This window comes from Dromiciops gliroides, chromosome 2 (genome assembly GCF_019393635.1).
Source record: "Dromiciops gliroides isolate mDroGli1 chromosome 2, mDroGli1.pri, whole genome shotgun sequence".
NCBI lineage: Eukaryota > Metazoa > Chordata > Mammalia > Microbiotheria > Microbiotheriidae > Dromiciops > Dromiciops gliroides.
This window is the reverse complement of record NC_057862.1, coordinates 622147001-622199066: the sequence shown is the minus strand read 5'-3', so window position 1 is coordinate 622199066 and position 52066 is coordinate 622147001. Positions and strand designations below refer to the sequence as shown.

General features: G+C 38.0%; 2 protein-coding genes across 2 annotated transcripts; one reads left to right on the top strand and one right to left on the bottom strand.

Moving 5' to 3' along the window:
• Positions 1 to 1016: 1016 nt before the first annotated feature.
• On the bottom strand, positions 1017 to 25118 carry LOC122739393 (olfactory receptor 1D2-like). Its single transcript, XM_043981150.1, has 5 exons — positions 25028 to 25118; positions 22504 to 22657; positions 10371 to 10533; positions 4557 to 4724; positions 1017 to 1460 (listed from the first exon to the last, which is right to left on the bottom strand). The coding sequence occupies exons 1-5, from the start codon at positions 25116 to 25118 to the stop codon at positions 1017 to 1019; spliced, it is 1020 nt and encodes a 339-aa protein (XP_043837085.1).
• An 89-nt stretch (positions 25119 to 25207) lies between these two features.
• Positions 25208 to 46608, top strand: LOC122739392 (olfactory receptor-like protein DTMT). The gene is made up of 4 exons (XM_043981149.1): positions 25208 to 25366; positions 26909 to 27430; positions 41804 to 42709; positions 46579 to 46608. Exons 1-4 carry the CDS (start codon positions 25208 to 25210, stop codon positions 46606 to 46608), a joined length of 1617 nt encoding a protein of 538 aa, XP_043837084.1.
• The last annotated feature ends 5458 nt before the right edge of the window (positions 46609 to 52066 follow it).

Below are 52066 nucleotides of genomic sequence, written 5' to 3'. Positions count from 1 at the left end.
CTGTATTTCTGTTTTCCTATCCTTCTAATCAACAACACCTTATATACAATAAAGGCTCTATCTAGAAAACCAGAAGCTTCTTCCATTTACTAGTCTGGGAGATGAGTTAAGGGAAGGGTTAAGTAGGGGAGATTTATGATCTAATATCCAATTTTAAATCTCACACATCTAATGTTTAACTAATAAAAGAATATATTGCACATGTCATTTTCTCTCTCTTTATTTCTATCCCTTTGCCTGCCTCTGTCCAGGCATCTCTCTAGAGCAATTTGGATTCATGCCCCCAAAAAACCTGCCACTGAGATTTTATAGCTATGTGTCCATGGCCAAGACACTTAAAGGCTCTGATGCAAGTACAACTCTATAAGATTGTTGAGGTCTCTGTCTCTCTCTGTCTCTCCCTCTCCCCCTTCTCTCTCTCTCTCTCTCTCTCTCTCTCTCTCTCTCTCTCTCTCACACACACACACACACACACACACACACACACACACACACACCTATCCTGCAATACATTCAAACATTTTCTCTCCCATTTTTCTCTCTCCACTCCACTACCTCAATTTATTGTTCACACAGAATTTGTTCAACAAATACTTGCTAATTTTTGTAAGACTGCATCAAACTCTGGAGTTTTAAGTTTCAGGGGTCAGAGAAGAGATAAATCAAGGGATAATTTTCCCTCTGAGAAGCTTCCTCAGGGCTCCCTTCATATCCTGGTTCCTTAAACTATAGATGAAGGGGTTCAACATGGGGGTCACTATAGCATACATAACTGTGGCCACTGAGTCCTTCACAGAGTAAGTTTTCAGGGGTTGCAAATAGACCATAGACAGAGTACCATAGAACAGGGAGACTACAGTCAGGTGTGAGGCACAGGTAGAGAATGCTTTGTACTTCCCAGCAGCTGAGGGGATCTTCACGATGGCCTTGACAATTCGAACATAGGAATAGATCATGAGTGACAAGGGAATAATGAAGAGAAGACAGCCTGTTACAATTAGCACTGCCTAGTTGACTCAGGTGTCAGAACAGGCCAACTGTAGTAGGACATACATCTCACAGAAGATGTGAGTGATTTCCCTGCACCCACAGAATGTCAAAGTGGCCATTAGAATTGTGTGGGTCAACCCATAGAGAATGGAGAGGATCCAACATGGAATTAGCAATAGAATGTACAATCTGGGGCTCATGATTGTGGTATAATGAAGGGGACGACAGATGGCCACAAAGCGGTCATAGGCCATCACAGCCAGGAGGAGATTGTCCAGAGCCACCAATGAAACTAAAAAATACAACTGTATCAGACACCCAGTGTAAGAGATGGACTTTTTCTGGGTATATAGATTCACCAGCATCTTAGGAACAGTATTAGACACAAAGCAGACATCAGTGAAGGAGAGGTTGGCCAAAAAGAAGTACATAGGGGTGTGGAGGTGTAACGATTGGAATGATACCACCTGCTGGAGACTTACTGTAGAAGAGTTCCACCCACGAAGCGAAGGTCTTTGAGGACAAGACCAAGAGTCTTTTCTTTGGCGTCAGGAAGTGACGCGGGCTAGTGGGAGGAGGAAGGAAGAGACTGGCGCTCAGACGCTTTTTCCTCTGGACTCTGGTGGAGAGTGGAGCTAGAAATGTGCTCTCCCTTTAATAGATAGGAATCTAGGCCTTTCTCTCTCTTTACCAAATTCTTATTCTCCTTAATAAATGCTTAAAAGCCTAACTCTTGCTAAAGCTTATAATTTATTGGCGACCACTCATTAGATATTTTAGACAGACTAGCTAGAATTTTAGCCCTTAACAGATGGCTGACCACGAAGAGGAAAGCTAAACCTCAGTCTTCTGATCTTCTGGTTGGGTAAGAAATTTCCCCTACCCTCTCCCTTTAACTGCTAAGTACTGACATACTGGCTGTGTTTTCCCTTTAAATTTTTCCAAATGGACCTTTTAAACTCCCTAATTACCCTATTTTTGATTTTAGTCTGTTTAACCAGACAAATGGGAGATAAGATCATGTTAATGCTTTGTTTTTGTGGATTTTCTATTTTTCTTTTTATTTTTGTTAAAAGAGCCAGCAACTTACTCACACAAGGAAATATCTCTCCCTCTCCCAACCATGCTTTTTCAGAGAAACCTGAAGAGATTCCTGCAGCTTTTCCCAGTTCTAACACTAATTGTTGCTCTAATTTTGCATGCCTGGAGGCAATGACCCACCCTCTAGAAGCTTTTAATCCCCTAGCACCTGGAGGCAAAGTGGGGGAAGAGGAATCCAGGCCTGAGTTCAAAATCAAGTCTGATTCAAATTGTGCTGGTCCCTCCCCTCCTCTCTAGACCCCACCCTCTACTCCTCCCATGGCCAAGGCCATTGATTCCCCTGCCAGGGAAGTCCAGAGATCTGATGTGCCTGCTCAACTTTCTCTAACTACATTTGCAGCTTCAGGCTCAGCCCTTCCCCAGCCTGGCTGTGCTTCTGAGACAACCTTAGAAAACCCTTTAAATTCCAGATATGCTCGATTTGTTCATAATTTTGCTAACCTGCTTTTGTCTTTAATTAGTAATCTTATAAAGCATTTGTATGGTGAAAAGACTGACAGACAATATAGAGGGGTTAAAGAAGAAAAACTTAAGCTGAATAAGCATGACAATCATCAACATAGTTCAAGACTCTGCTTCTTTTGCCATGGAAGGGTATATATTTTACAGAAATGTAGAAGTAAACAGCAAGGTATTGATATGAGTATTGGGGATTTTAGATACCAGAATCAAAAGTGTTCTGAATTCACTCAGAGTATTAATGTCAGTTCAGAGGTTACATAGGATTTCTATGCTATTACATATACATTTTGAAATGAATGTTATGGGTTTATTTTTATAGATATTTTCATGCTTTTGAGATTGTGTCTTATACTTAGTTTTTAAAGCAAGGAGAATATTTGTAAAAGCTTTTTATAGTCATGTGATCAAGTTTATATTTTATAATATTCTTATTAATATTAAGTTCATATTCATTTAGATTTCCCTAGTTTGAATTTCATTGTCTTTTATTGTTCCATGTTTCTTCTATTCTTTTGTCTATCTAATTTTGAAACATTGCAAGATGGTTTTGATTTCATAATACAATGTTAATTCTAGGAGTATTGTGCTCCCATATTCTGAGTTGTTTGTTTTTGCTATTTTTTTTCTCTCAACTGATTATTTGATCAAACTCTTTAAAGCATTTCCCTGGCAAATTGGTTGCCATGGCAAATGTAAATTGATTCTAGAAGTATTATTTTTGATAAGCATATTCAAAAAAAAAGAGGGGAATGTTTGTAAAAGTTTTCTTTTTTCAAAAAAAGTTTTCTTTGGGATTGTGTTGTGCTTTAACTTGTATTTAAATATGTTCTGATTTTTCACAAAAGTAATTGTATACTAAGTTAAAAAAAGATATTATTTGAAATTTTTGCATAATTATATATTATATTCTGAGTCAAAATGTATTCACATTTTTTGTGATCATTTATTATCCTCAATTTTAAAAATCCATATGAGACTTGGATTATGGGAATTTATCATTTAAGACATTAATTGCCTTTATTCTGAGTTATCAGATGCCAGTTGGCCAAGATGCCACCCAATCACAAGAGGAATACATGCAAGAGCAGACACTGAACTGTCACATGAGGGGAGACATACATGAAGTCAAGGTATGGCCGAGGGAACGGCTTTTGACAAATGTTGAGGTGGGATTCTCTTGGTTTAATATTTTCTTTTTCCCCCACAATATTGTACAGATGGCTAGAAGTATTCATCCCATCCATCTCATTCTATACCTGGCTCCCTCCTATATGCCTGATGCCATGGACATCTGAATCCCATGCATCTGATTAAGTCTGACTCAGTTTCCTCCAATATGTTCAGTGGCATGGACATATATTCCATTCACCTATTTTAAGCCTGGCATACTGTATGGGCAGTACATATTGCTCAAGTGTGGGAATGCTCACATCCCATCATTTCTCTGTTCTTTTATGGTAACCCCCATAATTATCTCAGGTGTCATGATAAATACAGTGTTGAATTTGGCCTTGACACCTGTTACCAATTATATTAGATTTTTTAATTTCTCATAATGGCATGAGGATAATTAGGCAGATGATGCAAAAAGTGATGAAACATACCGTTTCTTGAGGAAACAAAGCGGGGAACTGTAACGATTGGAATGACACCACCTGCTGGAGACTTACTGTAGAAGAGTTTCACCCATGAAGCAAAGGTCTTTGAGGGCAAGACCAGGAGTCTTTTCTTTGGCGTCAGGAAGTGACGCGGGCTAGTGGGAGGAGGAAGGAAGAGACTGGCGCTCAGACGCTTTTTCCTCTGGACTCTGGTGGAGAGTGGAGCTAGAAATGTGCTCTCCCTTTAATAGATAGGAATCTAGGCCTTTCTCTTTACCAAATTCTTATTCTCCTTAATAAATGCTTAAAAGTCTAACTCTTGCTAAAGCTTATAATTTATTGGCGACCACTCATTAGATATTTTAGACAGACTAGCTAGAATTTTAGCCCTTAACAGAGGTGAACATCAGAGATAATGGCCAGGACAATCAGCAGGTTCCCAGCCAGAGTGATCAGGTACATGGCCAGGAATAGCCCAAAGAGATACCTCTGGAGCTTTGGGTCCTGAGTAAGACCCAAGAGGAGGAACTCAGAAACACTGGTCTGATTTTGAAAGCCCATATCTTTGGCCACCTACAGCAGTGACAAGTCTTTATGCAGCAGCTACTGAGCATTAAGTTCCTCAAAACAAGAACAAAAATTTTCATCTGTGAATAGGTGACTAATAATTATTTTTGAATGAATGAATTGTGAAATTATTAATAAATGCATGAATTATCCAAAGCAATGTTATTCAATCCAACAAAGATTAATTAATATCATATATGAAACATTATGCTAAAAAACTTGGCCTATGAAGAAAAAAATAAGTCACTGACCTCAAAGAGCTTAATAAACAATGAATAAAGAAATAGTTTGCAACAGTGGACAGGATGCTAGATTTAAAGTCAGGAAATTCTAGGATCAAGTCTTACCCTGGAGATTGTTTTTAATTTTAGTTTATTTTCAATTACAAATTCTCTCCTTCCCACCTCCCCCTCTATCACTCATTGAGAAAGCAAGAAAAACAAAGTCCATTACAAATATGCATAGTCAAACAAAATAAATTCATACATTAGCCATATCCAAAAAAATACATTTAATTTAAAAATCATTCAATCTGTCCATCACCTTTCTAACTGGAAGAGAGTAGCATGTCCTCTGTAATTGTAGTTGGATCCATTGCATTGATCAGACTTCCTGGGTCTTTCAAAGTTGTTCATCCTTACAATATTGTTTTTGTTGCATAAATTGCTCTCCTGGTCCTGTTCATTTCATTTTGCATCAGTATATAAAGATCTTCCCAGGTTTTTCTAAAACCATCTTCTTCATTTCTTATATCAAAATAGCATTCCATCATTCATATATACCATTACTTATTCAGTTACTCCACAACTGATGGGCACTCCCTCAGTTTCCAATTCTTTGCCACCACAAATAAAAAATCTTTGCAAGCAGTTTCTTTTATAAAGTTCTCATTTCTAAGATATGTGGGCAACAAATTCAAATGTATAAGAATAAGAGTCATCCCCAATTTATAAATGGCCAAATAATATGAATATACAGTTTTCAGAGGAAGAAATCCACATCAGAAATGCTCTAAATCACTAAAAATCAAATAGGCAAATTAAAGTAACTCTGGGGTGCCCCATTATATCCAAAAACATGGCTAAATTGACCCAAGAAGTAAAATGACAAGTGCATGAGAAGAACAGGTACATTAATGTGTTATTAGTGAAGCTGTAAACTGACCCAGTCTCTTTGAAAAGCAATTTGGAAAAATGTCCAAAAAGCTAATACTAAAATTTGTACAGCTCTGTGACCATGGGCAAGTCATTTCAATGCTCTGAGGCTACTCCACCTCTCTAAGACTCTTGTGCTCTGAACTGGGTCATAGATACTAACTTATATGTGAATGCATTCAGATAGGCTATTCATTTTGAAAGAAAGTCGTATTTTCTTTGTTAAAAGGGAGATTTTGGTTCCTGGATGGAACAGGTTTAAAGTATGTCCAAAATTAACAGTTAAGGCTAAAAACAAAAAGTCATGAAGAGAACTGATTTTACAAAATGTTTAAAGGAAAGAATTTATATAACTTGGTGACTGCAAAGTGCCTGGCACATGACGCACTTAATAAATACTTGTTGATTGATTGATGGCAAACTAGACATGAGATTAAGAAGAAGGAAACAAAGATGTCTTCAGAATTCCTGGCCTGAGAGCCTAGTAATTAGGATCACTGGGATGGCGAGCCCATGTTGTAGAGACATTTGATGATGTCAAATACTGTGCTTGCTGAAATTTATGCTATGTTGACAGGGGTCCTAGGTAAAGGTGGTTTATAAGAAAAAGAGGATACAGAATGGGTGAGGAAGAAGCAGTATGGCATAGAGGAAAGAGCAGTGGACTTGGAATCAGAAGAAATGGATTCAAATCCAAGTTCTAACAACTACAACCAGTGTGACCAAAACCAAGTCATTTCACCACTTTAAGGCTCATTTCTTCACCTGTAAAATAGAAATAATGATACCTGCACTAACCTGCCTCACAGGGCTTATGGGGCAAAAAAAACTTTATAAACCTTTAAATGTTATGTAAAATGAGTTATAGAACTGAAATATACAGTATAGGATCAAAGCCACTTCATCATCTGGGTGAAAGCTAAGGGAAAGGATATGAAAATACAGTAAAATAAGTCACTAACTGGTATATATCGTGATGAATTGGAACTGGGTAGGCTTAATAACTGTGAGGGTGTTTCAGTGATGAACAAACTTTCATTAATCTTTAATTTTTGCATTAATTTTTACACGAGGCTCTTCTTTGTGTCCAGAAACCCTGGTGGGGTGAGTCTAGTGATGTACAAAAGGAAAGAATCAACCAGAAGTTGAAGGGAGGGGAGAGAAGAAGGCATTCCTGATTACCTAAAATTTAGTGTGGATATTTATTAATTTCCATTAAAATGAACCTTAGAAATTGCATGTGAGATCAATCTGACTCAATGTAAGGGGCTGAGAAAAGTATTTCCATTCTTCTCGGAATTTAGGAGGAGGTAGGTCATGGCTATGGGCCTGAAACAATGCCATATCACTTACCTGATCTCAGGCAGGGACTTGGAAGAAAATATGTAATATGTATAAATATTCAAATGACTCCAATAGATTGATCTTTGTGCCCCTTTTGATTATTTTCAGCAATTTTAATTACTTATGAATTTGTACTTTCCCTAGTAAAATCTGTGAAGAGAGTATTGGCAGAGGGAAAGTAAAAAAAGAAGAGTGAATATTTGAAGCTATCAACACCTCACAGGCTAAAAGTAGAACAGGTAAGTTAGGCAGTATGGAAACAATCAGAGTTAAAGCACAATTCTGAAGTTGGCATAAAGCCCAAGTGTTGAAAAAGATATTGGGAAGAAGACTCTAACCCAGAATTGTTTCCTATCTAGCTGGAACTGAAGGGTGCTACACATACCTAGGGAAGTTACAGATACTGATGGTCTCACCCTGGCTCTCTCATAAATGTCCAGTCATTTACCTGATTTACAGATTCTACAGGTATGAATGTCTGTATATCCAGGGATCAAAACCCAAAGTTCATCTCTTCTTAGGCCCTAGCAGAGTAGTACAAGTTTGTTGAATTGAATTAGAGAATAATAATTATTAATTATTATCATCATACTGTTAGTTATCTTTATATTCTTTGAAGAATAATAATGAAATTACTATTCTATATGGCATTTCACTGTATATAAAGTGTGATACATTCATTATCTCATTTGATACTCACAATACCTCTGTGAAGTACAGTATTATCTCTGTGTTGTAGATGAACTGCAGCTAAAGCTCAGAGAATTTAAGTGACATGTCTATGGCCTTGCCCTTGGGTCAAACTCTGAATACTACATAAGTATTTTCATTTTCCTGATGAAGAAACTGAGTCTTGGAGTAAGTGGGAGAGCTAGGACTTGAATTCCAGGACTTCTGGCTTATAGTTCTATATATTCTTTCTACCAAATGAGACTATGTAGTATTAGTTCTTCCCTGGTTCAATGCTGAATTGCCAATAGAAATGTTATTTTTTTCCCTTCCTGTTTCTAGAATGGAAATATTGACCAGTGGAAATATTAGTCATTTCCCCCTCCTTTGAATGTATAATCTAAAGCTTCCTTGAGTAGAAGGAAAAAAATTTCTTCAACATAGGGATTAATATATTCTTTATATGAACCACTGCCTAACTTCATTTAAATATTTTAAAAGTATGAATGATGAAAGGGGGGTTTAACTTTATATGAAACCTGGGATTTCACTCAAAACATTTTTAAAAGTTGCATGGGACACATGTATATTCCCCACGGTTTCTCTATTTAACTCCATTTTACCAACAATTACACTTTCTTATATCTAATCCTTTTGTATATTTGATTATTTTTAAGTGCCTTATTCCATGATATTACTTTGTGGATGTATGTAAGTTAGTATTTCTATAGTAAATTATATGTAACTCAGTGTTTCTATAACTTCTTTGAAAGCAGTGAATTGTTTTAATTGTTTCAATGTTACTGAATTTAAAGTTCATTCTTAGCTACTTTTCATACTTTTTAGAAGTCCAACTGTGATAGCCACAGTTTTGTTTTTGGTTTTTTCCTGAATCTTTTGTTTCTCCTTTGGTTAGTTTACATTGTGTGTTGATACAATCTGTTACATAAAATCCTTGAAATCTTTACTTAATGTTAAGAATTTTATGTAAACTGGTGTTCAGAGAATTAAGTGGGAGAGATAAAAGCGAGTAAGAGTTGTGGGACTACACAGTTCTGTATTTTATCTGCAGATAAGTTTCGAGAAAGAGCTGGTGCACCATGCTGTATCGTGTTTCCTGTACCAAAAAAAGTAGTTATTTCAATAATGGAGGAAATATTTTTAAAGTGTGGTAGAAATGACAAGTATATTTATGCAAAATAAATGTTTTTCATAAAACAAAAAAGTCACATGACAAGGACTTTAAACCCAGATCACCCCATCCCCTCACCTCATAAAAATCATAAAACTGCTTTACATATCACAACTTCCTGTCTTCCCCTCAGTGTGACAGGTACTAGTCAGATAACTCCATTTTCTTCACATAGGCTTCTAATGTGATCTGTAAAGAAATGTCCCAGCAGGGGAAAGGAGTTAGCAGATGAAGCTAAACCTTCAAGTTCTGTGGGGTTTATGATCTGTTAGACCTAAATACTCAGATCTTCTGTGGAAGTGGTCTTTCAGTTACAGCTCCCATGAGCCCCAACCTGGCCTCTGGGATACCCCAATTTTCCTAACTCTCAGGGTCTAGGGAGAGCAGAACCCTTCCTTCTTTTAAGACAGTAATGTGGAAAGACAGCTAAAAAGAGTCAGGACAATGTTTTGTTCCATCCCTTTTCCCTATCTTCATCCTTTCATCTTTCTTCTTTCTCTTATCCTTTCTTCTCTTACTCTTCTCTATCACCATCTGCTCTTATTCCTCTGCCATATCTTCATCTTACCCTTGCTCCCTGTCCACATCATTTCACATCTCTGCTACTATTATATCTCTCTCATTCTCTCTTTATATGTTTCCCTCCCTCCTTCTGTTCCTTCCTACCCTCTCTCCCCCCTTCCCATCTCCATGTGTTATTGAAAATTGTCTCCTAATCTTAATCATTTCTCTATCATCTGTACCTGTCCCTAGGCTCTTTCCCTATTCTTGACTACTTCCATCCTTCCTGCGCATTCCTGTTTCTCTTTCCCTAATCTTTTTTCCAAATACTCCTTGTCTCATCTCCCATTAGAGATGTTCCAAACCCACATCTCAGTATCTCTAGGGTTCAGGGTAACTTAAGACTCTCCTTTTCCTCAATAGAGTCCCTACAACATGGGGCTGAGCTTCTATACAAACCCTGTTAAGTTGCACCCCTGTCCCATTAGGCTCTGAGATGATCATAGGAGTTTGGACAGAGTTAGGGACCTGACAGGATGTTTATCTAAGATTCTGCAATGCATCAAGTGCAGACCAGGATTTAAAGAGAGAAATGAAAGGATATGGATGTGTATTAATGATGGGTATGTGTATATTTACATGTGTCTCTAGGTATGTGTACATGTATGTGAGCATTTGTGAATGTCTATATAGATCACTGTCTGTGTAAGTGGCTAGCTGTCTATGTAATGATCTACAAAAAACTGTCCCACTTCAATTTGCTTTACCCTTACCTAGATGGCCTGTACTTACCTCAGAACCTGTCATAGAAGGTCCTGGATGCACTGTCTTCTCTTCTTTCAAGATGATGGGACATTCACAGTGACACAGGAGCCAAGGAAAAAGGAACTTTCTCTTACAGCAGTAGAAGAGCCAGTTCCTGCAGCTGGGGGGCCCCAAGGCTGAATTAGGAGGACTGAGCATAAAGGACTATGTCCCTAAAGTCAGAGGGATCTGAACCGGGATGTTATGAAATATATACGTTTATATTTGAGATTAGGGGGCATTCCTCTGAGAGACAATTCCTAAAGGCCCTCATTGAAAATTAATAAAGATAATTGTCTCATGGTGGCTCTACAATGAGAGAAGACTGTGGGGAGGAATTTTAGGAGACAAGTCCCACTGGAAGAAAACAGGTTCCCTCAGACTCCAATCCAACCTTAGCTCTGGGAAATCTTCCAGCACTATTCTGTTCTTATACTAACCAGACCACATGACACCTCCTCTTTGAGTTCTTCCATAATTCCCCTAGTTAGAAATGATTTCATAACACATATGCTTATCTCTTATTTCATAGCTATCATATACAATACACTTTTAAAAGTCATACAGTTTCAGTTATTAAAGCTGGAAAAAGCCTGAGATGTGATCTCATCCAACCCCACATTTTATAGCTGACATCATAGAGCAGGACTTTTGTGTCAAAATATATGAACACACATAAATGTAGAAGCAGCTAGGTGGTGAAGTGAATAGAGCACTGGACCCAAAATCAGTGAGGACAGAGTTCAAATCCAGTATCAGACACTTACTAGTTGCGTTATCCTAAGCAAGTCACCTAACCTGTCTACATCAGTTTCCTCATCTGTAAAATAGAGATAATAGCACATATCTCTCAGGGTTGTTGTGAGGATAAAATGAGATAACATTTACAAAGTGCTTTGCAAACCTTAAAGTCCTATATAAATGTTAGTTGTTATTAAATATACAAGACAGACAAATTTCTGTAGTTCAGGAAAGATCATTTCCATCTATGGGTACCAGGAGTGATTTCCTAGAGGAAGTAATATTCAAGCTGGACCTTACATAGTATCTAGCATTTGAACTTGTAGATATTAAAGGAATGGGGGAAAGGAGGGGAGGGAGGGCCCACCATATGAAGAGAATGGCATTAGCAACGGAACAGTAGTGGAAAGACATGGGATGTGTTTGGAAAACAGAATGTCCAAGTTTAGTAGAGTGGGGTGAATGCAAAAGGCAATGATGGGAAATCAACAAAACAATAGGACAAGGTTGGCATGATCCACATACATGGAGATCCATGTATTTGATTAGGACCTCAGATCTACTTATTACAGTGAATTTCTGCCAAATATTTTCATTTAATGATTTCTATGTGTACATTCAGGCCTATACATGTGATACATGCATATATAAGTGAGCACATCTGCATGTGACTTTTCAGTGCTGTATAACTGATAAGAAGATGTGGATGAGATGCCATCTTCACTGTCACAGGAAATAATAAGGAACTGATGGAGTATGACCACTCAGATCTATCAAAAATTATTTATCTTCCAAGATCTGGAATTTTGAAATTCCCCTCTAAATTGCTAATTTGTGAAATTATAAAATTATGACTAGGGACAGGCACACCTAGTTCTTTGGGTACTTACCAAGAAACACCATGTGTCAGCAGGAAATGGGGTAGCAATCACACTTTAATAAGGCACAGAGTTAAGTAGCAAAAAGTGGGGAAGGATACAGAGGCAAATGGTAACACAATGGCCAGGGGAATGGGATGATGATGGGAAGCAGCAAGGGAAAGAAGATGAGAAAGTGGAGAGGCAGAAAGTATCACTCACATAGCCATGGATTAGAGTTGGGAGCACTAAGCAGCATGAACCTAATGGAGATGGAAGAATGTTTGGGGGCGGGAGGCCAAGAGTTTGAGATCATATTTTTCTAGGGTTTCTTAGGAAAACTAAATAAACAAGAAAGGAGTTAAAGGAAAAAAAATATCATTATAGAAAAGTTAGATATGCTGTTCAGTTGTGTCCAACTCTTTGTGACCCCATCTGGGGTTTTCTTGGCAAAAATAGTGGAGTGGTTAGTCACTTCCTTCCCCAGCTATTTTTACAGATGAGGAAACTGAGGCATACAGGGTTAGGTGACTTGCCCAGGGTCATATGGATAGTCTCTAAGGCTAGATTTGAACTTATCAATATGAGTCTTCCTGACTTCAGTCTGGAAGTCTATTTACTTTGCCACCTAGCTTCCCTTGCTACACATTACACCTCTGGAGGATACGGAATGGGAATAGAAGAAATATACCTATTTGTCAATGATGCATGACACTTTCACAAAAATTTACCATGTATTAGTGTATAAAAATTCACAGGCAAAAGTAGAAAATTAAAAATATTAAATGCCTCTTTTTCTGATTGTAATCCAATAAATATTGTGTTTAATAAAGGGCTTTTGAGGCATTGATTAAAAATTAATTGGAAACAAAATAACTTGATCCTATAGAATTAATAGGTCAAAGAATAAATCATACAAAAAATTAATAATTTCATTAAAAATAATGATTACAAATGAGACAACATATACATCTGTGGACAAGAATTCCTTAGAAGAAATGGAGTAGCCCTTATAGTCAATAAAAAGGTGGGGGGAAAGCAGTATTTGGGTACAATTTCAAAAATAATCAAATATCTGTTTGAATCCAAGGCAAACCATCCAACATCACAGTAATGCAAGTCTAAACTCAAATTACTGATGTTGAAGAAGCCAAAGTTGATCAGTTCTATAAAGGACTACAACATCTTCTAGAAAGAACTGAAAGATAATTGAAATAAGAGTCAAGTTTCACCTTGGGATACAAAATGAAATAGGGAAGATGCTAATAGAGTTTTGTTTAGATAACTCACTGGTCATAGTAAACACTGTTTTTCAACAATCTAAAAAGTGACTTTACACATGGACGTCACCAGATGGTCAATATCAAAATCAGATTGATTATATACTTTGCAGCCAAAGGTGGAGAAGCTCTAAACAGTCAGTTAAAATCGAGACCTGGGGCTTACTATAATTCAGATCATGAGCTTCTTATTGCAAAATTCAGACATAATTTAAGAAAATAGTGGGAAAACCATCAGACCATATAGGTATGACCTAAATAACAACCCTTATGAATATGATGGGGAAATGATGAATAAATTTAAGGGATTAAATCGGGTACATAGATTACCTGGAGAACCATGGGTCAAGGTTTGAAACATTTTACAGGAGGCAAGGCAGCAACAAAAAAAACATTATAAAGAAAAAGAAGAGCAAGAAAGCAAAATGATTGTCTGATGAGGCTTTATAAATAGCTAAGGAAAAATGGAAAGGGAAAGGTATAACCAAATGAATGCAGAATTCCAGAGAATAGCAAGGAGAGATAAGGTTTTCTTTTTTTCTTTTTCTTTATTTTGGGGGAGGGATGGGGGGCAGGGCAATGAGGGTTAAGTGACTTGCCCAGGGTCACACAGCTAGTAAGTGTCAAGTGTCTGAGACTGGCTTTGAACTCAGGTCCTCCTGAATCCAGAGCTTGTGCTTTATCCACTGCATCACCTAACTGCCCCCTGGGCTAAAGTTTTCTTAAATGAGCAATGCAAAGAAATAGGAAAAAACAAGAGAATGACAAAGACAAGAGATCTCTTCAAGAAAACTAGAGATGTCAAGGGAATGTTTCATGCAGTACAAGCATGATAATAGACAAAAAATGGCAGGGACTTAACAGAAGAAGAGATTAAGGCAAGGTAGCAAAAATATATAAGAGAAGTATGCAAGAAAGATCTTATCACCGATAATCATGATGGTATGGTTGCTGATCTGACATCCTGGAAAATAAAGTCAAGTGGGCATCAGGAAGCACTACTAACAATAAGGCTAGTGGAGGTGATGGAATTCCAGGTGTGCTTTTTAAAATCGTAATATATGATGCTATTAAAGTGTTATACTCAATATACCATCAAATTTGGAAAACTCAACAGTGGTCACTGGATTGGAAAGTATTAGTTTATGTCCCAATCCTAAAGAAGGTCAGTACCAAAGAATGTTCAAATTACCAAACAAGAGCACTCATTTCACATGCCAGCGAGGTTATGCTTAAGATTCTATAAGCTAGGCTTCAACAATATGGGAACTGAGAATTATCAGAAGTTCAGGCTAGTTTTCAAAAAAAGCAGAGGAACTAGAGACCAAACTTCCAACATTCACTGCATCATGGGGAAAGCAAGGGAGCTCCAGAAAAATATATAGTTCTGCTTCATTGACTAAAGCCTTTTACTATGTGGATCACAACAAAAGGTAGCATGTCCTCAGAGATAGGAATATCAGATCATCTTACTTGTCTCATGATGAACCTGTATGTAGGTCAAGAAGTAACAGTTCATTCTCACACAGTATACTGAAATAAGGTGAAAATGGGTACATGATTTACACATAAAGGGTGATACCATAAGCAAATTAAGAGAGCATGGAATGGTTTATCTGTAAGATTTATGGACAAGAGAAGAATTTAGAACCAAAGAAAAATAGAGAGCATTACAAAATGTAAACCAGATAATTTTGATTATATAAAATTAAAAAGCTTTTGCACAAACAAAACCAATGTAACCAAAATTATAAGGAAAGCAGAAAACTGGGGAATCATTTTTGCAAAAAGTATCTCTGAAAAAGGCCTCATTTCTCAATTATATAGAGGACTGAGTCAAATTTATAAAAATACAAGTCATTCCCCAATTGATAAATTGTCATGGGATAGGAACAGGGAGTTTTCAGACAAAGAAATCAAAACTCTCCATAGTCATATGAAAAATGCTCTAAATCACTATTGGTTCAAAAAATTAAAATAACTCTGAGGTACCACCTCACACATATCAGAGTGGCAAATATAACAAAAAAAAAGAATGTTGCATGTTGGACTGGCTGTGGGAAAACCAGGACACTAATCCATTACTGGTGGAGTTGTGAACTGATTCACAACTCTAGAGAACAATTTGGAATTATGATCAAAAGGCTGTAAAACTGTGCATACTCTTTGATCCAACAATATCACTGCTCAGATTATTTCCCAAAGACATCCCAAAAAAGAGAAAAGGTCTTATTTGTACAAAAATATTTATACTAGCTCTTTTTGTGGTGACTGAGAATTGGAAATCAGATGAATGTTCATCAATTGGGGAATAGCTAAACAAGTTGTGGTACATGATTGCAATGGAATATTATTGTGCTATAAGAAATGACTAGCAGGATGATTTCATAAAGACCTGGAAAGACTTATATGAACTGATGTATAGTAAACTGAGCAGAACCAGGAAAATGTTGTGCATAGTGATAGAAATATTGTTTGATAAAGAACTCTGAATGACTTTGCTCTCAGCAATATAATGATCCAAAAGAATCCCAAAGAACTAATGATGAAGCATACTATCCATCTTCAAAGAAAGAACTGATATTGATTGAACAAAGACATAAGTATGCTATTTTTCCACTTTATTCCTTTCTATTTTTTTCTTTTATTTGAGTTTTCTTCTACAAAAGGACTAATATGCAGTGGTCATGAGGAGAAGGCATCTGAGGGCAAGCCATGCAGCTTTCTTTGGCATCAGGATGTGACGTTTGCTTGTGGGTACTGTCAATCAAGGCTGCCGGCCAATTAGCTTGGAGCTGTGTGTGCAAGTGGATGGGATGTGGCCAGTCTCACAGGAGGCTTGTGGGATGAAGGAGGTATGGCTCATGCTCTTTCATGAGGACTCTCGTGGAGAGTGGAGCTAAAATGCGCTCTCCCTTTGATAGATAGATGAATCTAGGTCTTTTTTTTCTCTCTTCAACTGCACTTACACAACTGCACATCAGTAACCTATATCTGCTTGCTTGCCACCTCGGGAAGTGGTCAGAGGAAAGAGGGATAAAATATGGAATGCAAAACTTTAACTAAAAATATTTATTATAAAAAAATAAGCACTGTAAAGATACATCAAATGTTATGAATTGAATAGAATAAAATAAAAATTTTAGAATAAATTCTGTCATCACAAAAAAGAAGTTAGAACCAAACAAAAAACAGCTGATTGGTTTAGGATTGAGAAAGGACTATGATAAGGCTATTTAATGTCACATTATTTATTTAACTTATATACAGAGTACATTATGGGAAATGCCAAGCTGGATGAATCAAAGGCTGGAATTAAGGTTGCCAGGAAAATATCAACAAACTCAGACATGCTATGCAGACAATACCACTTTTTTACAGAAATTAATAAAGATTAAGAAGTCTCTTAATGAGGATGAAAAAGGACAATGTAAAAGCTGGCTTGAAGCTTAACATAAAAAAACTAAAATCTTGGCAACTGATCCCATCACTTCCCAGCAAATAAAGGGAGAAGAAATGGAGTGTCAGATTTTATGTTATTGGGCTCAAAGATCACTGCACATGGCAAGAGCAGCTATTAAACTAAAAGACACTTGCTACTTGGAAGAAAAACTATGGCAAATCTGGTCAGCATAATAAAAATCAGAGACATCACCTTACTGACGATGGACTGTATTGTCAAAGCTATGGTTTTTCTGGTACCAATGTATGGCTATGAAAGTTGGACTATAAGAAAAGCTAGGTACCACAGAATTGATGCTTTTGAATTATGGTTCTGGAGAAGACTTTTGAGAGTTCCTTGGACAACAAAGAGATCAAATAAGTCAGTACTTAAATAGACTATTCACTGGAAGGTCAAATACTGAAGCTGAAGACTAAATACTTTGTCCACATAATAATTTTAAAAACCCCAATGTAGGAAAAATTGAAGGCAAAAGGAGAAGGGGACATTAGAGAATGAGATGGAAAGTGTCATGGAAGCAATGAACATGAGCTTGGACAAACTTTGGGATATAGTAGGGAATGGAAGAGCCTTGTGCGTTATGATCCATGTAGTCACTGTAACGATTGGAATGATGCCACCTGCTGGAGAGCTACTGTAGGAAAGCTCCACCATGAGGAGAAAGCATCTGAGGGCAAGCCATGCAGCTTTCTTTGGCATCAGGAAGTGACGTTTGCTTGTGGGTACTGTCAATCAAGGCTGCCGGCCAATTAGCTTGGAGCTGTGTGTGCAAGTGGATGGGATGTGGCCAGTCTCACAGGAGGCTTGTGGGATGAAGGAGGTGTGGCTCATGCTCTTTCATGAGGACTCTCATGGAAAGTGGAGCTAAAATGTGCTCTCCCTTTGATAGATAGATGAATCTAGGCCTTTTTTCTCTCTTCAAATTCTTATTCTCCTTAATAAATGCTTAAAAGTCTAGCTCTTGCTAAAGCTTATAATTTATTGGCAACCACTCATTAGATATTTTAGACAGACTAGCTAGAATTTTGGCCCCTTACATCACGAAGAGTTGAACATGACTGAAGAACAACAAACTGTACAAGAAATGCTTGTGAAAACAATGACAAGAAAAGGAAATTCAAGGAATAATCACAGGCAATGAAGAAAGAAAAGTTTCACTTTTTACAATGGTTTTCTTAGAGAACTCTAGTGAGGCAACTAAAACCTAGTCAAAACAAATAACTTCAGCAAAGTTTCTAGATATGAAATAGGCCCACCCAAATAGTCAGCATATCTGTATATCACCAACAAAACACAGCAAGAAGAGGTAGAAAGAGAAATTATATTTAAAATAATTGTAGATAGCATAAAGTACTTGGGATTCTACCTGCCAAGACACACACATAGGAACTATATGAACACAATTATAAAACACTTTTCACACCAATAAAGACAGATTTAAATAATTGTAGAAATATTCATTGCTCATGATTAGCCCAAACAAATATAATAAAAATGACAATATTAGTTAAGTTAATTTACTTATTCAGTGCTATACCAATCAAGCTACCAATAAAAAAATACTTTATATAGCTAGAAAAAAGAATAATAAAATTCATTTCAAGGAACAAAAGTTCAAGAATATCAAAGGAATCAGTTTTTTTAATAGGAAAGAAGAGGACCTAGAAATACTAGATCTCAAGCTATACTACAAATCTACAACCATCAAAACAATTTATTACTGCAGCTAGATGGCGCAGTGGATAGAGCACCGGCCCTGGAATCAGGAGTACCTGAGTTCAAATCTGGCCTCAGACACTTAACACTTACTAGCTGTGTGACCCTGGGCAAGTCACTTAACCCCAATTGCCTCACTAAAAAAAAAAAAAAGAAAGAAAAAGAAATAGAGAGGTTGATCAGTGGAACATATTAGGTACACAATTTAAAGAATTAAATGGACACAATAATCTAGCGTTTGACAAAGCCAAAGATCTTAGCTACTGGAGTAAGAACTACTATTTGACATGCAAAAAAAGAGCTGTTGGGAAAATGAAAAAGTAATCTCGCTAAAATTCAACATAGACCAACAGTCCATACTGTATGGTAAGTTCAAATGTATAAATGGGTACAAATGTGATATTGTAAGTAAATTAGTAAAGCATGGGAAAAATTACCTACCAGATCAGTGCATAGTGGAATTGTTCATGACCCTACAAGAGATAGGTTCAAAGCAGGTAAAATAGGTATAACCCTTTGACCCAGAAATGACACTGAGGTCTATTACCTATAGAGATCAAAGAAAAGGATCCATATATACAAAAACTGTTATAGAATCTCTTTTTGTGGTAGCAAAAAAATAGAAACTGAGAGAATACTCATCGATTAGGGGTTGGCTGGACAAGTTATGGTATATTAATGTGATAGAATACTATGCTGAAAGAAATGGTTAAAGGATGATTTCAGAAAAATCTGGGAAGACTTGTATGAATTGATGCAAAGTGAAATGAACAAAACCAGTAGCATAATTTATACAGTAGCAGCAGATTAACTACAGATTATATAGTAACTACAGATGAAGTAGTAATATACCTTTAAAGACTTAGTAACTGATCAACACAATGTCCAATCACAATTCCAAAGAACTCATGATAAAACATGCTATCCACCTCCAGGTAGGGAACTGATAGATTCAAGGGGCAGATTAATGCATTTTTAAAATCTTGCTTTTATTTTTAGAATATGACTAATGTAGAAATTTGTTTTGTGACTGTACATATTTGTAATGGTTGAGTCTTTATCTTACCTTCTCAATGGTTGAAGGAAGGGAGGAAAGAAGGAGAGAATTTGGAAAATAATTTTTTGAAAAATGAATTTTAATTTAAACTGAATAACTAGGATACCTTCTAAATAAAAAAGAGCAGAAGATATGTCAAATCCTGGGGAGTTTACAGACTGAGCAAAGAGATGATGATTCATGAAAATTACAGAATCAGGTAACTGTCCCTGTGAGGTTATGATACAGGAATATAATTTGTGGATCTGATAAAAGTACTACTGCACTACAGATAAGAGAATGATCAGAATAGAAGATACTTTCTGAGTCCCAAAGGAAGACTGAGTGTAAACATTTCTGCAAAAACTTAAGAAGTCTGGCCCAGAGAGATCATCTTACTGGGGACAGAAGAAAGGAAGTTGAACACAAGAAAATCCTCACATTTGCCACTAATAAATTTCTCAGGGACATAAGGTCTCCAGGGCCTAAGATACTGAAGAAAGGGAGAGACCCAGGGTAAAGGCAAATAATCATGTAGATAGCCGAGGAAAGAGCAGGAACAAGAAACAATATCCTAGAGCTCCATTCAAACTATCCAGGTAAGCTGAGAAGCTGGGAATTTTACTGTCTGGATTCCTGACTCTATAACATGCTATCATTCCTAATCTATCTGGTCTGTTCTTTGCTTTCCAAAGATACTGTGCGCACACACACACACACACACACACACACACAACTCACATGGCTCTATATAGCCTCTAGGATAAATATATACATTCTCTATCCTGGTGCTCAATGCCTTCCACCACTTGGTTCCAAACTACCTTTCTAGATTAACTTCACAAGATTTACCTTCACACATATTCAATGCTCCAGTCAAACTAACCTACTAGCTACTCCTACAAGTCAACATCCTTTCTTCTACCTCCATGCATTCTCACAAGCCATTCCCTATTCCTGGAAGGCACTCTCCCAACATCTTCACCTGGCTGAATCCTTATTATTCTTCAAAATTCTTTTTTTTTTTTTTTGGTGAGGCAATTGGGGTTAAGTGACTTGCCCAGGGTCACACAGCTAGTAAGTGTCAAGTGTCTGAGGCCGGATTTAAATTCATGTTCTCCTGAATCCAGGGCCAGTGCTTTATCCACTGAACCACCTAGCTGCCCCTACTCTTCAAAATTCTACTCAGACACCAATTTCTCCAAGAATAGTCACCTAATGCTGTGGGATATGAGTGCATCCTCTTAGCTCAAATTCATTCCCATTATTCATTCCCACACATATAAATGTGGAATGCAATCTCCTTGAGGCAAAGAACTTTGTCTTTAGGTCTAATACATTGAATGAATGTACATAGAAGATACTTGACAAATATTTATTGGATTGAACCAAATTTAGGTTTTCTTCTGAATGGCATCACTGACCCAAGACCAAACTGGGTGACTTCCTTTTCCCTCTTGTTTTCATCCCCTCTGGTTTTTTACCAGCACCACCCACCCCTGTAGCTCACAATTCAAGTTCTGAAAAAGAAGAGGCTGACTTCAATGAAGTGGACAGGTCATACTATAGAGAGAGGTAGGGAAAGGGAAAATGAAGGTCATGCTCTAGGTCCCTAGAAGCAGGCCCTCAATGGTAGAAGCCATTTCAGACAAGGATCTTCAGGTCCAAAGCATAAAACTGAAGTCAAATGCCATGCTTCATTACAGGTCACTCACCAATGCTGCTATGTATTTCCAGACATTATAGTGACTCCTTTGGAGTCAATCCAATTAGGAAATTGAAATTTGTAATGTTATAATAATGATAAATGACTAACATTCATATAGTTCCTTTTATGTGCCAGGCACCATACTAAGCACTTTATAATTATTATCTCACTGGATCCTTGCAACATCAGTAGGAGGTAGCTGCTATTACTATCCCCATTTGATAGATGAGAAACCTTATGCAAACAAAGGTTAAGTAATTTAGCCAATAAAGGTCACACAACTATTAAGTGTCTGGATCTAGATTTGAACTCAGGTCTTCCTAACTCTGGGCCCAAAACTCTTTCCACTGCACCACAGAGCTATCTGATCCATTGATGTCAGAGAACAGCTGGCTGCCCTAGATGAGTTCAAGTCACCGGGAATAAATGAACTACTTCACAGGAGAGTGAATGATGAAATTTCTGTACTACTTCAAAGATTCATGGTGAAGGGGCAGCTAGGTGGTGCAGTGGATAAAGCACCATCCCTGGATTCAGGAGTACCTGAGTTCAAATCCAGCCTCCGACACTTGACACTTACTAGCTGTGTGACCCTGGGCAAGTCACTTAACCCTCATTGCCCAGCAAAAAAAAAAAAAAAATCTTATGTATTTTAAGAAATATGTTTATTTAGTGGTTTCATAGAACCATAAATGTCAGAGAGGCAATGTGTCCTAGTGAATGAATGGCTAGCATTAAAGCCAAGAAAACATGGGTAAAAATCCCACATCTAATATATTTGTGTAGCTCTGGGTGAGTCGTAACTTTTCAGTACTCTAAAACTGTTTTATAAAAGGAGCCAACCTGTATAATTGAGGATGTTTCCTAACCTCAGAGCCTCCAAGACCAGTGAAATCACAAGTCTAGCTCCTATCCCAAAAACACAAAATGAACAAATAGTTTAACAAAAAAACAAATCTCCTATCTTCTGTCAACTCTGAAAACAAAAATACCCAGAGAGTCACAAAGCTCATGCAACTGCTGTTAACTCTGAAAATACCAAAGACTTCACACAGGTTATCACAACCACAGTTAACTCTAAGGAATAAAATAAAAACAAAATCAAACAGCTAACAGCGATTATAAGGAAAAAAACTGTCTTTATTCTATTGAAGGAGGGAAAATAGATACCCATGCCTAGAAGGAGACTCTGCTTTAGTGAGGCCAAACCTTGATACAGTAACTATGCAGTGACCCATAGCCATGACAATGAGGGATAACAAAAACAATGAGACAAGTTTGATTCATAGCAGGGCTTCATAGCCAGAACATGGTTCCTACAGGTCTTTGTCCAAGTTCAGCAAACATCCGGGGATGGCGTGTAACAATTCTGGGATTTTACTGCAGTAGAGGTCATCCAGAGGGTGAGCACGAAGTATTGTTGCAATGCCAAGTTCGGGGCACAGTTTGCTTGCTGTATAAAACAGGGTGTCTCCTAATAGTAAAAAGAGAGGTATGGTCTTAGCATGAGATCCTGACACTTCCAAAATTCTATTCAGATTTCCTCATTGATTCATTTTTTAGTGATTCCAAAAATATTACTATTAAATGCATTTTGTTGTTCAGTTGTTTCAGTGACTCTTCATGACCCCATTTGGGGTTTTCTTGGCAAAATACTGGAGTAGTTTGTCATTTCCTTCTCCAACTCATTTTACAGATGAGGAAACTGAGACAAAGTTAAGTGAATTGCCCTGGGACACACAGCTAGTAAGTATATGAGGCCAGATATGAACTCAGGTCTTCATAACTCCAGACCTGGCACTCTATCCACTAATCCACCTCACTGCCCCATTTTACATGCTTAATACCTTAAGTCTTCCCAAACATCCCAACCTGAAGTGATTCATTCCTCCTCTGAATTTCTAAAACATTTAATTGCCTTTAACTCTCATTTAGCAATTTGTTAAGTACAATTTTATTTAAAAAAAAGTCTCTTCTTAGGTCACAGTTTGGATTAAGAATTTACCATCAATCGGGGCAGCTAGGTGGTGCAGTGGATAAAGCACTGGCCCTGGATTCAGGAGGACCTGAGTTCAAATCCTGTCTCAGACACTTGACACTTACTAGCTGTGTGACTCCGGGCAAGTCATTTAACCCTCATTGCCCTGCCAAAAAAAAGAAAGAATTTACCATCAATCAATAGACAAACATTTACCAAGCATTTACTAAGGCACAGGGACTGCACAAAGAACCAGGTATACAAAGAAAGAAAAAAATACCTGCTCTCAAAGAACTTATATTCTAATGGGGGGATACAACATGTGGAGATATAGGTATCTACAAGATATATACTAAGAAAACAAAACTAACTTTAGATGAGAAAACACGAGTAACTGGTGACACCGGCTATGGAACTGCTTCCCTTGAATAGTAGCAAATTTCCCAACACTGGAATCTTTCAACACTGCTTGGAGTACCATCTCTCAGACATGTAGTTTTTCCAAGAAGATATTTAACACTGCCTTCTATTTTTTATTCATTTGATTTTGCTTTATTGTGTCTTGGTTTCTCATAAAGTCACTGGGTTCCATTTGCTCAATCCTAATTCTTAGGCAATTATTTTCTTCAGAGAACTTTTGGATCTCCTTTTCCATTTGGCTTTTCAAGCTGTTGACTTTTTCTCATTACTTTCCTGCATCACTCTCATTTCTCTTTCCATTTTTTCTTCTACCTCTCTTACTTTATCTTCAAAGTCCTTTTTGAGTGCCTCTATGGCCTGAGACCAGTTCATATTTTCTTGGAAGCTTTGGATGTAGGAGCCCTAATGTTGCTATCCTCTTCTGAGGGTGCACCTAGATCTTCCTTGTCAACTAAAGAAACTTTCTATGGTCCTCACCTTTCTCTGCCTTGCTCATCTTTTACTTGATTTTTAACTCCTTCTTAAAGTGGGAACCTGCTTCCAGGCTGCACTTTCCCAAGCTTCAGGGGGTCCCAGGTGGTACCATGGGAGTGTTTGCCAAGTGTGAGTTCCCCATAAAATAGTCTTTCAGGCAAATTTATATCTGGCATTCAAACAACGTGGCCAGCCCATCAGTGTTGTCCTCTCTGCAGTAGAGTTTGGGTGCTTAGCAGTTTAGTCTGAGAAAAGACCTCAGTGTCAGGTACCTGATCCTGCCAGGTGATATTCAGAATCTTCCTAAGGCAATTCAAAATGAAGTGATTCTGTTTCCTGGCATGGCACTGCTATACTGTCCAGGTTCCATGGCCATACAATGAGGTCAGCACAATGGCTCTGTAGACCTTCAGCTTGGTAGTCAGTCTAATACCTCTTCTCTTCCACACTTTGTTTTGGAGCCTCCCAAATGCTGAGCTAGCTCTGTCAATACATGAAACAACCTCAACATCTATGTGTACATCCCTGGAAAGTACACTGCCAAGGTAAGCAAACTTATCCACAGGATTCAAAATTTGCTAGTTTAATTCCACTCAGGGCTGCTATTTAGATGTGATAACTGTTGAGTTCTCTGGCAATAAGAGCTATTCATCTTTCAATTCTACTGGATTTTTGTGTTGTATATAATTGTCTACACAGTTCATCTTTGCAAAGGTTTTTGTACATTTTGTGTTTTGACCACAGGATGAGATTCCCTACCTGCCTTGGTAATCAGGCCAGTAATAGGTAAGCAGACAATTTTAGGGCACCTTTTCTAGCCCCTTCCTCACACCAGGAGGTGAGCTCCTTAAAAGGCTGCTCAGATACCCAGGGGGCTGCCAAATCCCACTGCTCCTTCCAATAGAAAGATGACCCTATGATGTGGGCTGCCTGTGTGCAAAGTTGTGATTACAGCTCCCAATGTATCCATACCTGCTGCTTCATCACTTGCCTGTTGCCAGAGGACTTTGAGATAGGCAAAAATGGTAAAACGGTATGGGTGATGCTTTTTTAATCTGTGCATGAATTGGATTTAAGTGAGGCAGAGTTGCACAGTTTTCAGCCTCATTCCCTTTTCCAGTCATCACAGTCCGGTGGCAGGATGGATTCAAGATGACTGGTAATGGCTTGAGATGCAGTGTAGGGCATAGGGTGTGTTCAGGGAATACTAGTACCTCTGGTGTGAGGGCTGCCAAGCTCTTTTCAGAGATGCTTTCCATCACACTTATGGCTCCTTCAAGAAGCTGTTTCATGTGCAGCAGCCACACCACAGTAAACCATTTTGGCTGACAGGCTAAACCAGGTTGAGGGTCACTGAGGGGGTCTCATAGGTGAGTGGGGGGGGCATGTCTAACCCAAACATATGAATTCTTCCCCTGGCGGAATGGTCAGATGAGAACAATTTATTCCAAAAACCATGAAGTAGTTGCTGTGGAGTGCTTAGAGCTTGGTTAGACATCAAAGACACAAAGGTAATCCACTCTGCTCTCACATAACAGTGAGAGGTTGGCTTGGTAATACCTTTTGCAAAAAAAAAAAATACCTTTTTCTCCCCCCTTATGCACTTGAATGAAGGTAAGTCTACTAAGGAAAAGAGGCTGTTGTATTCCTGAAAGCTATTGGCCACACCTATTCCACCCTTCTACTGTCCAGATGTACTATATTCCCAAATCCTGGAGGAACTCATTATCAGGAAAGCAAGTTAGGCTTTATACTGTGATGTTTAAAATCTAATGTGTGGTTGCCTTAAATGAGAAGCTTTAGCACCAGTCTTTGCGCATTAAGCATTTATTAAAGCATATTAGGTATTAGAAAAAAATGGACACATGGAGTTAAGAAAAGGCCTATCTAGCCTGGAGTTCCAGCCTGGTCTGGTTCTTCCTCAAGTCCTCCACCATGAGCCTGCTTCAACCATGAACTCCTCTCAAACTCAGTGTGGAAGCTTTTTATAGTTCTGGAGCAGAGGTGGTCCTTACACACTGCTTCAAGCTGATTGGTAGGCATCATGCAAATCCATTGGTTCACTGGACTTGAAGGTGGTCTCGAGTTGAGTTCAAAGTCCTTAGCCTTTGAGAACAATACTTCCTTTAGGGCAGCCAGGTGTGGTTACAATCTAATTAACTTGAAGTAGGTTAATCAGCAAAGTCAAACACTCTCACTTAATTCAATCAGTTTAGATTAATCTCCAGGTGAGCCTTTGAGTATCTGCCAAATCCCATTATTTTCTCACAATCCTCTGGGGAAAATGGGCAGATTGAATATTTTTAAAAAGGATAACTTGGAAATTAGGGCCACATAGTTTACAAAGAACATGACAACTGTGAAGATGAGTTAGCTGGAATTTGTAGAACCACAGAATCTTAGGGCTTAAAGTTATCTTAGAAGCCATCTAATTCAGCCTCTTATCCAATATAGAAATACCTGATAGAGGATTTCTGACATGTGTCCGTCTAGTAGACTTATACACTTTATGTGAGAAGAGCACACTGATTATCAGGGCATGCTATCCCATTTTCAGTAAGCTTCTAATCTATTGCATGAACTTTAAAAAAGAACAGGTGAATGGAAAGAGACTTGGGTTAAGATGACTACTTAACAGGACACCTGAGTTCTAATCCCATCTCAGCTACCAGGACCTATATCAGATCACTTCTCTATATATCAGTTTCCTCATTTAGAAAAATTAAAAATCAGACTTGGTGATTTCTTGGATTTCTTCCAGCTTTGAAACTCTAGGAACAATGTCTCATGAACAAGGTAGATTTACTGAAATTACTTTTCAAACAAATGACTGGTATTTTTGTTTTCTTTCAGATGAAGCAAGTTCATGATGAAAAGGGAAACCAAAACATTACCTCTGAGTTCCTTCTCCTGGGCCTGCCCATCCAACCAGAGATGAAGGCCCCTTTCTATGCCCTCTTCCTGGCCATGTACCTCACTACAGTCCTGGGGAATCTGCTCATCATCCTCTTGATCCATGTGGATTCCCACCTGCACACACCCATGTATCTGTTCCTCAGCAACCTGTCCTTCTCTGACATGTGCTTCTCTTCTGTGACCATCCCCAAATTGCTGGTAAACATGCAGAGCAAGAAACCAGCCATCCCCTATCCTGGCTGCCTGACCCAGATGTACTTCTTTCTTTTCTTTGGAGACCTAGAGAGCTTCCTGCTGGTGGCCATGGCCTATGACCGCTACGTGGCCATCTGCCACCCACTGCACTACACTGTCATCATGAACCCCAAGCTATGCAGTTCTCTTGTAGTGATTTCCTGGGTGCTTACTGCCTTCCATGCCTTGCTGCACACCCTGCTCATGTCCCGATTATCTTTCTGTGCCAACAACATCATCCCCCATTTCTTCTGTGATATGTCTGCCCTACTGAAACTGGCCTGTTCAGACATCCACACCAACGAGATAGTAATATTCATCACAGCAGGGCTGATTATTGTGGTACCATTCCTGCTAATTATCACATCTTATGCCCGTATTATCTCTTCTATCCTCAGGGTGCCCTCTGTCAGGGGCATCCGAAAGGCCTTTTCTACCTGTGGCTCCCACCTCTCAGTGGTCTCTCTCTTCTATGGGACAATCATTGGCCTCTACTTGTGCCCTTCAGCAAACAACTCCACAATAAAGGAGACAGTCATGTCAATTATGTACACTGTGGTAACACCAATGCTGAACCCTTTCATCTACAGTCTGAGGAATCAAGACATGAAAGGGGCCTTCAAGAAACTCCTGGAAGGAAGAAAACTTCCCTTCTCCCTGGGACTGTGACACTGGGGCTTAGTAAGGATAAGAATATGTAATAATAATGGGGAGAGTAGAAAAATATCATCTATGGTCTCCTTGCTTCCATTTCTTCTCATCCATTCACATATATCCTGCACTACCAGAGTACTCTTCCTTAAATCCCCCTTTTATTACATCTCTCCTCCTCAAATACTGTTCATTCTTCCAAGATTGACTTTTCCTGTCTTCTCTCCCCCAATTCTCTACATATACTGTGTACTATAACCAGATTAGTCTCATCAAAGTCCCTATTGTTATCTCTACTATTACCCACTTTCCCAGTACTCTCCCCTTCTTTTCTCGACATTCTGCCCTTTGAAGTAAAGTTCAAATTTCCCTTCATTGATACATGTTTTAAATCCTTTTTTTAATGTTAAATACATGCTAAGTATTAGATCCTGCATTAGGCATAGATCCCTTATATCTTCTCAACCATAATTCTACCTGGAGATGAGAATATTATCATGGTTTTGAGGGGAGGGAAGAAAATTCTTAACTAGAACAGTTTAATTTAAACATTTTTACTCAACATACCATGCCCAAAAAGCATAAGTTTCAGGTTTTTGATTCTCTCCATTGGTTAAGGGAATTTCCACATCATCAATTCCCCCATACCATAAAATCATAAAACTAAATTACATTTAAAAGACTATAACAGGGGGGCAGCTAGGTGGCACAGTGGATAAAGCACCAGTCCTGGATTCAGGAGGACCTGAGTTCAAATCTGGCCTGAGACATTTGACACTTACTAGTTGTGTGACCTTGGGCAAGTCACTTAACCTTCATTGCCCTGCCCCCAAAAAAATCCAAAAAAAAAAAAAAAGATTATAGCAAAGCATCATTTAAAAATGAAAACATCTGGGTAAGATTCAGTGCCTTAGTCTTTATACCTAAACTGTCAAAAATGTTAATGATTTATTTTAAATAATATTGTTGTCAAGGCAATAGGGAGGTAAGATAGAGGTTGAGCTACAGAACTACCGAGCTCCCTTTCAAATCTGAAACTCCATGATTCTATGGTTCTATGATTCTGACAAAGTTTATCTGGACACTAAGTTCTTTTGTTATATTTTTACTCTATGCTTTATAATTAATTAAAAAGATTAAGGATATCTGATATGAATTGAGCTCTACCTTCAATTATCTTCTCATATTTTCTTCTTTTTTTCTTCTGGTCCAACTGATGAAGTTGCCCATTTAAATGTGCACTTAGTCCCATCCCCTCTGAGTCAGAATGGAACTCTCCCAGGGTTCCTCTGCCTGATCCTCTAAAAGTAAAGATTCACACCACCTGAATGAGCCAGACTGTCAATGATAAACTAATCTTCAAGCAACAGTCCCAGAAATGTACATGGAGACTGGGTATGAATGCAAGCACACCACACAGGGCAAGTTGGTGTGGAGGTGAGAGCAGGTATTAAATGGTAGCGACCAGATGGGATAAGTAGACCATGACTCTAGATCCTGAAAATTACTCCCTTCAACCAAGAACAAGGACCTAGCCCTAGAAGTGATGATCTAGTAAAATATTGTCATTTTATATTTGGGAAAACAGATTCCTAGAAAGTTGAGGTGATTTCACCAGTATCACAGAGGAGATAAGTAGAACAATCAAGATTGAAGGCAAAATTTTGGTTCCAGATTAAGCACTCATTCCACTAAAACATGAGCTGACTCTCTTTAATGTTTCCTATTCCTCTTAAAAATTCCCTCAGTTTGAGGGGCTTAGCCCTTTGGATTTTTCTCACTGTGCTCTCCCTTAGTTCAACCTACTTCCATGGTTTCAATTATTTCCTCCACAAATGTTACTCTCAAGCTTGTGTCTCCACCCATGACATCCTCTCCCCAAAAGCTCAAATTTCACATTGCCAAAAGCCTGATGAAATATAAGCCTTGCTGTTCCTCCCCACCACCATCAGAATCTTAAAACAATATACCATTCAGTATGCCCAAAATGGAACTAATTATCTCTGCTTCTAAACCTGACCCAACTTCTATCCTCCCTATCTCTGTTGAGAGAATCGACATTTTCAAAGCCACCTAGTCTTAAAATCTTGGAATCATATTTCCTCTCCCTTGTGCCCAACATTAAATCAGTTGCTAAGTTCTGTTGATTTCACCTCCATAATAGCCCATTTGTTCTCAGTATTCTATTCCTACTATAACCACCCTAGTTCCTATCCTCATTACCTCTTAGTTATATGGTCATGATACCTCCAAATTGGATTCCCTGCCTCCAGTACACTTCAGTCCGTACTTCACACTACTGTCAAAATGAAATTACTAATAGGCATGTCTCATCATGTTAATAACCTTCTCAAAGACCTTCAAAAATGTCTTAATATGAACCCATCCTGGCATTTGAGGACCTTCATGATCTGAATGTTACTTTCCTTTTCAACCTTTCACTTGAGGCTTCCTTTCATGCTCTAAATTGCAGCTAGATTGACCTAATAACCATTTCTAGATATTCTTCTTAACTTCCAAACATTTGAATATGCCTGAACCGATTACTGGAATGGAATCCCACTATAACTCTATCTGTGGAAATGCATCTCTTTTTCAAAGCAAAATTCAGGTGATACCTCCTCTTTGAAGCAGTTCCTGAAACAGACAGTTAGAAGCCACAAAACACTACTGACCCTTTCTGTCTTCACAATTTTACCACTCATACGCATTTATCATATTCTATTGTACATTCTTTGAATGTCTGTTCCAATCCACCCTGCTAAATAGTTCATTTCTTGAGAAAAGCAATACGCCATTTCTCATCTTTGCTTCTGCAGTGCACAGCAGCAAATCATTGTATATAATATATGTTGAATTTAACTTAATTGATAGGATACCTTCTTAGGAAGCAGAAGGAGGAAAAGATATAATTTCTGCTAATGAGGAGTTCATTGACTGGAAAAGGAAAGAAGACTCAAAAACATAAGACTATCAGGAAACTGTCACTGTAAGGGCATGATTTCCTGTGCCATGAAGCTTGCTATGCCACTTACTGCTCCATCCTCCCCTCTTCTCTGTCAACTGCTTGGACTTCCACTCTGTGATGCTGGTTCCTATTAGTGAGCTTTCCCTTTATCTTGCCCTAATCTCAGGCCCTCCAATGTCACTTTCTCTATTCCATGCCCCAGAGTGAAATTTCTCCCATCTTTCTATACTTTCCCTTTCTAGGTCGTGCACTGAGAACAAAATCGAATCAGTATATTCTTGAAAAGATACATAAGGGGCAGTTAGGTGGCACGGTGGATAAAGCACCAGTCCTAGATTCAGGAGGACCTGAGTTCAAATCCATCTTCAGACACTTGACACTTACTAGCTGCATGACCCTGGGCCAGTCAGGAGTGAGTGGTGAGAAGCAAAACAGACTTTTGAAGAGGAGCAGGGTAAAAAAGAGAAAAAAGATAAACAGAACAAAATAGGATGGAGGGAAATACACAGTGACCACAACTCTGAATGGAAATGTGATGAACTCACTCAAAATGGAACCAGGAATCAGAATATATTAGAAACTAAAATCCAACAATATGTTGTGTACAAAAAAGGTATTTGAAACATAAAGACACACAGAGAATTAAATAAGGGACTAGAGCAGAATTTATTATGTATAAATTGAAGTTTAAAAAAGATATGCATAATAGTCATGATGTCAGACAAAGCAAAAGCAAAAATAGACCTAATTTTAAAAGATAATCAGAGAAACCAAATTTTGCTAAAAGTTACCATAGACAATAAAGTAATATCAATACTAAATGTATATGCACCAAATGCCATAGCAACCACATTTTTAAAGGAAAATATAAATTAGCTGAAAGAGGAAATAGACAGTAGAACTAACTATACTAGTGAGAGACCTCAATTTACCCATCTTGGAACTGGATAAGTCTAATCTTAAAGTAAAAAAGAGAGAAATTAAGGAGATTAATAGAATTTTAGAAAAGTTATATATGATAGGCCTCTGGAGAAAACTGACTGGTAATAGAAATGAATATCCCTTTTTCTCCGCTGTTTATAGAACCTTCATAAGAATGAACCATGGATTAGGGCAAAAAATCCTCACAAACAAATGCAAAAAAGCAGAAATATTAAATACAACTTTTCTGATAATAATAAAATAAAATTACCTTCAGTAAAAGAATTTGGAAGCATAATTGGAAACAAAATTATCTAATCCTAAAGAATTCATGGGTCAAAGAACAAATAATAAAAACAATCAATAACTTCTTTAAAGAGAATGACAATAATGAGACAACATACCAACTTTTGGTGGATGTAACAAAAGCAGTACCTAGGGGAAATTTTATATCTTTAAACACATCAAGTAAGAATAGTCAGTGAGCAAACAAAACTGTAACTCTTTGCAGCTGATATGATGGTATAGAGAACAGTAAAGAATCAACTAAAAACCCTAGTTGAAATTATTAACAACTTTAGTAAAGTTAAAAGATAAAACCACATAAAATAACCCATATAAATCATCAGCATTTCTACATATTACCAATAAAATGCAGAAGGAAGAGAAAGAAAGATAAATTACATTTTAAATAACTGCAGACAGCATAAAATATCTAGAAGTCTATCTGCCAAGACACACAAGAAATATATCAACATGATAACAAAATACTTTTCATACACACAAAAAAGATAGACTTAAACAATTGGAAAAATATTAAAAGTTCATAGGTAAGCCAAGCCAATACAATACAATAAAAATTACAATTCTACCTAAATTCATTTACTTATTCAGTACCATACCAAGCAAACTACCAAAGTATTATTTTATAGAGTTAGAAAAAAATAATAACAAAATTCATCTGGAAGAACAAAAGGTCAAGGATATCAAGAGAATCAATGAAAAAATGTGAAGGAAGTCAGGGTAGGAGGACTAGATTTCAAACTATATTACCAAGCAGTAATCATCAAAACAATCCAATATAGGATAAGAAATACAGTAGTTAATCAGCTAAATGGATTAGATACACAATATGCAGAAGTAAATGATCATAGTAATCTAGTATTTGATAAATCCAAAGATCTAAGCTTTTTGAAACAAGAACCCACCATTTCACAAATACTACTGGGAAAACTATAAAGCAGTCTGGCAGAAAGTATACATAGAACAGCATTATACACCATATACTAAGATAATGTAAAATGAGTCCTGGAATCAGGAAGACCTAAGTTTATGTCCAGCCTAATACAATTACTAGTTGTGTGACTTTGGGCAAGTCATTTAACCTCTGTCACTTAGGTGTCACAATACTTGCCTCAGTTTATTCAACTGTAAAATGGGGACTATTGCCAAGGCCTATCCATTTTACCTTAATTTTACCTTTGTAAAATAGTACCTACCCCCCAGGGTTGTTGTAAAGTACCTCCTAGCACAAAAACTGGCATGCAATGGGTGCTTGATGAATGTTTGTTTCTTTCCTCTTCTAGCTGAGAAACTCTAGTGGTCCTCTATTGGCTCGAGGCACAAATAAAAATTCCCTAAATTAGCATTTAAACTCTTCACAAGTTGGCTCCAATATATCTCTCCAGGCTAATTATAAGCAACTCTCCTTCATGAACTTTTCAGTCCAACCATACTCCCTTCCTATTCCCACACAGCATTCCATTTCCTGTCCTCACACCTTTGAAAGGCTGTCCCTCATACCTGGAATACACTCCCTGCTTACCTCTGCCATAGTTTCCTTCAAAGCTCAGTTCAGGGCCACCTCCTACAGGAGACCTTTCCTGATCTTTTTAGCTATTTGTGCCTTCCCCCCAAAATTACTTTGTATTTATTTTACAAGTATTTCGCATAAGCATATGTGTGCATGTTTTCTCCCCCAATGAAATTAAGATCCTTGAAGACAGGGACTATTGCCAAGGCCTATCCATTTTACCTTAATTTTACCTTTGTAATATCTCTTGCATATACCTCTTTTCTCCCCTGAAACTGACACCACTCTGGTGCAGGCTCTCACAGCACCACATGCCTGCCTCTAGTCTCTGCCCACTCCAGTTCATCCTAAACTCAGCTGGAAAAGTGACCCTCCAAAAGTTCAGGTCTGACCATGTCACCATCAATCTCTTCCCCCAATAAACTCCAGTCATTCACTATCACTTCCAGGATCAAATATAAAATCTTGTGTGGCATCCAAAGCTCTTCATAGCCAGCACTCCCTCCCTGCCCCCTCCAATTACCCCTTATACTTCCTGCTCCATGTACTCTTTGATCCAGTGACATTAGCCACCTTGCTATTCCTCAAATCAGACACTCCATCTTTCAGCTCCAGGAATTTTCACTGCCTATCTCCCACGCCTAGAATGCTCTCCTTCCTCATCTGCACCTCCCAGTTTCCCTGGCTTCCTTCAAGTCCTAGCTAAAATCCCATATTCAACAGGAAACCTTTCCTGATTCCCCCTTAATTCCACCTTCCCTCTATTACTTTTAATTTATCTTGTATATAGCTTATTTGTACAAAGCAGCTTGTATGTTGCCCCCTCATTATACTATGAGCCCCTTGAGAGCAAGGACTGTCTTTTGCCTTTCTTTGTATGCCTAGCACTTGGCACAGTGCCTGGCACATAATAGGCTCTTTTTTTCTTTTTTTTTTCCTGGGGCAATGAGGGTTAGGTGACTTGCCCAAGGTCACGCAGCTAGTAAATGTCAAATATCTGAGGTCAGATTTGAACTCAGGGCCTCCTGAATCCAGGGCTGGTGCTTTATCCAATGCACCATCTAGCTGCCTCACATAATAAGCTCTTAATAAATATTTATTCACTGACTGACATTTGACTTCATATCCCCAGTGTCTAGCATAGTACTTAATATATGTCTGTTGATTGATTCATTTCTACCATACTCAATTATAAGCTTCTTAAGGGAAGGCATCCTGACATTATTTGTTTCTCCAGTTCACCACAACAATTTGCTGTGATTCATAATCTCCATTCTTGGAGCAATAGAATAAGGAAAAGGATAAAATATAATCTCTGTCATTGAGTACTCACAGATTGGTCAAGGATTAAGAACTGAAAAAAGAAACATAATATAAGCAAGAAATAAAATGAAAAATTCAACTGAATATCTGTAAGATTCTAAAAACAGAACTGATCAAAGTGGTCAAGAGGATAGGCTTCATGAAGACTTTCTGTGCCCCAGTGGATGGTTAAAATTATAAATCCTACCCTCAAATACTTAAGGAATATGTCCCATAGAGATCTTCATAGTTGGAGAGGGAGAGAGGGACTAGACATAAGATAATTCTAATGTTTATCACTAACAAGTTTCCCAGAGACCAAAAGTCCCCAGTGGCTGGAATATCAAAGAAGAAGAGAGAGGACAAGTGAAGGTGAAAAATCCTATATGAAGGAGAGATGAGAAAGCCAAAGCAAAGCAAGAAATAAGAAGAATGTCCAGGAGCCCCACTCAAGGTAGCCAGGTAAACTGGTAGGGAATGAGCTCTGTGATCTTGAACAAGTCATTTAATTTCTGCTTCAGTTTCCTCATACATAAAATGGGAATAACAGAACCTACCACCCAGAGTTGTTGTGAGTATCAAATGAGATAACATTTAAAAAGCTTAAGGCACCACATAAATGCTAACTATTATTAACTTGTAAGAAATTTTTTAAAAAATATTTGGATTACAAAATCCAAAATATGATGTAACCCAGATCCCCCTGCAACATGCTTCTTTCTTTTCCAAGGATTCTGGTTTCTCTTAAAGATCAATAAATAGGGGCAGGTAGGTGGTAGCAGTGGATAAAGCACTGGCCCTGGATTCAGGAGGACCTAAGTTCAAATCTGGCCTCAGACACTTGACACTTACCAGCTGTGTGACCTTGTGCAAGTCACTTAACACTCATTGCCCCGCCAAAATAAAAAGACCAATTAATAGCTCCATGTAGCCTCTAGGATAATATACAAATTCCTTAGCCATAAAGAATTCATATTCAAGATCCCTTACAACCTGGTTCTAGCCTATCTTTCCACATTTATTTCATATTACTACCCTTCACACACTCTGTGCTCTAGCCCAAATAAATTAACCATTTCTCTCCAAACTCAGTCTGCTCTCTCTCATCTCCTTCATTCACAGAAATCATCTCCCATGCCTAGAATGCACTCCCTCCTCACCTTACGTATCAGAAACATTAATATCCTTCAAAATCTACTTAGGAGTCAATTTTTCCATGACACTTTCCCTCACCTGTCCTCCCCCCCCAAAAAAAAAACCGTTAATATTCTCTCCATTCTAAATGTTGTTGTCATAGTTCAGTCATTTCAGTCATATCTAACTCTTCATCACCCCATTTAGGGTTTTCTTGGCAAAGATAAGGAGTGGTTTTCCATTTCCTTCTCCAGCTTATTTTATACATGAGGAAACTGAGGCCAAAGGGTTAAGTAGCTTGCTCAGAATAACATAGCTAGGAAGTCTCTGAGGCCAGATTTGAATTTAAGAAGATGAGTCTTCCTGCCATCAGCCTCAACACTTTATATACTGTACCATTTACCTGACCATTCTAAATTACTTTGTATTATTATACTGAGCTAGGGAGTGCAATTGACAGACTGCTATACCTGGATTCAGAAAGACCTGAGTTCAAATCCATCCTTATATGCTTTCTAGATGTGTGACTTTCAGAAAATCACAGAATTTCTTTCTCAGTTTCTTCATCTTATAAAATGGAGATAATAATATCATCTACCTCCCAGAGTTGTTGTGAGCATAAAAATGAAATAATATTTGCAAAGTGTTTTGCAGACCTTAAAGTGCTATATAAATGCTAATTGCACACTATAAGTGTATATAAATGTAGACTATAAATAATAGAATATAATTTCCTAAAGATCTGGGATCTGTTTTGGTTTTGTCCTTGTGTCCCCAGAACCTAGCACAATGAACGCATATATTAAAATAATTAAATGCTTAATAAAATATTTGTTAAATTGAAGTTAATTCAAATTTTCCTATGAATAGCATCAATGATCCAAAAGTAATTGAGTGATTTCTTTTTTCTTCCTCCTTATGCTTACCCTGTGGAGGTTTTTACCCACTGTCTCTCAGATTTCAGGTCTTATAAGATTAATAGGACTGCAATGAAGAGTGCAGGTTAAACTTCGGGGAGTGATGTGGTTGGAAAGGGAAGTTAGTGTCATTCTCTATTCTAGCATTAGCCTTTTCTCTCACCCTCCCAGGGGAGGAAGTCAACTCAGCACGGAATCTATGTTTATTCAGAATCAACTAAAATCAAATGTCATGCTTCATCTCAAAACATTAACCAATGGGACTCACTGTTCTCAGGCTTTGAAGTGGCAACTTAGGAGTCACTTCAAATATGCAATCAAAATCCAAGACAACAAAGAAGATGATATAGAGAAGCTAGCTTGTCTCTGAATTCAAGTCATCAGGAACAGATTAATTAATTGGTAGGTGCTGTTATTCCCATTTTATAGATGAGGAAACTGAGGCAAAAATTAAGGGTATATAGAAAGAATTTAAACATGTGATTATTAAATTATTTTTAAATTTTCAAGATTGGGTGGAAGAAGAATTGGCAAAATATCTCAATATTCAAAAAAAAATGTGAATTCTTCAAATTAGAGACCAGTACTATGCCCAAAGGGCTATAGAACTATCATGTCCTTTGATCCAAGAAAAGCATCGCTAGGTATATATCCCAAAAAGAGAAAAAGCTCTTTTTGTAGTGGCTAAGAATTGGAAATCAAAGGAATGCCCATCAGTTGGGGAATGGCTAAACAAGCTGTGGTATATGATGATGATAGAATATTATTATACTATAAGAAATGACAAGCAGGATGATTTCAGAAAGGCCTGGAAAGACTTGTATGAACTGGTATATGGTGAAGTGAGCAGAACTAAAAGAACATTGTACACAGTGACAGCAATATTGTTTGATGAAGAACTGTGAATAACTTAATTCGCAGGAATACAATGATACAAAACAATCCCAAAGGACTAATAATGAAGCATACTGTCCACCTCCAAAAAAAGAACTGATATTGATTGAACACAGACTGAAGCAGCCTATTTTTCACTTTCTTTCATTTTTTTCTTTTATTCAAGTTTTCTTATACAAAATTACCAATGTGTTAATGTTTTATATAATCAAAGATGTATCTTATTGCTTACCACCTCAGGGATCAGGAAAGTGATGGAGGGAAGAAGGGATAAAATTTGAAACAAAAAACATTAAATATTTTTTTATTATTTAAAAAAAAATTAGGGCAGCTAGATGGCACAGTGGTAAAGTGCCGGCCCTGGATTCAGGAGTACCTGGGTTCAAATCCGGCCTCAGACACTTGACACTTACTAGCTGTGTGACCCTGGGCAAGTCACTTGACCCTCATTGCCCTGCAAAAAAAACAAAAACCAAAAAAAATTAAAGGCCAGTGAGTTTGGCTTACACTGCATGAAAATTTTAATTAATAGAGGGATGCTTTCTGGGCACTTATGAAGAAAATTGATATTCACTACAGGCCAAAATGGATTCATCATGAACAAATCAGACTGGGACTAATCACATTCCCTTTCCTGACAGGCTTTCTTTTTTTTTGTTGGTTTTTTTTGGGTTTTTTTGTTTTTTGTGGGGCAATGGGGGTTAAGTGACTTGCCCAGGGTCACACAGCTAGTAAGTGTCAAGTGTCTGAGGCCGGATTTGAACTCAGGTACTCCTGACTCCAGGGCCGGTGCTTTATCCACTGTGCCACCTAGCTGCCCCCCTGACAGGCTTTCTAAAAGACTAAACCAGGACAATGCCATAGACATTGGCCCGGGGGGTGGGGGCCTAATTTACTAAGGCATTTGACATATCCTTTCATGATATCCTGGTGTATAAGATGAAGACATGTAAACTGGGTAATAACATAATTAGGTATGTTTACAACTAATTACACAATTGTTCCTAAAGAATGTGGATTAATGGACTGAATCAACCCTGAGAGAAGTCTATAGGGCTTCAAGATTCATTTCTAGGCCATGTTCTCTTTGACATCTTTATCAATGACTTGAATAAAGACAGAGACAGGATTTTAAACTACATGTAAAATTAATACTAAATGGAGGGAATAGTTAATACCTTCGATAAAATTTGGACCCAAAGAAATCACAACAGGCTATAACAATGAACTTACAGCTAACAATACAAAATTTAATGGGGAAAATGTAAAGTATAACATTTCAGTTTTAAATATCAACTGCACAAATATAAGACATACTCTAAAGATGTTGGCGTTTGATTATACTGCAAGATCAATACAATATAAGCATGGCATCATACAACCAAAAGAGAATATCATCTTAGACTACGTTCATAAAATTATACTGTCCAAAGTGAGAGAGGCCTCTAATTTTAGCCTTCTTTCTGGTCAAACTGCAACAGAAGTGTCATGTTTTTGTCTACATGTCATATTGACAAAATGTATATCAAGAGAAGGTTGACTAGACTCAAAACCATACAATATCACAAAAATATAGAATATAAGAATTGGAATGGGGTTCAGAGGTTATCTAGTCAAACCTATGCATAAATTATTTCTACAATATCCAATTATCCAGTCTTTTCCCAAAAACCTCTTGAAAGAATTTCAAGTCAGGACACTGACTGCAAATCCAGTTTTTCTTCTACTATACTCTCTATGTGCAACATTGGGAGGGACTAGAGATATTTCTTCTAAAGAATAGAAGCTTCACTAAGGGAATAGGAGAGGGGATTATTGCTTTTTTCAAATAGTTAAGGGGGCAGCTAGATGGCGCAGTGGATAGGGCAGTGGATAGGGCACCGGCCCTGGAGTCAGGAGTACCTGAGTTCAAATCCGGCCTCAGACACTTAACACTTACTAGCTGTGTGACCCTGGGCAAGTCACTTAACCCCAATTGCCTCACTAAAAAAAATAATAATAATTAAAAGTATGTTGAACAAGAGGTTTTGGACTTGTTTTGCTTCATCCCTACATACAAAATCAGATCCAATATGTGAAATTTATAAAGAGAAAAATCTCGACTCAATGACTTCCTATTAGAGCTGGCTATTATTGGTATAAGCTATATTAGGTACTATACATATGCAAAAGAAATTTGGGGATTTTGTAAGTTACAGGTTACTGAGAAATAGATAATTAGTGTGGGTAAGCAGAATTTGCAGTATATCAATAGGTTAATGAGATGGCTCTGCCATTACCTTTAATATATGTGCACGGGAAGAGGAAATCTACAAGGATCTGATGCTTACACCTATTTAACATAAATATTTGTTATGATGTCATAGAACCATAATATATCAGAGCTAGAAGGGATTGAAAGTGATCATCTAGCCCAACTTCTATTTTCACATAAGGAAACAGACCAAGAAAAGAAACTTGTCCATACAATAAGAAAGGCATTAAAATGGGATTAGAAGTCAGGTCTCCAGACTTCTAAACCAACACCCTTTCCATTTTCTTTTTATAGGTCAGAGCTTGGACTGAGACCCTATCAGGAAAAAAAAACAGTCTACCAACAATGGAGTGACCTTCCTTGGAAGGTAGTAATCTGTCCAATGCTGAAAACCTTCAATCAAAGGTTGGATCACCATTTGCCAGGCATGTTGTAAAGGAAATTCTTATGTATAGGCTATATATTCTTCTTGTGTGTAGTTAATTAATTAGATAGCCTCTGATGTTCCAAAATAGAAGTTCTATGACTTTATGATCTCATCTAGACCAAAGACTTATAAGATTACCTGGAAGGGGGAGCACACAAACTTGAAGGGAGGGTGGGGAAAGAAAAAATATGTCATATCCCCTGTTATTTGAACATAATCACTCTAATCTCACAGAATGATTAGAGGTAAGATTATGAGTACATTCACAGGAAATTCTTCCTGCTTAAGGTTTATAGTAACTCTCTTATAGAACTCCCCCAAGATAGTGGCCACAGCTGGTCCACTATAGTCTTGTAGGCCAGATGTACTGCCTCCCCAGATTATTTATAGCCTTGACTTGTGGGATAAAGAGTCCTGTTATCTGAATTTTTGTAGAGTGGCTCTTCAGCACCTGGCACAGAATTAATGAGAAAGATGGCATATGGGAAAATGAACAGATGAAATTCATAGAACTAGAAAATTCTTAGAATTTGAAGAGATCTTAGAAGAATGTGCATCTTTGTAACTTTTGCTCATCAGACATTCTAGTTTTACCCCCTGCCAGACTAGGAATCCCATTTACAGCATTCCCAGCAAATGTCAAACCAGACTGGAATGGATTCTAGCAACAAGATCTCATTACCAATTGAGATATCCTGTTCCATTGTGAACCAGTTCTGAGTTTTGTTATTGTTTTTTAATTTACATTATTTTTAATTTATGGGATGAAACAGGCATAGTTGCTAGCCCTTAATTGAAAGGCATTGGATAGAGCACTATAACTGGAGTTAACACTTGGGTTTCAATCTTACCTTGGATACCTACTACCTGTATAACTTTGAGCAAGTAACCCTTGGGCCTGTTTCCTCATCTGTACATTTAGAGGGTTGGAGTCCCTCTGCATAAAGACTCTGCCCCTAAATGTTCTAATATCCCTCCCAGCTATGAATTTCTGCTACTATGGCATGATGAAGTATGAAGGAAGAATAGACAACTGGGAAGAGAACTGGACTAGGAATCAGAAGATCTGAGTTCAAATCCCAGTTTAGTAATTAATTTATTGTGAGTCCTTGATCAAATCATTTCTTTGGATCTCAATTTCCACTTGTAAAATTAGGAGCTGGATTTGGTGATTTCTAAGGTTTCTTCCAACTCTGAAATTCCAGAAACTGAGCCTCAGGATAGCTGTATGTTTATTAAAATTCATGGTTTGACTTTTTAAATTAAATAATAGGTCTATTTGTTTTCTTTCAGATGAAGCAAGTTCATGATGAAAAGGGAAACCAAAACATTACCTCTGAGTTCCTTCTCCTGGGCCTGCCCATCCAACCAGAGATGAAGGCCCCTTTCTATGCCCTCTTCCTGGCCATGTACCTCACTACAGTCCTGGGGAATCTGCTCATCATCCTCTTGATCCATGTGGATTCCCACCTGCACACACCCATGTATCTTTTCCTCAGCAACCTGTCCTTCTCTGATATATGCTTCTCTTCTGTGACCATCCCCAAATTGCTGGTAAACATGCAGAGCAAGAAACCAGCCATCCCCTATCCTGGCTGCCTGACCCAGATGTACTTCTTCCTCTTCTTTGCAGACCTAGAGAGCTTCCTGCTGGTGGCCATGGCCTATGACCGCTACGTGGCCATCTGCCACCCACTGCACTACACTGTCATCATGAACCCCAAGCTATGCAGTTCTCTTGTAGTGATTTCCTGGGTGCTTACTGCCTTCCATGCCTTGCTGCACACCCTGCTCATGTCCCGATTATCTTTCTGTGCCAACAACATCATCCCCCATTTCTTTTGCGACATGTCTGCTCTGCTAAAATTGGCCTGCTCAGATACCAGGACAAATGAATTGGTAATCTTTGTCATGGGGGGGCTGATTTTGGTTGTGCCATTCCTGCTAATTATCACATCTTATGCCCGTATTATCTCTTCTATCCTCAGGGTGCCCTCTGTCAGGGGCATCCGCAAAGCCTTCTCTACTTGTGGCTCCCACCTCTCAGTGGTCTCTCTCTTCTATGGAACAGTCATTGGCCTCTACTTATGCCCTTCAACCAACAACTCCACAGTCAAGGAGACAGTCATGTCAATCATGTACACTGTGGTAACTCCAATGCTGAATCCATTTATCTATAGTCTAAGGAATCAAGACATGAAAGGGGCCTTCAGGAAGCTCCTGGCAAGAAGAAAACTTCCTTTCTCCCTGAGACCTTGATACTGAGGCTTAGTGAGGATAAGAATACGTAGCACAGGGGGCAGCTAGGTGGCACAGTGGATAGAGCACCGGCCCTGGATTCAGGAGAACCTGAGTTCAAATCCAGCCTCAGACACTTGACACTTAATATCTGTGTGACCCTGGGCAAGTCACTTAACCCCAATTGCCTCACTAAAAAAAAAAAGAATACGTAGCATAGGGCAGCTAAGTGGCGCAGTGGATAAAGCACCAGCCCTGGATTCAGGAGGACCTGAGTTCAAATCCAGCCTCAGACACTTGACACTTACTAGCTTTGTGACCCTGGGCAAGTCACTTAATCCTCATTGCCCAGCAAAAAACAAACAAACAAACAAACAAAAAAGAATACATAGCATAATACTCAGATAATGACAAAGTATACTACCTGGTCTCATTGCTTTCATTTTCTTCTATTTCTTTCCCATAATCCTGCACAGCACACTCGGATTACTTTTTCTAAAAACATCTCTTTTATTACTTACATCCCTCCCATGCTTAAGAACTTTTCAATATTTTGAGGCCCAACTGACTTTTTCTGCTTTGTCTCCCTACATATAGTCTACATTTAAGATAATTTTGTCTCCTCATGGCCCCTATTTATATGTACATGCCACATGGATTACTTTTATTATTCCATTTTCTCTATCCTTCAAAGTCCAGTTAAAATTCCTCTTCATTCACTTGACTGACATTAATTGAACAAATATAATATAATAGACTCTGTATAAGACACCAAACCATGCCACAGAGAAGTAAATTGACCTTTCTCTGAATTCCTAAATAGCTTAGTGTTTCTTTCTCAATTAGCAATTCTCTATGTACAAGTTTGTAAAATCTTTCCTACTGTGTCTTGAATATTTATTTAAATACTTCATTATTGCTAAACTTTTCACATGGATATGCCCTGCCTCTGTCATTTGTAAGATCCTTTAAAACAGGAACCATGTCAATCATCACTAGGTGATGTTAATATTGGGTATCCCAAAAGTCCTAGTGCAGTTTTAAGCAATTACCATTGTAATAGTGTCTATGGGACAGTCACTGATCATTAAGTTATTACAATTGTGAATACAAAGCATTTTCACTCTTATTTATACCCAAAGTTGAGAGAACGCCCTGATTTACACCCTTCCCCCAGCTCCAACCGGAGAGAGATAGAGCCTGTTTCTACTCCTAAGCCTGACCCATACCTCCCATCTGATGTACTACAGTAGTAGCAATACCAGCAACACCAACTCACTTAGGCTTGCTAAACCTGTTCCTTCTACTACTTCTGTACATCCCTGAATAGAAAATGTATATTGAATGTTTAATTAAAATTCAATCAATAAGCTATATAATAAAAAAAATCTAAGAGCTAAAAATTCCCTTATGATTATAAATTGAAGAATCCATAGGGGGCAGCTAGTTGGCACAGTGGATAAAGCACCAGCCCTGTATTCAGGAGGACCTGAGTTCAAATCTGACCTCAGACACTTGATACTAACTGCGTGACCCTGGGCAAGTCACTTAACCTTCATTGCCCTGCCCTCCTCCAAAAAAAAGTGATTAGTTAGTGGATAAAGCACTGGCCCTGGATTCAGGGCTACCTGAGTTCAAACCCAGCCTCAGACACTTGACACTTACTAGTTGTCTGACCCTGGGCAAGTCACTTAACCCTCATTGCCCCACCAAAAAACACAAATTATATTAAATTATATTGGATGATAAATATATTAAGAGAGTTTTAATTCAACTTTTTAGAAAAAAGAGTTGAATAATTACACAAATTGAAAAATGATACCAAAATACTAAAACTGCTATTATTTTTAGTGCATGCTTTAGACACAATATAAAGGAGAGGAAATGGTTTATAATTTTGTCAGATATGTAACTATTTATGACCTTATAACTCCTGTAGCACATGCAGTACAAGAGAAACAAATAGACACACAAGCAAAGATGCTCAGTACACTTGATCCATGCAGCATTGCTACAAGACGACTCTTTCATGTATTGTTTTCTCTCTTCCACCTCCAGGGTTATAAGGTGATTCAGGTTAGTTTCAGACTAGCAGCACTATTGCTTCCCTCTGTTTTTATACACTTCTTAGAAGCATATAAAGCTGGTGCAATTTGGAGAGATTGCACCATAGTGCAATATTCCTCCTAGTTATTGCCTTCCTGATCTCACAGCTCAGCTGCACTGCCTTTCTCTTCGTGGTAAAAGTGCATTCCATATTTTCCTTTATATTCTTCCAGAGATAAGACTTAGAATTGTAAGGAATACAAGATCAATATTAATTAACAATGTGATACAGCCTCACCAAAAGCTCTATCACCCAAATATGATAATAATCCTAATTTCCTCAATGTTCTCTCTTCTGAGACTGAGGCTGGCTCACTAACTCTACGTGCTTCCACTTTGGCAGGTTAGGGTGATTTCCAGAGGGGCAGTCTCAGGGCTTTTCTTCTACCTCTCAAAGTCCTAGAGGCAATCCTTATAAATAAGTATTCTCATCAATACTTTCACTCATTAGTCTCACACACATCCGCATACACACACAGTTTTCTGAATAATAATTTAGCCTCTAGTAATTTATCTTGACCAAAACATTTACTGAAAACTCGAAGCAAACATTAATATTTATACAACATCCCACCCATAAATCTTTTTTTTAATTTTGTTTTTTAGTGAGGCAATTGGGGTTGTGACTTGCCTAAGGTCACATAGCTAGTAAATGTTAAGTGTCTGAGGCCGGATTTGAACTCAGGTCCTCCTGACTCTAGGGCCAGTGCTCTATCCACTGCACCACCTAGCTGCCTCCCACCCATAAATCTTAATTGCACTCTCCCATCAATGCAAATGGTATCTATGGAGAGAATGAGTATACACTTCAAGTCCCAGAGTAGAGAAGCACATGTGGAGAGAATCCATTGTGGCCAGGGCAACTCACACCTATGAAACTGTACATTTTAATTTCTACTTTCTTTCTCAGGAGTTACCCATGAAAGTTTAGTGATAGCATAGCTTCTGGGTTGAATAGATGGTTTTACTGCTAAACTGAGATAATCTACATTGTGCTTGAGTAATATTTCACTGAATGCAATCCTTCTGGCTTCTCCGATTCTCTACTTTTTTTAAAAAAAGGTTCCTTAATATCTTTTTTTAATACTATCATCATTTCCAAATAACTTCTCCCTTAATAGAAGTACAAGTAAGCAAAACAAATGGACACATTGGCCATATTTGACAGGGCATGTATGCTACATTTAGGACATGTAGTCCACGACTTCTTTTTATATTTTTTTCCTTTTATTAGTCTCTCCCACTAGCTACCTCCCATTGATCAAATAAAAAAATTTTAATAAAGCTCTCAATGCATAGATTTATAGTTAGGCAAAACACATTCCCATATTGTCCATGTCAATAAATGTATATCTCTTTCTATATTTTTATTTCTAATTAATTCTAAAATTTGTTGTAAGTAAATGATCAACTGCTTTCTCAGAACTCTGAGTCAGACTTAAATTGGTAAAACCTTGAGGTAGATCTATGTCCCTAGAATTGTGAACCGCCAAGGAACACTTATCTCACCTTAACTGCTTTTCTCAGAAGCAGAATTATGCCCCATACAAGTGAACTATAAAGTATCACTCCCTTACATTACTCTGTGTGAATGAAAGAGAAAAATTGGAAACAAAGTTACTGTCCATTAGTTGGAGAATGGTCGTAGGAACATGACATTTTGTAGGTGAATATAAGGGATTATAATTTTGTAAGAGGTAATAAATATGAGCAATTCAAGAAAACATGAAATGTGTGGACTGATGCAGCAAAAAGAAATCAAAATGAGAACATCCTGAACAGAACTACAACAATGTAAATAAAAATTATGCTAACAAGTAAGCTTTTATTTGTTGTAATTATTCATTATTTTTATTGGTTCCAAAGTATTTATGATGAAACACACCTTTGTCAGTAAAGAAGTGAGAGACTACATATGTTGAAAATGTCATACACTGGCAGACTTGGTTACTATGTCTGTGCAGTTTATTTAAATGTTTTTCTTTGTTACAAGGGAAGGTTTTGTGGTGATGAGGTGTAGTTAAGGAGAAATAACAGGTGTATAAACAAAAGGCATCAATTATACTTTTTAAAAATTAATGAGATCTTAGATTATATTAAGAGGCATCATGTTAAAAATGGGGGAAGTAATAGTCACACTTTCCTTCCCCTTGGATAGACCTAAATTTTGTGTTCAGTTCAGATTGCCACATTTTAGGCACCCAGACATTGACAAATAGCAATGCATCTGAAGAAGAGATGCCAGGATTTTGAGAGGTACTGGAGTCCATATTGAAACAACTGGAGGTTTGGGGGCTGAAGAGAAAAGAAAACTTGGACAAGATAGTTGTCTTCAAGAATCTGAAGGACCATTATGTGGAAAACAAATCCAATTCATACTTAGTCCAAGAGGAACAAAGTAGAAGCAATGTCTAGAAGTTGCAGAAGTAAATTTTGGCTCAATATGAAGAAAACATTCTGAAATGATTAGAGGTGTCCAAATATTGAATGGATTGTCTCAAAAAGCCGTGAAATTCCCAGCATTGCAGGTCTTTAAAAGTCTAGATCCAACTTATTAGGTGAGAGAGATAATTACTTCTCTCTTGTATTAATAACTAATTATTGTATTGGGACCAGGGTTTTCCCGTTTTCTAATTCCTCATCCAGAACTCAACCAGTGTGAGAAATCTTTCTCAAAGATTTATACAGGCCAAGATCTAATCAGACACGGGCAGCTAGGTGGTGCAGTGGATAAAGCACCAGTCCTGGATTCAGAAGGACCTGAGTTCAAATCTGCCCTCAGACACTTGACACTTACTGGCTGTGTAACCATGGGCAAGTCACTTAATCCTCATTGACTCGCCAAAAAAAAAGGGGACCTAATCAGACAGTAAAAGAAATTCTAAATTTGGGCTAATTGGAAAATTTCTGTTGTGTTTACTCAGGCAGGTCTTGAAAAGTGATAATTCTGCCTTTTATCAGACAGGTGATATGGAAATTGATGTCTCCTTGACCAAAACTTGGGTGATCCAAGTATCATACCCCAAGACCCTCAATGGGTTATAGCCTAGCCTCTCATTATAATACTCATTTTGTCATTAATTGTTGGCCAATCAGAATTGATTGCTACCCTCAAGAACACCTACTTTTCAGGGAGCATATAAACAGTAAGCCTACCACAAGGAGGGGTCTTTAGCATTTGAAAGGGCCACTAACCTCCTTTTATTAATAAACATGCTGACATTATTAATAAAATCATTAAGTTACCCAGAAACCATGTTTCAAATTTTTTAAACACCACATAAGATCATGTAAATGTAGAAACATAGAATTTATAGGCTGCTAGGTGGCACCGTGAATAGAGGTCCAAGTCTGGAGTCAGGAAAACCTGATTTCAAATCTTGCCTCAGATACTTACTAGCTGTGTGACCTTGAGCAAGTCACTTAACCTCTGTTTACCCCCATTTTCTCAACTGAAAAATGAGGATAATAGCCCCTACCTCCCAGGCATGTTGTAAGGGTGAAATGAAATGGTATTTATAAAGCACTTAGCACGTCACCTGACGTAGAGTTGATGTCGTATAAATTCTATCTGTTATTATTGTTATTATTCATATGGACCTCATAGGTCCAGTCCCAATGCCCTCATTTTATAAGTTAAAAAATCTAAGGCTGAGAAGTTAAGTTAAACCTCATAACAAGACTACATATGATATAAGTAGTAGAACCAGAATTTGAACCAATGTCCTCTAGGATTCCAAATTCAGAGCTCTTTTCACTATGAGAATCCTTTTTAGGTCCAGGTTAGACAAGATAGCTTCTGAGGTCCCATCAACTTTTTTGTTTTTGTTCTTTTTTATAGAGCAATGAGGGTTAAGTGACTTTCCCAGGGTCACACAGCCAGTAAGTGTCAAGTGTCTGAGGCCAGATTTGAACTCAGGTCCTCCTGAATCCAGGGTTGGTGCTTTATCCACACTACACCACCTAACTGCCCCCCACCCATCAACTTTTAAGATCATTTGAGTCTAGCTTTTTTCTCTCTCCAAGTCTGCCCACTGCTCAACCATATGGTTTAACTTGGTATCAGCATCTCCATAGACCCCTGTACATGACTTCAGGCTACAACTTCTATCTCAATTTCTCCCTCTTACAATAGCCAGAGAGAATTCTTTAGGAGGGTGTGCTTCTAGGGCACAGAGAGAGTTCCTTCTTTCTTCCTACCCCACAAATTTGCATCCAGGTCAAATCAGGTTAAAACTGATAATCCATGAATAGTCATGAAACAGAAAAGCAGCTACAAAGTGGCATCCCAGAAACTGTTTGTGGAAGGCATCCTAATTACATTTGATTTGTCAGGTGTGAGGAAAAGAAAACTACAATTTGAGCATTTTTACATGATTCTCTAAGTTTTCTCGGCACCTACTAGCCTAGGCTCCACCTCTTATACTAGCTGAATCACTGCCCAATATCACGAATTCTAGAAGTTCCCTAATAGTACTTGACAGGAAACTCAAATAAATATATCCCATATGTGTTTCTATATAAAGGGTGGCATGGAGTAGTAGTTGCTTCCATGTAACATATGGAATATGCTGGAGCCAACTCAACCCCATCCACAAGAGCTGATTACCTCAGAAATCAGGGAATGATACAAATCAAGATTGCGTTTCTTATTGATGCTGGCTTAAGAAAGTGGTGGAGAAAATATTAATGACAGATATAGTTTGAGCTTTAAAATGGGCCATGCATACTTTTTTTCAGGGTGGGGGGAGCAGTTGTTAAACATTTACCAGAGCATCACTGCATAAGGACCATGTCTAAACAATTGAAGGTGTGACCCCTGATGGATGGATTTTTCTGCTGTGTTTGAAATTGAAAAAGAAGGGACTGGAGCAAGGAAAGCCAGAGTGTGCTCATGTGAACCTGCCTGTTCTAGCCAGCAGCAAAGAATCTAGCTGGTGGATGCTCCACAGATATTACATTTCAAACACAACTTCAAGTTTTATATTAAATAAGTCTATGTTGGTTCCTAAACCAATCTGTGTATTACACACAGATCATTTTGAATCAGAGATCTCATTGATCATAGAATGTTTTACCAAGAAGGCAGCATTTGAGAATATCTAGTCCCCAAACATTTCATATGGCAAACGAGGAAAACTGAGGCCCAGAAAAGTGATTTGCCTAAGGTTACACATAAATGCAGCAGCTGAAGACTAAAACTAGAGGTCCTGACTCCAAAAATATTTCCACCACATCACAATGTCTCCAAGATTCTGGTTATCTTTAGATTTATAGTTGACCTCACATGGGTGAAATTCAGAATGTCCTTAGCACCAAATACCCAATTCATCCATTCAGAAAAGAGATAATGATGAAGACATTAAAAGTTAAATACTAAAACAGACTAAGTCTCTTGAGGTCCAGAAGAGAAGCCAGGCTCAGCAGAGACTCCCTTAGGTAAATAGTAAAGATGCAGATTGGAACACGTGTATCAAAAGTTTCTGGGTCATTATCAGAGTCAGCAAAACAGTTAATGAGCCTCCAGGGAAGTTTCATTTCCTCTAACTTACACTATCCTCTCTTACAACAAAAATTAATTGCATGGGGTTGCTCTTTGTACTTAAATTGACTCAGCAGGGAAAAGTGAAACTTCTACTGATTGAGTGTCTAATTGTGAACCTAGCAGAGCAACCATCCTGCCCATCAAATTACCCCTACATAGCCCAAAGCAAAGTCTCCTAGGGCCAGAGTTAAGATTTTTCACTAACATGCTCCTCATGCTCTTGCATCAGGAAAACACACTGCCCCCTGAAGATTTTAGAAATATTTTTATTGTACAAATAAAGCCCTGCCTTATTCCCCACCAGGCACCTATCCCCATCAGAATCTTATTGTAATATCCCCTGGCTATTTGCAGGTTCTTAAAACCTGGATCTCAGATCCTAGCTCCTCAAGATAATAACATTCATTAACCCTCATCTCTGCTGAATCCACTTCCTTAAAAAGTTTTCATATCAGTGACATGATTTCACATTTGTAGGAATGAAAGGAACAATTGACTTAAAATCAAGATGCAGGATAAGATTATAAAAATATATTAATAGCAAGCATTCAAAGTCCCTTCCGAAAACAATCCACCAAACTGCCTCCCAGCCTTCTGGGGGTCAAAAGTTTTGAGGCCATCTAGGTCCATGCTTCAAGGTTCAAGCACCACTAACTGGAGTGGCTAGGTGGTGCAGTGGATAAAGCACCGGCCCTGGAGTCAGGAGTACCTGAGTTCAAATCCGGTCTCAGACACTTAACACTTACTAGCTGTGTGACCCTGGGCAAGTCATTTAACCCCAATTGCCTCACTAAAAAAAAACAAAAACAAGCACCACTAACTGCTAAGAACTATAAGAATATGGTCTAAAGGAGGCAGCTTCGTTGGGTTGAAAATTGGTTACTGGGATGTCCACACAAGGTGCTGGGTTTGGGTGTCTCATTTACTGTGGCTGTTTCCCTCGAAGAGTAGAGAAATATATGTTGTCTGCCGTTCCTCCACCTGCATAGTGGTAACATCCTCAGGACTGGAATGGTGAAGCCACATTCAAGTCCTGAGTAAGACATCAAAGGAGTTGCATTATCACTGCTGCACTTATATCCATCCAGCCCACATTTGCCTTTTATATTATAATATGAGAGATTTGGGTCAAATGCTTTGCTAAACTGTATCTGTAGAATTAGGTACAAGTAAAATTGATGATAATAATAATAATAGTACCTCATATTTACATAGGGGTTACTATGTGTCAAGCACTGTGCTAAGTGCTTTACAAATATATCTCATTTGATCTTCACAACAATCCTGGAAGGTAGGTATTGTTATTATTCCCATTTTACAAATGAGGAAATTGAGGCAAACAGTGTTAGGTGAAAGGGTCACACAGCTGGTAAGTGTCTGAAGCCAAATTTGAACTCAGGTCTTCCTAACTCCAGGCCCAGCTCACTGTGCCACCTAGCTGCCCCATCAACCTAATAACATTGTCAAAAGGGAAAATGAGATAAGCCTCGAATAACCTGTTTATAAAGAAGTAATGTATGCTGCTTTGATTACCACTTCCTTTTCTAAATGTTCATTAATTATATCTTTAATAACATATACCTGGAGGCGGCTAGGTGGCACAGTGGATAAAGCACCGGCCCTGGATTCAGGAGTTCCTGAGTTCAAATTCGGCCTCAGACACTTGACACTTACTGGGTGTGTGACCCTGG

What these genes read in the sequence shown, in the direction of transcription:
- LOC122739392 (XM_043981149.1), top strand. Translation starts at nt 25,208, where the DNA reads ATGACTGGTAATGGCTTGAGATGCAGTGTAGGGCATAGGGTGTGTTCA. An exon ending in TGTCCCGATTATCTTTCTGT is followed by an intron (nt 27,431 to 41,803) that starts GCCAACAACATC and finishes CATGATGAAAAG; the next exon opens with GGAAACCAAAACATTACCTC. An exon ending in GGGCCTTCAGGAAGCTCCTG is followed by an intron (nt 42,710 to 46,578) that starts GCAAGAAGAAAA and finishes GGACTGATGCAG; the next exon opens with CAAAAAGAAATCAAAATGAG.
- LOC122739393 (XM_043981150.1), bottom strand. Translation starts at nt 25,118, where the DNA reads ATGCACAGATTAAAAAAGCATCACCCATACCGTTTTACCATTTTTGCC. An exon ending in CTGAACTTGGACAAAGACCT is followed by an intron (nt 10,534 to 22,503) that starts GTAGGAACCATG and finishes CTTTATGCTCAG; the next exon opens with TCCTCCTAATTCAGCCTTGG. An exon ending in CTTCTATGACAGGTTCTGAG is followed by an intron (nt 4,725 to 10,370) that starts GTAAGTACAGGC and finishes TCACTGCTGTAG; the next exon opens with GTGGCCAAAGATATGGGCTT.